The sequence below is a fragment of the Xenopus tropicalis genome, chromosome 7 (assembly GCF_000004195.4).
Source record: "Xenopus tropicalis strain Nigerian chromosome 7, UCB_Xtro_10.0, whole genome shotgun sequence".
In the NCBI taxonomy this organism is placed as follows: domain Eukaryota; kingdom Metazoa; phylum Chordata; class Amphibia; order Anura; family Pipidae; genus Xenopus; species Xenopus tropicalis.
Genome location: NC_030683.2, coordinates 38,563,328 through 38,614,660, shown reverse-complemented (window position 1 = coordinate 38,614,660; position 51,333 = coordinate 38,563,328). Strand labels below are relative to the sequence as shown.

The window sequence follows — 51,333 nt, the reverse complement described above, 5'->3', positions numbered from 1 at the left end:
CAGTCCCTGTGAGTGCAGACACATGAATGGGCAGAGGCCTGCAGTCAGCTGACTCTTGGGATGGACATGGTTTAAGATTTAGTGGTTGAGCACAATATATATTCTATAGTTTATACAGGAGCAGTGGCCAGCTCCATGTTGTAGCTCCCACCTTTCCCATCTACAGTCAGGTGATCCCAGTGGAGCCAATAGGGCCACCATTTGGGGGTTTTAATCTTAAAAGCAAACAAGTTGCAGGTAAAATTTAGTCCCTTTGTTAAATGTATATTGAAGCAGTAGAATTCTTAATGAATCAGATGAAAGTGAGTGTAGGACTGGCCAGACCGGGGATGACTATGACGTAGTTGGCCAGCTTGTATATATTGCAATATATGGTCAAACAATCCATGTCTTAATGGCCTATATATATTGATAATGGGTGAGTGCAGAGGACTTCTTGTCAATAAGAATCAGCCACCTGTGGCATTACCTTATGGGTTAGATAAGGCCTCCAGATGCAAATGGAAAACAGCAGTGTTATGGGGTACCAATAGGTGCAGTCAAACAACATTTGGACAGCCACAATTAATATCCCTAGGTTAAATGTACTAATGTTATGTACTCCAGGTGAATTATTCTGCTGTTTTGAGGCCATGGCAAAAATTTTGTCCCTAAAGTAAATAAAAGTTTACAGAGATTATATGTTGTTCAGTCCTGTACCAGTGAAGCTGACAAAGGTCCCTATCATTTCATAAAGAGTATCTCAGTATGTTAGGAGACTAGAGTACCCCCACTCAGGCACAGGGAAAGCAAACAAACTCCTTGCAGATGGTCAGGATTAAACTAAGGATCTCGGCACTGCAGTTGAACAGCTTTCACTGTGACACGAATTGGACAGCACCGCATCTGGCTGGTTTCTAAGTCTGGTTGGCATAGCTTTCAAGGCTCACTGTCAAAATGTTCACTGTACGTACTGATGCAGGCTTCTTTTTGGAACATCAGAGGTGGCATTAGCTTCAGGTTCCCTTGCATCAACAGGCGCACTGCGCTGAATTTGGAACAGGAGGCAGGACAGACTAAGCAATGCCTGTATATGGCCATTAACTGACTGTAATGCATTAGGCACCTCTGATCCACTCATTTAGTCTGCATACAAACAACTGGGTTGATTATTTTTGAGAAAGTGACACACATATCCTCACCAGCTAATGTCACTGCCTTTGGTAGGGCTGCCATTTGACCTATTTACTGGCCTGACTGGTAAACATTATACTTTATGCCAATGTAATAAGTAAGAAATGTAACTAAGATGAGAAAGCTTTTTTCCATAAAAGTGAACCCTAGACAGAGGAGAGCTTCAGCAGTAATCGGTGACCCACTTTTAACCCCAAAACAGGATAACTGTCATGAAATCTAAAGACCTTTTCAATTCTACCAATGAAGACTTCGCTTAAGAATTCATAGAGTGTTACTTTATTTTGCTTTGTTCCTTAAGTTATGTCAATAGACGCTTCAAAGACTGCCCTTTGGCTTCTGTATTATTAGAGCTTTATGACTCAAAGTCACAGAGACATCTTCCCATAGCACTGGTTATGGCTGTATAAGCCCTGTGCCCCTGGGCTGTGTTTAAAGTAGCAATAATAACATGTCCTTTTCCTATCCTTTTGCTAGAATTTCATCAATCATAACAAATGGTGACTATTTATCCAGTGATAATTACATTACCGTAATTGTGTTCTTTCCATAAAGCACACACATGGTAATTGTAGGAGGTGATTATTTGCTTTATGAATCCTACATGATTCCCTAAACAATAGGTGCCTTTTATACTCCAGCCTCCCATCTGTTTGGTGGCACTGAGCTGGCCGCCATCAAACGCTTTGTGGGAGAAAACTAATACTCCTCGTCATTATATCTATGACTTAAATTGCAAAGAACTTTAATGAGTGGCAAAACTACAGGGGATTTAGAATTGGACAATTCCATACTTTCTGGATTTTGGCAATAGTTTCGAAAGGCTCTTTTTCTGTTTTAGCAGGATAATAACCGCCATGTGAAATGTACAGTTCATACACAATGGGTTTGCTGAGGTGGGAGTGGAAGAACATGACTGGGAATTTCTAGAAATATATATATTTAATGTATATATAATTAACTGTGCATGTCAAAGAGAAGCCTGGGGGCTAATGATGGTAATACATTTACCCATAAATATAAATCTTACATAAACGCATTCAAGTTGGAGTATCACTTGGTATCACTGTGTATGGTCTGAATTTAGGAAACATTTGCGTAAGAAATGTGTCATTTTGTATTGTATTGACATTGGAGCACATTCAATCATTTCCCAAACAAAGCATTTTGGTAGCTCATTAATGATTTGTACTATAGTGACCCCTAAGCTGTGTGGATGTTTCTGTTCATCTCTGGAACACCCCCGTGCACACATGGTTTGTGCCATTACTACTCACAAACAACATTCCGCTGCTCTTTCTATTCAATGTTCCCAGGCTTGTAGTTACTGCTAACATAAAGCTATTTCATAAAGAGTAAGGTAATGTTCTAATGTTAATAAGGCCTTTCTTTATTTGGTATTGATATTATGAAGTAAGACCATTACAAAAAGGAACTCAGATACTGGCTATAGATCCAGTTTACCAAGTACCTGGTGTTTACCCCCTGAGTCAAAACAAATTACCAAAAATGTTTTGGTGCTTTTAGCATAAAATATAACTTTAATTCATATATTTAAAATAACATCATAGTTACCACATAGACCCAAAACCAAAGAATAAATAGTGCATTAGAAACAAGATTCTATTCAGCTCGGATAACCTTTTCTCCGTGTTAGTAAATAAATAAATAAAGTTCATAACTCCTTTTGAAATCAATGGTTCAGATTTAAATTCATTTATCTATACACAGATTTCGCTACTTCGGAGTGCAGGTGCCTGTTCAGTAATTTATTAGCACTGTATTATTTGGTGGCAAATCAAGAGGGCATAATCAATTAATCAATTTACAGCTTATTTTTCACCTTGATTTATACCTGGGAGTGGCGACATTTAGAGGGCCACAGAGTGCCTATCATTGTGCTAAATAATAGTTTTTTTCACTTGATTTATGGAATAGATAGTGAGCATAGAAACAGAGTATATTCAAATAACATAAAAACACAGTAGATTGGGCATCACCTGCTGATTACATGACTGATAGTAAATAAATTGCACAATTTCCAATGCTGGAGGCTCAAACGTCTGATCTTTCAAAGAGATGAAACCGATTTGCTGGACAAAAGCCAAGAAGATAATGAAGTGCTGTCGCCCTAAAGCCCAGAAGGTAAAAGATACTGTAAGAGTACATTTCTATGGATGTTTCTGACCAAGTATATTATAGCGGCTTACTGGCCTTCAGTGACCAAGGCAGACCCCCTTTGCTGATTGCCCACCACCATTCCCGTGAGGTGACAAGTGAGGGGGGGGGGCCTGAAGCACCATTGTGCCCAAGGCACGTTCCTCTTCGCCCTACCCCTAGTTCCAGCCGTACTTATTTTTAACTGCTTGTCAACCACATCTAGAGAGCTACTACTACATTTACACCTGTAGGCATGTGCTTTTTAAGGGGGCATAAATTGGTAATGGGGCCCTGCTCCCATTTGTTATTTCCCTGCCCCATCTTCACCAACAATGGGCCCTTTATCCCCATGGGTGACTACCAGATAGGCCACCACTGTGCTCTAGTAATATTAGAATTAGTATATTTTACTGACACTGAAGCAGAACCAGTGTCACACACCAGTGTGTGTCCAAGCTGTGTCTCAGGGAGATGTAAAAAAAACAAAATAAATTACTTGCTGCCTGGCAGGGAAAGCCTATGATAATATCTTTCAGATGTTTAAACGTGGGCCCTTGTGCTGTTTGAGGAGAATAATTGGAAGTATTGTGGCTGCAGCCAGAGGTGTAGCTTGAATTCCCAGGCCCCCTGCAAAATATTTCTGGGCCCCTCTCCCTGGTTGCAACCTGTGATTAAATTAAATTCATTTCCTCAGTGCTCAGTGCTTTGGTCACACACAGTGTTTTAGTGGTCGCAAAGCTCCAACCCCATTTGCAGAAAGGAAAAAAGATATATGGACAAAAATAAAATCAGGACTCCAATCAGCTCAGTGTTGGACTGGGGTGCCCGGGCCCAGCGGGGCTGCCACCTCTGGGGCCCCCCCACCCTAGTCACAGACTCCTCAATGCAGGGCCCCTCCTCCACCCCCCAAATGCACTAATGCTGAATCATGTTCTTAGGGGCTGAGGGTGAAGGGCCTTAGTTGGATCAGTTATGAGTTGGTGGGACCCACCGGGTTTTTTCCCAGTGCCCTGCCGGGCCAGTCTGATCCTGAATAAGTACCAATGAAACATGTTAAAGGACAAAAGGTGCCCATACAGACAGATTTAAGCTCCTTTAGACCCTTTTGGCTGCTTATCTGCCTGTGTATGGGTCCCTCCTCTGGGTCATGCATTTAGTCTTCATGCAAACAACTTGGTTGGTGCTATTTTTTCCAAAGTGACACCTGCTTCCTCTCCCAGCTCCATTTGACCAGAAGTTTACTGGCTTGGTTGATGGTAGGTACCATTGTAATTAACAGGGAATAAAAGGTAACAGAGTTGAGAAGGATTTTTCCCATAAAGGGGGAGCCCTAGGCAGAGCAGAGCTTCGGCAGTGAGCGGTGACCCACTTTTAAAACCGAAACTGAATCACTGCAATGAGATCTAAAGGCCTTTTTGATTCCACCAATAAAGACTTTGCTTGAAAATTGAAATATTGTTGCTTTATTTTGCTTTGTTAATTAAGTATTGCCAGTAAATGTAAATGATTCAGAGAGTCTCAGGGACATCTTTCCATAGCTCTGGTTATGGCTGTATGAGTCCTGTGCCCGTGGGCTGTGTTTAAAGTAAAAATGAACAAAGTGTCTTTTTCCTTTCACTAGAAATGGTGACTATTTGTCCAGTGATAATTACATTACTGTAATTGTGTTCTTTTTTTAAACCATAAAAGCCACATAGTAATTGTAGGAGGTGATTATTTGCTTTATGAATCCTCCATGATCCCCTAAACAATAGGTGCTTTTATACCCCAGCCTCCCATCTGTTTAGCAGCACTGAGCTGGCTGCTGTCAGGCGCTTTGTAGGAAATAATACTCCTCATATTTATATTTTTGAACTGTAGAGAAAAGCACCATTACTAGTGTACTATTACAGCATAATACATGGTACACAATAATATGCTGGATTAAAGGGCAACTAGAAAAAAACCCCATACAAGTCAGGATGAATGCATAAGGCTGCTGTACCATCAGGCACTGCCAACAGACGTATGCAGACAGTAATACCCCACCAATCCCCCAGCTAACCTTCCTCATTCTCCTCTTTCCTAGCTCTGTTCTCTTCCCCTGGAATGAGCAATTTATCTAAAAGACCAGGAACAATATAATTAGAAACTATTTGTTTACATTTAGTATTTAGCATCTGTTCCTCCAGCACCTACAGATATATTATTTCTTGTTCTATTTTAAATAAAAGAGGTTTTTATTCTGTAGTTCAGTGGAATCCATAAAAGGCATTGACCGTGTTAATCTCCCTGGGTATTGACTAAAGGTGGCCATACACGGGCCAATTCTAGCTGCAGATATCGGTCCCTTAGACCGATTTGGCAGCTTATCTGCCCGTATATGGGCATTAACAATGGGCCTGCCCGACCAACATCTGGCCTGAAATTGGGCAGATCTTGATCGGGCAGGTTTGATTTTTCGTTGGCTCGTTGATGTGGTCCCCGAACCGACAGGTGCCTACACCCACCGTTCTAATTCGATCATTTGGCCCCAGGGCAAAAAGATCAAATTAGCCCGATATCGCCCACCCGTAGCATGTATGGCCACTTTTAGATCGATGTGTTCTACAGAACTTGTCTTTTATCCTTAGATATGCACCTTATTGCCCTATATTTTATATATTGCCCTATTTATATAAACTATATTTGAGTATCTGAACCACACACAGTTTGTACCAATAAAAGGGTAAAGTTGGCATGGCTCTTTACCTTAACCCTTTTATTGGTACAAACATCTGGCCCTAATTAGTTCCCCCACGCACAGAGCCAAATCAGATCATGCACCAGGGCCTATGGATGCCCATCTTGCAATCAAATCAATGTGCCAATGTGATCCTTGTCCAACTGGATTTTAAGACCTGCCTGATTCATACTGGTCGTCAGGGCCCGCATACACGAGCCAATAAGCTATCAACTCTATCTGGGGGCCACCTTAAGGCAGTATTGGCCACCTTAAGGCTGATGTCAGATGAAAGGTCTTTCCGTGGATTTAAAAATGATGCACTGTAGGTTAGTTACGGATTTGTATGTTTTTCCGCCTGTCATTTGCACTAACACCAATGTTATGGTATTGCCATGTGTTTCAATGGGTGACAAATCTCCTTGCCTGCCATTACCCTTTAAAGGAGACATATTATAATATAACAAAAACTCTTTAATCTTGTGGGCAATAATGAGTAATATATGGTGCTGGTGTCACCCTGAGCTAAAAATGATCATTATCTTTAAAAATTCACTAGTATTATTCACTAGTACATTTTTAATGTTTATATGGTATGTCTCCTTTAAAAGAATATAATGACCAAAGGTTCTGTATGCGCTATGGCATTCCCCTGTGCACATCCCCAAAAAGGTGATTACCCAACTGAATTCATTGATTAGTAAATTTATCTGGGGCACCTCCAGACCCCGACCAAGCTTAACCACTCTTATGAAACCTAGAGATGGGGGTGGATTGGCACTCCCAGATATGTATATCTACTATGTGGCTATCTCCCCTATGGTCCATTCAGACATCTCCCCCCCACTGCACCAACTGTGGGCTTTGGTATCTGGCAAACAGGGATCCCCCTGGCCCTCCCTACTGACCAAAAAATTGCCAAGGAATGCCTCACCCTTACTGATACTCCTGGCTGGGCATAAATTAATTAAACTGGAGCAATACCTACCTCAGACTCCTCTCTGGCACAATTTAGACTTCCCTCAACTGGTATCACATAACCCTCCTAGAATTTGGTGCACGCTCAATCTCACCTCGATTGGAGATGTCTGGGCTAATAACCAAGTCATACCCCTGCAACAACTATGTGACAGCAGGCAGCTCCCTCCCACGCAATGGTTAACACACTATAAACTATCAAGGGCCCTCACCTCTCAATCTGCTCGTTCCAACATCACAGTAGCCAATTCTCCAATAATAGACACTCTACTAATACCAGCCCATAAGGGCAAGATCTCGAGCTTGTACAAACAATTGTAGAAACCTCAGCATATACACGCACCTAAAGGATTATTAGGAACACCATACTAATACCCTTCTCTGACCTCTAGCATTAACAAGGCACTTTCGCCCACAGGACTGCCGCATACTGGATGTTTTTCCCTTTTCACACCATTTTTTGTAAACCCTAGAAATGGTTGTGTGTGAAAATCCCAGTAACTGAGCAGATTGTGAAATACTCAGACCGGCCCATCTGGCACCAACAACCATGCCACGCTCAAACTTGCTTAAATCACCTTTCTTTCCCATTCTGACATTCAGTTTGGAGTTCAGGAGATTGTCTTGACCAAGACCACACCCCTAAATGCATTAAAGGAACTGCCATGTGATTGGTTGATTAGATAATTGCATTAATGAGAAATTGAACAGGTGTTCCTAATAAACCTTTAGGTGAGTGTAGATCCAGAACTAAGAGCACATGATGCCTGGGAGGGCGAGGTGGGTGCTCTCCTTGATGTCCAGTGGGAATGGATACTTACCACCCCAAAGCTGGTTTCATTTGCATATAGGCATAGCTTGTTGCAATTGTATCCGATTCAAAGAGCATATGATACTGTACAAAGACTGTATGCTATGAAAGTATTGACCTCACCTCTATGCCCGAGATGTGGCTCTGAGGCTGCTACACTAGTGCACACTCTATGGAGCTGCTCGAGCCTAAAACAATATTGGGACGATATTACAGGGTGGCTTACAGCTGCAATTCCGGGCTGGGGCACGGGTACTGCTACAAACTGCCTAATAACAGTGGACTTAAATGAAAACCTTGACAGCCATACCAAAATGTTTATTTTGAAAGCCATGTTCCACACCAGGATAATACTCACCTTACATTGGAAGGACCGGATACCCCCAAAATCACATGAATGGAAAAAGGCCATGGACGTAACTGCAGCTTTAGAACGGACTATAGTGGACAAAAGAGGGAAAATACTCACCTTTATGCAAATCTGGCGTCATTGGACCGACTGCCTTGGTACTCCTTCCCCTCAGGAGATCCCCCTTCGATAACAACCCCTCCCCCCGTAAAGTCTCCACAGCTCCCATCCCCCACAGGACTCTCAGGTTTTGGACCTTTATTAGTACCAACACATAATTTATACAAATGTTGTTTTTGACTATCTAGTTGTTCAATAAAGATATTGATTGATAAAAAAAAATTAAAAATTTAATGCACTGGCACATTTTTGTTTTTCACACAATGTGTCTCCTTTAAAATAACTTTTGGTATAGCCTATTCAGCGCAACTTTTTTGGTCTTTTTTAATAGTTTTTTTAATTATATGCATCCTTCTTCTTATATCGGCTACATGTGCCTGCACCCGAGCGTATCCCATTCATCTGGGTGCAGGCACAAGTAGCAGGTGTAGGGCTGAATTTTCACCAAGCGTTTTTCCACTTGCCGAAAATATCAGCCCTACGCCTCGTGTGGCATCAGCCTTATCTGGAAAACCCCTGGTCCCAAGCATTCTATATAACGGATCCCGTACATGCATAGTTATAAATAAAATAAAGCAAATGAAGTCCTGGAATAACAAGGATTTGCTGCACTAAGTACTGTAAAATATCTTATTTAGCACCAGTTTCGGGGAGTACAAGAATATCCATGGTTACCAGCTGTGCGCCTCTGTGATCCGATAGCAGGGCTTCATTTCCAAAAGGTCATTTGTATTTACACACACAGGACCAACAGGAAAAATATGGCTGCTTTAATAAACTAAAGCTGATTTTCTTAGTCAGATATGAATCTGTATTTGATTTTATCACCTGCAGCCTGACTGGAAGTCTGCTTTATTACTTCTTTTCTGTATCAAGCAAAATACTATTCAGAGGCTTGTGTTCATTTTTTTTTTATTTTGGGCTTAAACAGGACACTGTTGCCCTTGTATTGGCTGGATGTTAGTGTAAGTTGGCCATATCCGTAGATGGGCCAAATGCCAGATAGAAAGGCAGCTCATGGGAAAATGTGGTTTTTGCATTGCAATATATAGTGCTCTTTTTGTTCTGGCTGATAATGCGCTTGCTACAGAACATCATAGTGCCGCCCAGCAGGAAACTTGCAGCTTGTCACTAATCTGTGCATGCACCCCATTTAGGAGCAAGTGTTTGAGACTCTAGAAAAGCTCTTTAAAAAGTTAATACAGTGCAGTAAATTGGATCCAATGCATTGAATACTATGCAGGGCTGTGGAGTTGGATTTCTGGAGTTGGAAGCAATTTTGGCTACCTGGAGTCGCTAGAGCCATAAACTAAGGAGTCAAAGGATTTATGTACCAACTCCACAGCCCTGATAACTACAGGCTTATATTTTAAGTTAATGTACATGCAGACTCTCTTTGCCAGTGATTCTGATGGACAGATGTTTCTAGAACGTTCCAGCATAAACAATTGCCCTGGTTCCTCTAGTGTCTCCCAGAGAAGCTAATATTGCATGTAGTTTAGGTACCTCAAAACATATTTACCTATCAATTATACAATTATAAGTCCCAGCACCCTCCAACACAAGCTGAAGTGCCATAGGTCAGCTCACTTTATATCAATGAGAGGGCACCTGAGAAATGCTTTTATTTTAAACCCTTCAGCTTTCCATGTGACCACAGAGGAATCAGTATAGTTTTAGTTTAAATGACAGATTATTACAGAACAAGGGTAGCCAAATTCACTTCTGACAGTTACCTTTGCTTCTATAAATACCTTACACTGCTCTTTTTGTGCAGTGAGATAGTCATACTTAGTACATTGGCTTGGGAAGGGAGCTGGTTCTGTGGCACTGGGGACATTTGGCAAGAACTGAATGAGAACTGTCACACGGCCTTCCAAAATCTGCTGTACCTGTATTTAAAGTTCAGGTGAACTCTTGCTTCCTTTTGTGTAGTGCCCCAGAAGCATGTTGGATATATGGCAAGCAATGGAAGTGGGTGGCTCTGGCTTCTCCTAGTGATAAGCAGGTACCTCTAGGTCAGGGGCTGTGGGACTTTTCAGTTCAAACTCCTGTTAGAGACCCAACCTTTGGTCAGGGCCCCACTTAGATCATAACAAGGTTACAGGAATACGAAACTATTAGTTTAATTAATTCTGCTATAGTTCCAAAAATATCTAGGACAGCAAACATGCTTTTACCCTATATCCTAACCCTAACCTTACTGTTCCAGCCCCAGAGAAATATCATGTGTTGCTTTCCCAATTAGATAGGCTGTATATATATTGTATCCATGTTAGTACTTGTATAAATGAAGTGCTGTATTTATGCCATCTGTCTGCAGCCATAGGACAGCCCTGGGCACATTAGGTAAGGTCTCAAGTCTGATCCTGGCATGAATTCACTTGAGTAACATATACTTTCTGGTTGCTGGGATCAATAATGTAGACAACCAGACAAAATTTTAGACTGGACAGTGGCAAAACAGAAGGACAAATTTCTAATTGTACTAACTATTAAGATGACAATGTCTCTTTAAATGCATTGATATAGATAGGGAACTCCACAGATCCTAGTATCTTGCTCGTATTTACCAACACATTGTGCAACAGTCTGACATGACCTTGTCCCATGCACCACCTATGGGGCACATCTCAAACTGACTGATATTAATCATTAAGCTACTTATGGACACTACACAGAGGGTATTCATTTGCCCAAATATTTACCCAAAATTCTCTGCATAAAAACAAAGCACAGAGCAACAACTGGGAAGCACAAATAATAATAATAATAAGCAGTAACTATGAGTGGAGACAGAGGGCTGCAAGTATGTGCCAGTGGCAGTGGATGCATATCCCATAGTGATGCATCAGTCACTCTCATAATTATAGACAAATTGCAACATATATAGATTTGCAACAAAAATTCAGAATGTGTCACTTTACCTAAGTTTCAACCAAAGTGGGCAGATCCCCAACAGGACCCCATTAGGGGTTTCAAAACTATATGACATCTATGTTTGAAAGAAGCTGCTTATTTCTACCTCCTGAATGCAGAAGCCTCTCCCTACAATGAGATAACTACTAACAGGGGCATCTTGGCATGCAGTGCCACGCTGAGGCAGCCTAGTCGATGCTGCTTAATTTTTGTGCCAGGGTGAGTCAAGGGGGGGACCTTCTATAAGTTATTGGGGGCATTAAAATTAAGAGCCCTAGTGTTTATAGAAGACATATTGTGTGAAAATCAAAAGTGTGCCAGTGCATTATATTTTCTTATATACTGAATGTATGTGCTTTACAAATTAGTGTTTTTAAATGATCTATTAAAATTTTCCTCAGATACCCTACTAGTTTGTGCAGGGGAGCTGGCAGCACTCAGCACTGTAGGATAGGAACCAATCAGCAGCTAGATGGACCTGATAGGGAACTGAAGCTTGTCTTTGTGTGAAAGCAGGGCTGCAATTTGCTATCCCCCTCCTGCTGTGCTTTTGGCAGGGACTGTTAGGACGCACCCACACCTTTTCTGAACAGACAGGGACCAGAGAGGATCTTATAGGGAGCTCCAATTAAGTTTTTTTTTAAAAAAAAACATTAATTTTAAGCCAGCTAGTGCCTTCTATTTATAGACCCAGTCCTGACCCGCCCACCGCTGATGTCACAAAGGGGGCGCGTGCCTAAAAATTGAAGACTGGGTACTGGGAAGCTGGCAGTGTTAGGTCATGAGCGGGGAGGGCAAGCCGTGGAGCTGGACCCAAACATGCTCACGACCTGAAAATTTATTTCAGAGGTCGCACCGTCCCGCACATCACTACAACTCACCTCATGGCAGCAGTGCCCCTGACTACTAAAGGGTAACAAAGAAGTAGGAATTATACACATTATGTTTTGAGTTTCAGTTCTAGCACAAGCCTTCATAGAAACCCACAGCAATTTCCCATCTACTTTTTTGCCAATTCACAGAACATCAGGTAAGTGAGCTTAGGGGCCAACTCACAATATACAGTTCATAAACAATACAAAAGTCACAATACAAGGCTGAATAGTAATGAATTAATATTCATATTACATGGCAGCTCAGAAACCAGCAATTACATTTGATATCCAGCCCTGTAGCATCAGCTCCTTTGACAGACAAACCTGATTCTCTCCTTGATTATTTCCAGCGACCCCATAACCTAGCTTATTCCCCAGAGCATACTGAGCATGTGCAGTGGCACTGACACTCAAAAGATGGCCTAACAAGATCCAAAATGGAGAGCTCCAGTAGACAGTTTTGAAGGTCTGCATTGTTACTGTTTAAGGACCGCTGAATCGCTCTCCAGGTATAGTATGTAGCAAAAGTATTAAGCCCTATATAATAACGTAAAACACATCTTTATTTCAATCTGCCAGGTGGAGATTACATTTTGTGTCAACTGTAAAATAAAACATGTTAACCAGTGATCACAAATACATGAACTGAAAATAAAACTGTATTTTAATTTATGTAAAGATGGCGAGACACCACGACAACACAAGTCCCATGCCACATATGGCTTTAAAGCCTGTGCAGTGCTTATTGGTCGCAAAGCTGCTTATCCACGTGACTGTACGTAAAAATTGAATCCTTATGGTTTCCTTGTTCAGAAACTCTAATTCACATTGCTGAAATTATACACACAGCAGTTCTTCAGACGAGGCTAAAGCCTTCATAGTGATCTATAGCTTGAATCAGTTTGGATCGCAGAGTTTCTTTCTTGCTGTATTTGGGGAGATCCAAGAGGTTGAAGCAGGTGTGAGCGACTGGTAGGAACTGTTCTCCTCCTCCTGTTGGCTGAATGACAAGCTTTAAACTTTTCATACCGAGAATAGGAATCCGATCGCTGCCAGTAAGGAATACTGTGAAGGAAACAAAGAATGTCATCAAAAGTCACTGATAATATGAAGAGAGAGAACCACTTGTTCCACACACTGCACTCATACCTTAAGGCAGTGCTGTCAAACTTCTGTGGTACCAAGGGCCGGAATTTTTCCGACCTACGTGGTGGAGGGCCGATAATGGAAGACAGTTTTGACCACTCCCCTTTTTGAAACTGCACCCACTTGAAACCACACCCATATTAATGGTTGTAGTACAGAAAAAAAACTGCCATACTCTGCCTGCCCTACCCTGCCTGTGTGTGCCATACTCTGCCATCCCTACGATGCCTGCATGTGCCATACTTTGACTGTGTGTGCCATACTTGGCCTGTGTGTGCCATACTCTACCTGCCCTACCCTGCCAGTGTGTACCATACTCTGCCTGCCCTACCCTGCCTGTGTATGCCATACTCTGCCTGCCCTACCCTGCCTGTGTGTGCCATACTCTGCCTGCCCTACCATGCCTGTGTGTGCCATACTCTGCTTGCCCTATGCTGTATGGCACACACAGGCAGCATACAGTGACACAATGCTGGCACTGCTCCTACAGTCTACACAATAACTATATATTAAAAAAAATTTTAATTGCAGTACCACCTCAGTATATGTTCTTTTTGTAAAGTGCAGGGATTATTTGTGGGTTTCTACTGCTCCTACATTCTGTCTGAGGTGTGAACAGGGGAACAATGAGGGTGATTACAGCCTGAGCCTTGGGTGTGAACACTGCAGGGGGTGAACAATGCAGGGATTAAAGGTGTGAACAACACAGGGGATTACATGTTTAAACAATACAGCCTGAATCTGAGGTGAGAACCATGCAGGGGGGCAGTTAATCTCAGTACTGATACCATTTAAAGCTTACACAAGGGTAAGTCATCAAAGCAGCCAGACAGTTAGGGGCCACACAGAGGGGGGTCAGTCAGTTGAACAGCACTGCCTTAAGGATATTAGGGAAACCAAGATAGACAGAGTTCAGTAACTAAAAGCATTGTGTATTCAGACCTGCCATGTCCGTTTAGGCAGAAATCTGAGGGCAGATATTCAGTACGAGAAGTGTAATGGCACGTGGCTTCCTTTAGCAGAACTGGCAGCTACATGGACCACTTCCTAGTACCATCACCAGGGCTTTACCCTGAAACATCTGTATAGGCGAAACTGGCCATGTGTAACAGTACCTAGAAGTTCTCCATAAATTAATAAAAATCACCAGTCTAGAGCAACAAACAACAGGTTTCCATGATTGATGGGTACCTCTACACAGTGTGGGGCGTGAATGCCAACTAAGTGAAAGGAATTGGAGCTCCAGTTCAATAATAAAATAACTTACGCAAGAATTGTTTTTTCTTTTCCAAGGGTAATGCATGAAAAATTTCCCAGAACATCTTAATTGTAGGGTGGTCGGCCCAATACTCTCCTTTGTATTCTGTGCTCTAAAAGATAGAATCGAATAGCAAATAGGTTAAAAGTGATATTGCACTGCTAAATTCTGGATCTGGAATATATAATATGTTTCCAGATATTTTCCTGGGACTCCTATGTGAAAGGTTTTTTATAACAAGGTAACTTCCGATTGTTCTGCTTGTCCCGCTGTATGAGATTAAAACCAAACTGAAAAACACTGTCAAAAATTTATATTACAGTGATATACTGATCAGACAAGTATTCATGGATATATGTATCTGAGGAGAGATTTTAAAATCATGAGTGGCTCTCCTTTCTTGAAGTCAAAGATTTAAGAAGTTGAGTTTAACAGTTATTATCTAGTAATGGGAATGGTCTGAACCAAGTAATGGAATTACGTTTTACTACTACAATTCAAATAAACAGTGGGGGTTTACTTTTTCCTTTCATATACCTTAGATAAACCATGACAAAGTGTATCTGTTACAGGAATACTGTCATGAGAAAACAGGTTTTTATCAAAACACATCAGTTAATAGAGCTTCTCCAGCAGAATCCTGCACTGAAATCTGTTTTTAAAATAAGCAAACAGATTTTTTTTTATATTCAATTTTGAAATTTCACATGGGGCTAGCCATATTCTTCATTTCCCAGGGTGCCAAAGCCATGTGACTTGTGCTTGGATAAACTTCAGTCACACTTTACTGCTGTGCTGCAAATGGAGTGATATTTACCCCCCTTCCAGCAACCAATCAGCAGAACAATGGGAAGGTAGCAAGATAGCAGCTCCCAGTAGATATCACAATACCACTCAACAGTAAGAAATAATGGTATTATAATGATCTTTCTGCCTAAGCCTGGTCCTACCCTCCCCTTTTCTATCTCTATTGATGGCACCCTCATCAACCCGGTCGATTCGGCGCGTTGTTTGGGGGTGATCTTTGACTCCTGTCTCTCCTTCTCTGACCATATTAACACCACTGTCAAAACCTGTCACTTTTTCATGTGCAATATTGCCAAAATCTGTCCCTTTCTCTCTACTGCAACAGCTAGGCTGCTCATGCATGCTCTCATCCTATCCCGACTTGACTATTGTAACCTGCTACTAATCAGCCTCCCTAACTCCCATCTTTCCCCCCTACAGTCTATATTAAATACTGCTGCCAGAATTCTCCTCCTTTCGTCCAGGAGAGTTCAGGCCCTTCCCCTGCTAAAGTCCTTATCGTGGCTTCCTATTAAACAAAGAATTTCTTACAAACTCCTTCTCTTAACCTTCAAAGCCCTCCATTCCTCTGCTCCTCACTACATCTCTTCTCTTGTGTCTCCGTACATTCCTGGCCGACTCCTTCGTTCCTCGCAGAGCAACCGTTTGGTTGCGCCCCCCACTACTACTGCTGTTTCCTGCCTTAATCCTTTCTGCCTTGCTGCCCCTTACATTTGGAATGCCCTCCCTGACTTCCTCCGGAGAGAATCCTCCCTCAGTCTTTTTAAAACCAAACTAAAAGACTACCATTTGGAGCACTCGCCCAGCACCTGATCTGGGAACTAGCACTTATATTGTAATGTCACCCACTGTGACCTACAGCACTTATATTTGCCTATTTGTGTCTGTAAGTTACCCTCCCATATAGATTGTAAGCTCTACGGGGCAGGGACCTCCTTCCTCTTGTGTCTTTGACTCTTAACTTATTGTAACTGTATCTTGTATTTATTTGTGCTTATTGTAATACTTTGTATTTATCTATTTTAATACCCCTGTTTATATTAATGTAGTCTACTGTACAGCGCTGCGTACATAAGTAGCGCTTTATAAATAAAGTTATACATACATACATACAAATCCAAATCCCCTTGGGACTCCTCCAGTTACATGGAAGTAGGAGAAACAATAGGTTACCTGAAAGCAGTTCTAATGTGTAGTGCAGGTTCTTTCTGAAAGCTCAGAATCAGGCAAAATGGACTGAGATGGCACCTACACCCCAATATTACAACTAAAAAAAATACATTTGTTGGTTCAAGAATAACATTTTAAATGCCAGAGTGAATTATTTGCTATGTAAACAGTGTAATTTAGAAATAAAAAGTACACCATAAAAATCATGACAGTATCCCTTTAAAGGTACGTAAATACCAAAAATCCATAGGTCTGAAAGTCAATGCAGAAATATCTATCTATATATATATATATATATATTATATATCTTGTGAGCAATGGTTTAAGCTGGCCATACACTCGCCAATATAATTCAGCTTCTTGAACATCTTTGTCCCGATAATTTTCGTACCATGGCGATCAGTTGTTTAGTCAACTGGACAGGATAGAAAATTTCCATTGGATAACGATAAATTCTATGCATGTATTGATATCCTTGGGGGACCTACAATGCATTTCTGGGACATCACTTTTGTATGATTTTGTGCCAATTGTTTTATGTTCAGAACATCCTCTGATCTGTTATTTTTAGTAACAAAACAGTGATGTGATCCGTATCTACTTACTTTTTCGAGTTCCTTCCAGTCATAGGCGGTATTGCCAATCACCATGGCCTGCAGTTCATTGGGCTGGAAGAGCTCGAGTACCTTGCTACCACACACTTTGTGAAATCCTGCACTAAACGCACTGAATAAGGAAGCCACAGACTGATTGAAGATGTAGTCTACATAGGCATCTACGAAGTCCTGCCTGTGCACAGAAATACATATCTGGTTATTGGTTACAATGAATATAGACTCTGCACAAAGTGGAAACTGCAAAAGAGATGGCAGCTGTTACAGGGCCCAGAACAACATAAGGGAAATGATGTTATTTAGAGTTAAAGGTTGACTCTGTTTGTCAGGAAGCTACAAATAAAATACTTCTTAAAGTACATGCACATGGATAACAATAGTTTTTCAATGTAAAAAAAATGCTATGATTTTTAAGCAAACGCGTTTGGCCCAGTGCCAGCTGTACAATATATTTAAATCCATAAGAAATCCTTAAAGGAACAGTTCAGCGTAAAAATGAAACTGGGTAAGATGGATAGACTGCGCAACATAAAAAATATCTGCAATAAAGTTAGTGGGCAAAAATGTAATCTACAAAGGCTGGAGTGAGCAGACGTCTAACATAATAGCCAGAACACTACTTCCTGCTTTCAGTTCTCTAGCCTCTTAGTTTGTCGGTGAAGGGACATAACTGTTCAGTTAGTTTGTGAGCACGCAGGTCAGATTCAAATGCAAACGAACTGAACAGTTATGTCTCATATGCCCCCCCCCTCCCCTTAAGTCACTGATTGGGTACTGACTGCTAACAGCTTAGAGAGGTGGAAACAGGAAGTAGTGTTTTGGGCATTATGTTAGACATCTGCCTGCTCCAGCTGCTCTAACTATATTGAAAACATTTTTTTATTTTGCGCAGTCTGTCTATTTTACCCAACTTCATTTTTTACACAGAACTGTTCCTTTAAATCTTGAGACTACTGGCCTTTTAATCAGGGCTTCTTAACCAAAGGTTTCCTGCATCTATAATGAATCTGCCTGTTCAGGGGTAAAGCACTGATGGAATATTTGGTGGCTGTGACCCCAGTAGTGCCGACAAGAACCATCACAGCGACTCATGAAGGGAACAGGCCATCCAATGGCGTCTTCTTAGAAATAAGATTATGGAATGTTAATCTGTTCCACACACAAATGGAAAGTCATAAAACAGTTGCCAGAACACTAAAGGTTGTGCCTCAACCCTTTCTCTTAGATTGTAAGCTCTTTTGGGCAGGGCCCTCTTTACCTCTTGTATCGGTTATTGATTGATTTATATGTTACTCTGTATGTCCAATGTATGAAACCCACTTATTGTACAGCGCGGCGGAATATGTTGGCGCTTTATAAATAAATGTTAATAATAATAAAGGTTCATCAAAGCACCAGACTATCGCTAAAAAGACGCATTAAAGTATATGTTTTGTACCCACGTAAACAATACGTCTATAAGACCCTAAGAAAAAGAATTAACACTTTAGGTGCTGCCACAGAACACCCAGGACAATCCTTGCCTCTGATAAGGTTGATAAGGCACTGCTAATGCCTTAAGCTGGCCATACACGCACCGATACAATCGTACGAAACCTCGTTTCGTACGATATTCGGTGCGTGAATGGCATGTCGGCGAGTCGACCGATATCGCAGGAAGCTGCTGATATCGGACGACTCACCGATCGGCCAGGTTAGAAAATTTTGATCGGGTGCCATAGAAGGCGCCTGACCAAAATCTGCTGTCAGGGCTGAATCGGCAGAAGGAGGTAGAAATCCTATTGTTTCTACCTCCTTATCTGCTGTTTCAGCCCTGACTGTGTGTGACCGATGGTCGCACGAAACATCGTCAGATCGCCACGTGTATGGCCAGATTTAGATTCTGAGTGCGCCACCAAAAGCTTAAAGCCAGGAATGCCACACATACAGTATGTTTCTGTAGCTGTTGTCATCCATCATTTCCATTATCCTCGGCTAGTTAGCGGTGTAACTGCCATACCTAACATCCGCGCTCCAAGCAATGAACCTCATAGCATGTCACTTAAAAAGGTCAGGAATCAAAAAAACTTACCTGTTTTTCCTATTCACTGGTATCTCAGCTCCATTTGGGATTAGCTCTCTGACTTCTGTTGTTCCGAAGTTTTCTACTGTGATCTATTTAGGAAATATAAGGGTATAAATGGCTGCAGAGTACAGAAAATTATTTGTAGCTAAGAGCCACTGAAACAGATACACATTTGAAAGGCAACATACCTGAATAGCCCTTATACAAACAGGGCTTCTATAAATGCTCAGTAAAACACAAGGATGGGTTACTTTGCATCCCTCTATATAAAAACACCACTAGGATAGGGTGCAGAGAAAGAGATTAAAGTACTACAATGCTCTGTAACAACTGTTTAGTCCTGTGTCTGTTTCACACACCTCTTAGGAGGTATCTGAAACATAAATCCAAAAATCATTATAGAAAAATAAAGATGGCCTTATGTCATCATATTGTGAGCAGTGTAAAACCTGCTATAAGAATAAAATGTAGTGTTTATTTTGAAGTTCACCTTACTGTGCTTTAGAGCCCTGAATGCCGCAGCACATAATTACATTAGTTTCTATGCACATCAAATGCCTCTTTGTTTTATTACTCAGTAACCTCAGTTGAAAGACATTTCTCTCCGGTGATATATTGGCTTGGAGGAGCAACCCACCAACCAGCTTGGGTAAACATCATATTTGCATGACATTATTTCACATGTGGAGTACATTTTCTTGGGCTAAATCACAACTTGAAAGCTCTGGATACCAGATATATATACAAACCCTGGCGTGCAAGAACACTCATACTGCAGGGCTAAACTATAAGTAGATTAATGCAGAACAGGAAATGAAAGCATCAAAGCAATGCTAGGTTTGCTACTGAGGAAAATCTTGTTAAAATTGGCAAATTCAGAGAAAAAGCCACATTAGTATGGGATAAATTAGATGAAATAGTGACCGCTGGGGAGGGGGCGAGCTATTACAAACAACTGCCGCTGGAGAAACCTGAAACTCATTACAGTGCAAAGAATGTCAGGATCTTTCAGTGCTGGAGAGGTCGTTGGCTCCAACAATTCTTGGAAGCGCCTAAATGTGTTTGTCTATGGCATTTCCAGGAGGGGAGATGTACCGTAAAATTGAGGCAGAATGTCTCTTCAATGTCATCTTCAGTATAGTCCAACAACTGCTGCATGCTCCTGCAACACAAACAGAGTAAAGTTACCTCTCTTTTTATGTAAACTCCCAGGCCCAGAATTCATGCATTACATGCGTTGCTATGACCAGCAGGAAGAACATCCCAGAATGCCCAGACAGCCAAAAGTTGCCATCTGTGTTCCAGCTACTGCTGGTAGGCTGCCTACTGAAAGTACTATTGCTATAACATATCACAAACATATTTTATTATATGCCCAAAAACACAACTGATTTGGAAAATCTTTATGTCTTCAAGTGAGACCATAGTAACCATGTAGCAGTTTATTGGCATTTCTGACCTGTAAACAAATGCAGCAGTACCAAACTATATCTCCAAAGGCCCACAGCAGTAATAAGCATACTTAAAGAAACAGTAACACCAAAAAAATAAAAATGCATCAAAGTAACTAAACTAACTAACTAGTTGTATGCTTGCTTCAGAAAGACAACTATACTTTATATATAAACCGTGCTGTGTAGCCATCAGGGCAGCCATTCAAAAGGAGAAAAGGCACAAGTTACATAGCAGATAAAACACCATTGTATGCTGCAGGGTTTAACTGTTATCTGCTATGTAACCTGTGCCTTTCTCCTTTATTCCAGGTTAAATGGCTGTCACCATGGCTACTCAGCAGCTTATTTATATCAACTATAGTAGTGTTCCTGAAGCAAACACACCAGTTTACCTGTGCAACAGTACATTAAATAAGGTTGGGTAAAAGTAAACATCTTTTTTCTACTCCAAACTGGCAAACTGCAAATTTTTGCTAAAATCAGTGTGTGTCATTAGGCTCTCCCCTTACTCCCTCAGTATATCAGGCTCTTCCCTTACTCCCTCAGTATATCAGGCTCTCCCCTTACTCCCTCAGTATATCAGGCTCTCCCCTTACTCCCTCAGTATATCAGGCTCTCCCCTTACTCCCTCAGTATATCAGGCTCTCCACTCTCTCTCCCTCAGTATTTCAGCCTCTCCACTTTCTCCCTCAGTACACCAGGCTCTCCCCTCTCTCCCTTAGTATTTCAGCCTCTCCCTCAGTATATCAGGCTCTCCCCTTACTCCCTCAGTCTATCAGGCTCTCCCCTCTCTCCCTCAGTATTTCAGCCTCTCCACTTTCTCCCTCAGTACATCAGCCTCTCCCCTCTCTCCCTTAGTATTTCAGCCTCCCCTTTCTCCCTCAGTTTATCAGGCTCTCCCCTTACTCCCTCAGTATATCAGGCACTCCCCTTTCTCCCTCAGTATATCAGGCACTCCCATTTCTCCCTTAGTATTTCAGCCTCTCCCTCAGTATATCAGGCTCTCTCCTCTCTCCCTCAGTATATCGGCCTCTCCCCTTTCTTCCTCAGTATTTCAGCCTCTCCCCTTTCTCCCTTAATATTTCAGCCTCTCTCCTCTCTCCCTCAGTATATCAGCCTCTCCCCTTTCTACATCAGTATTTCAGGCTCTCCCTTTTCTCCCTCAGTATATCAGGCTCTCTCCTCTCTCCCTCAGTATATCAGCCTCTCCCCTTTCTCCCTCAGTATTTCAGCCTCTCCCCTTTCTCCCTTAATATTTCAGCCTCTCTCCTCTCTCCCTCAGTATATCAGCCTCTCCCCTTTCTTCCTCAGTATATCAGCTGCTCCCCTTTCTCCCTCAGTATATCAGCCTCCTCCCTTTCTACATCAGTATTTCAGCCTCTCCCCTTTCTCCCTCAGTATATCAGTCTCTCCCCTCTCTCCTTTAGTATATTAGCCTCTGCCCTTTCTCCCTTAGTACACCAGCCTCCCCCCTTTCTCCCTCAATATATCAGTCTCTTTTTTATTTAAAGTTCCTGTACTCTCTCTCTTATAACACATCAGCCTTTGCCTCTCATAATATTTCAGTCCTCAGATCTACCTATACTCATACACAGTTTCGTACATTAGCCTAAGTTCTCTTTGTTTTGTAGTGTCACAAGGTGTCACAAGGGGACTGCATTTAGAACACACATATTTAGTAAATTGTGCAGGAACTTCCATAATACTTTTGATGAAAAGGTAAAAAAAAAATTATCACAACTACCAAACCTTAACATAATGACTGACAGCAAAGTTATTGCTTTCCAAATCTGTGTAATTAATCTGTGTCAGGTAAGTATAACAGAGGCAGGGAAATTACTAACCGTCCGATAATAGGCATCAGCTCCTTTAAGTCTTCCAAGGATGGTTTCTTTTTTAAAAGCTTCTTATATAAAGCCAAAGGGAAGTGAAGCTCAATAATCGTGAAATTGTATATTGCTAAACCACAGACTACACCAATAAGGTGGAATAAATCACTGTCTTCAAAGGTCTGAAAAAAAATTAAACCGATATGAAAGCTCTGGAAGCATGAATGGGTTCTTATACAGAAGCATCTTCCAAACTGTCCCTTTGCTTTGTCACATGATGTTCTGCCTCTTTAGTATTTTTGAGAGACCCAGTGTATGTAGGCCAAAACATTCAACTTATGAGTCTAATAGATGTATAATTTAATTTATTTTCCCTTCCCCCAAAATAAAATGCCATACAGCACTTCTGTGGTCTTCTATTTTTCAGAAATTCTCTTGTAGAAAGTGGCAGGCTCATTAACATTATTGGCATCTGCTTAAAGGAGAATGCAAGTCAAAATTTAAAAAGCATACTGCCCAATAGTCCTCCTATTGTTTAGTAAAAACGCCACACCTAATCAAATATTTACTCAGTCACACTTACTTCACATTTTCTAGAACAGGCAGCCATCTCTAAAAAGGTATTCTCCCTTCCTTTCCCTCCTTGCTTCCTACTGCACATGTGTTTCATTCCCTTCCCCTCCCCTCTGCCAGATCCGCTTCTGATTGGCTGGTGGGCATGTGTAGCTCAGAACAGGAGACAGGATCAAGTTACACACATGCTCAGAGAATAGGAAGGCTGCCGCTGGCAGCCTACAGGAAGGGAAGAGAGATTTCAGTGATGTCACTGTAGTCTTCACACTGCTGTAGGCTGCCAGCACCATATCTCAGAGAAGCAAGCAGGGATCTGGGAATTTAGATATGCAGTAAGTACTTAAAAAGAATGCCTTTAGACTTACTTTTAATTTATATTAACCTTTCATTGTCCTTTAAACACCTTTTACTGAATTATATTATTTAAAAAGATAGGATTAACCTACAACACACTGTAAAAAACACATCTGTACATGCCGAGAGCTAGAGAATGAACCAGGCAAGGTTTTTACTGTGTTGTAGTCTACCATGTTGCCAGCTACTTGTAGCTACATTAGTAAGAGGTGATAACTATATACAGTAGAAAACATGCCTTTTAATTTAATCCATTCATTGAAACTTGATTGACATAATTACTATGGTAAGACATTATTTACCTTATCAGAAAACCAGATTAATCTGGATTCTTCGTAATATCTGAACATTCCATACTTGGGGTCCAGTAATTCTCTCATGATGAGTAGGAAAAACTCCTTACGAACGCCACCTGCATCAATTGCTTCTTCTCCAAAAAAGATTACCTTGAAGAAAGATTATAAAGGGAATATAAAGCTTCATGTACAAGATGTGTGCCCACCCATATACCTTTGCTTTTAATGTGTATAAAAACAAATGTAGCATCTTATTTTTTGCTACTTGCAAGAGGCCACTTCATATAACGCAACAGGAAAGTTCTGCTGAAGAAGGTACTGATATGAACTGCCAACAGGTATTCTAGCTGGCAACCTTAGTATACAGTATGTTTTACCACTATGTTTGTTTAATTAGCAAGCAGTCTCTGCCAGTGCTGATATATGCAACTACAAAGGGGAAGTTCACCTTTATCTCTAACATAATACAAGTTAATATAGATTTATTATAAGCAAGTTTTCAACTGCTATTTGGATGCAGAGGTCACTGACCCCAGCAACCAAAATACAGATCGGCTATGAGGCTAACCAGACCAGTTAATTGGTTGCTAGGGTAAGCAGGCCCCAGAAATTATATATTTGTTAAAATTCCAAGTCTGAAAATTGTAGAACAGAAACAGAACCCCAGCACTACTGTTTGGAGAGTAGTTTGTGTACACATGCTAGACACAGATGGAAAAACTGTTATTACTACAATACCCGCATTGGCTTTTTGTAGTCTATATTTTTGGTTTTCCTTAGGACTTCCATAGCATCACCAACAATATTATCTCTGCGAACAACTAATATCAGACAAGGATCCACTGATTCAGTTGCAGGAAATAACCAGGATAAGTTGTTTTGCCTATGAGCATTGTCAACTGCCATCTGAAAAATGGAGAATTAATTAGTTACATTTCCCAAGATATTCCAGTTCCTTTTTATGAAATAGAAGGCAAAATTCCAGCAAAGAGCTGTGCTGCAACTCTTCCAGATAAATGGGAATTCAGACATTGTATTTATTTCTGTCACTACACGTTTTTATGGCAGTGAAGGAATTACAATGTTCACCATAGGCCTTATATACTGTATAACTGGCTAACAAAACTGCATACATTAAAGATACTTCCTATTTTTGAAACAGATTTTCCCTGTGATAAAACAAACAGAATTGTGGTTGGCATAAAGAACACAAGTCAATTATATTTTTCAGGTGAGGGGGGGAAAAAGTGGTTTCCTCACAGAAAATAAAACAAGAGCCCATAAATTAGCTAGAAATAAATGCAAGTTTACAAGTTTTTTTTTTGCAAATGTAGCTAGGGCCATCTGGATGTCTGTTTTTCATAAACTTCCTATTGCTAAGCATATGTAGCCAAAATGACTCTGAGCCAGAGGATGAGAAGAGCTGCAGAGTTTCTTTGGGAAAGCTGAAAACTCCAAAGCTTAGAAAAAAACTAGTTTAAAACAAAACTACTTTTATAATAGGTACCTGCATCTGAATGACTGCATCTGTCTGCAGAAGTGTTGTCTTTGCCTGAGCATCAAAAACAAAGGGGTATGTGCAGATTGTAACTGGTGGATCAGCTACCTATAAAGAAAAAGAGCAATTAAGTACAATGTAGCAAAGGAAGAAATCAAAAGTTAGAAAGAAATTCAGCATGCAGCCAACACATACATGAATGAAAAAGTTGAAGGTTTCAGTTAAAACACAACTTAAATTGAGGTGGGCAATATCTGTCTGATGCGATCAGATAACAACAAAGGTAAGCATGCCATCGAGGCGAGGGCCACACTGACGAGCCAAGGGACCCATGCACAGGTGGAGAACCTGCCAATTCAGTATAAATGGGCCAATTTATCAGCTTAAATCTACTTTAAAAAAGCTATACTGGATTGCTGGCACATGGTTGGGTCAGGTCCAGGCCGAGTATTTTGTGATTATGCCCATGATGTAATTCTTTTAAACCAATCCAGCAGCTTCTAGTTTCTACTAATGTGGTCTGGACCTGTGCCAGCCTACTACCTATTGCTTTTTTGCGCTGCACCCCTTACTGAAGGTCTGGGGCATGTGCACCCAGACCCACCATTTACAGTGGTAGGGTACACCCCTACATCTAACTGGTATTTCCTGGTTTTAGCTTAAATCTACTGTGTACGGCCACCTTCATCAAAAAATGGCCAACAAGATACTGTCTGTTGCCTAGCACTTATAGATTAAATCCATTCTGTATATTTAAGTGGTCCAGAATACTCACTGTATAAAATTTGGATGCAAGTTTTTTCTTTTTTGTTTCAGTGCATCATTTGGAATGACATGGATTATGACAGGGATAACTAACATGATCTCATTTTGAGACAAAAATAAAAGTTGATATGTAGGGTGAAAAGTCTCAGGGCCAGAACTAGGGGTAAGTTGAAGCATGTGCCTTTTTGGTGACGTAACAAGTAAGTTGACCGGAGCAGGGTCAGAGCGCCGATCCAAGTAGTATTAGCCTTGGGCACCAATATTACTTAAAGTCTAGCGCCCTTACCTCATATAATCCATGATTCACATCCTGAGATAAAGCAATAGAAGGAAAGGAACAATATTATTATTATTCTACTCACATTTTAGAAATGTGTATGCATATAGATACATCCAGGAAGAGTAAAACCAATTCATAAAAAAGTTGCCTCAATTTATATACAATATATAAATTTAAAAGTAGAACTGAACCCAAAAGTAATGCATTAAAGGGCCAGTGACATTAAAAAGTGCCATATTTTATGTATATTTTAAGTTTGTATCTGATTACCTAGCACCCACAAATAAATTATTTCTTGGCAACTAATGCCCTGTTTCAGTCCTGTCCTATTTCTGGGCAGAGACAGATTTTATCCTACATTTTTTTACTTTTCTTCTCCTCATTCTTCAGCCACAGAGACCTTCACAGATCCAAGACTAACAAAGTTTGTGATTGCTGTAATTGGTAACATGTTTGTGGGGAAGGAAATTGTGTATTGACAAAGCAGACTCTGGGATCTGTGCAATTATATTTCAATTCCAGTGTTTGGTGGCCAAATTGTAATATTTTTCATAGAAAAGGAGCTCTGTAACTCCCAGAGGAGGCAGCTAGCTATAAGAGCTCGCTGAAGATTTTCAGGTGAGGAGCCCTAGCCTATTCTATTGCTGATCTGACCAAACACAGCACATACAACAAAACGTGCCTGCCACAAAAAAGGAATTATTCTACACAAAAATTAGATGCTCAGACCAAAAACTAACAGGGGACCACTAGAAAACTGGGGTTACAAAGATCAAAATCATTTCTTTCCTCTGTAAAACAAAAACATTAATATGTTCTTTTAGAATGAGATATTCTATATTCCAAAACCAGATGTTTCTTTAGACTTCTTGAGCTCAAGCACCCCTTTGTGGCCAGCATTTGTTCATACTCCCACAGCACATAACAAGGTCAGAGATAGAGGAGTAACCAAGAATACAAACTAGCATCCCACCCAAAATTTCACTCTAGTCCTAACAGACCATCACACAATCCAACATGATCTAAGCTGCTTTATCTAGAGAGAAAACATTTTCTGCTGATGTCTCACCAGTACATGAGGTAGGCATTTAGCTCTCATGAAGGTGGCATAGAACATACCTGCCTCTAACTGGTGTTACTGGCATTAGAGCTGTAAAGGACAAAACATGTTCTCTCTATACAGACCAGCATTATTTACCCTATAAACTACTGCTAATAATTAAAATGTATAACAGTTATTAAATCAATCACCTCTAAGTAAAGGAAATTTCCACATACCATTCCAGATGCTTGTTGCTTAATCCAGTTAATGTAGTCGTTTTGGATATCTACAAAATCTTGCACTTCATGAATGTAGAATTTATCATAGGGTATGATCTGTGCAGCTTTTTCATTTACCTGAGTAGAATACAGCAATAATTACTTATTAAATTATCTTTAAAGTGAAAAAATGAATGTACGAACTTTTTCGGGGTTTGAATTTTTCCAGAGTCAAAAACCCCAACCCGAAAAAGTTAGTAAACACCCCCCTATAAGATCTGTCATTTAGCATTTTAGGGCACATAGGAATACAGGCTGTTGGGGCGAGAACCACATAAACAAGCTGATGCAGTACTCGATCCGATGGAAAAATCAAACCTGCCCAATCGACATTTGGCCAATTTTTTATCAGATCCGACTCTGATCCGAATTGGTCTGAAGGAGCTAAATCGGCAGATTAAATGTATGGCCACATTAAAGGTACAGTTCAGCATAAAAATAAAACTGGGTAAATAGAAACACTTTTTATTTTGCACGGTTTAATATAGTTAGCCAAAAATGGCATCTATAAAGGCTGGAGTGTGGAGATAGATTGAGCCATAGACATAATAGCCAGAACACAACTTCCTCCTTTCAGGTCTCTAACCTCTTAGTTAGTCAATGACTTAAGGGGGGGCCCACAAGGGGCATAACTGTTTAGCTAGTTTTCTTTTGATACTGGGCACACAAGTCAGATTCAAAAGCAAACAGTTATGCTCCATATGGCACCCCTCAAGTCAATGATTGGTTACTGACTGGTAACAGGTTAGAGAGCTGCAAATGAGGAAGTTGAGTTCTGGCTATTATGTTAGACATCCGGTCATTCCAGAGCCTTTTCAGATTACATTTTCGGCTTACTAACTATATTTAAAACATGATTTATTTTGCACAGCCCATCTGTTTTACCCAGTTTCATTGTCACACTGAACAATCCCTTTAAGGCTGTCTCTGAAAGGAACTACTATCTAAAAAGTTAAATAGATTTATCAAATTTTTCTTATCCTGTTCCTGGCCATTAAAAGCTACTTTAATTGCAGTTTCCTGCTTCAGTGACATCAGACAAAGAATTTGGTTTGCTATGGAATTAGAAGGGTGAAGACACACAGAGCTACTAGTAGCAGCTACTAAAATACCCTGCCATAGACAATACTGAGATTTGCCTCTGCTAAAACACATGTACAGACAATTATCAGTAAATGATCAGCATTGTCTATTTTAGTAGCTGTGACAAGTAGCTGCTACTAGTAGTTCCGTGTGTCTTCTACCTTAAGGGTTACATGTCCCACAGAAAATAATGAAACACATTTCAAGCTAGCAAGAAACCAAAAACAAGTCATTATAAAACTTGTAGAAAGGCACAATCTGCTCAAAGGAGGAAATGAAATATGCAAAATAAGTAACATAAATAACACCTAATTATCTTAAAAGACAGTTAATTTTTGAATTAACTTGAGGAAATGTGTAGACATTGGTTTTATAGGACAACTGGAATTGATCTGATTTTTAATTTTTTTGTGTTTTTTTAATAATTTCTCTTCCTATTCTTCTTTTCCCTGACCAGATGTTGTGCTCTAACAACCAGATAACTGCTTAAATTTCAGACTGCAAAGAGGCAGAACAAAAAAGTTAATAACTATAAAGACCAATTGCGAATTGTTTAGTATCTCACTATAGCATGATATGATAGAACTTCAATTTATGGTGAACAACCCTATAATATTTTCATTAGACTAACTGAGCAGAATTAATTTCTGGATTTTTAAACATTGTTTTATAAATAAATGTAAATGTTACCCATGCAACTGATAAGGCATTCAGGCAAAGCTTTATCAATGCTACCCTGGCCAACAAGGCTCTAATAGGCACAGCCACCCAGGGTAAAATTGTCCAAAACACAAACATATTCTGTGTGAAGAAAAAAAGCACTTACCCTGTGCAGGATCTCTAAAACCCTGAGGGCAGTATTAAGAAATCTGTAGAATAATCTTCGCTCCGTAAGAGGAATTCCATTTTTGGAGAGTTTCAATAGGTGCACCACAACATCCTTATAAAGTTGTACTACTTTCAAGAAAAGCGGAGGCTCAAGTAGGGACCACCAGTTTTCTGTTGGCATAAATGAGCACTCATGAACTCCATATATATTTGAACAATTGAATATTTATTAATCTTCTCCATAAATCATCATTACATTATTACATCTCCCAAATGTATATATATATGTATAGTGTGAGTTATTATACAGGAGGCAAACTGAATTTGAACAAAGGAAAAAAGTTGCACTACTGGATAGAGGATATAAAGAACAGCCTTCTAGTAGATTTAGTAGAGGCTGATACATAAGATATAAGATTAGTTTAAATCTAATGTCACCCTAGGCTTTTATTTAAGCCAACTGTTTTTTTCCTGTTTGGGCAATATGGTGGCACTTGAGCTTTGCAGTACTGGGGTCTTGAGTTTGAGCCCAGTACTGCCTGGGCACTAGTGATGTGCGGGCCGGCCCAACACCCTCCCGGTATTTCTGCTCCCACACTCCAAAAACATAGAGGCAGATTAATTAGCTTCTGATAAAACCACCCATACTGTGAGTGAATGTGATAGGGACCTTAGACTGTATCCTCCATTGATGTTAATAATAACACTCTCTGTAAAGCGTGTGACTACAGGGCATACCATTTGGCAGAATGCTGTAAGTTTAAGAGAATAATGGCACAAATCCTTGTTTGCAATTACAGTAATTTTTAACTAGTGGTGGTGCACTCAGAAACATTTCTATATAGAACAGTTAAAGCCAATGTAAAAGAAAAAAGACTAATTACCTAAAACTTTTAATGGTGCTTTTTCCAAGTTTACAATAGCTGTGCCAAACGGAATTGCTAAAGAAGTTAAGTTGTTGGCATCAGCCATGGGGGGACACTCTGGGAGGATGAGATACAAACGCAAGCACTCAATGTCGGGGGGAGAACTTGTGAGTCTGGGAATAAGATTCTTCTCCAAGCTGGCAGCCACCTATTTAAAGCAAAATAAGAATTAACTGCTCTTGGTTAGACTACCAATCATACATTACAGCAATTACACATGACCCATGGGTATCTGGTGTACTCATGGTGTAAACAACATTTCTTTGAAGAACAACTAACCTGTTGGGCTATTTGTGGCTGTGATGGATCCATAAGCTTGTGAAGAAGAAGTCTAGCAACATTCATGTCTACTCCTGAGAACTTGGAACTTGTCATATAGTGATCGTTGTTGCTGGAAAAAAGTATTATTGATTATTAGACTGATAAAGATTGATATTAAAATATGAAAAGAGTGCCCTTCAGGGCTTGAATGCTAGTTTACCTATAATTTACATTCGATGGATTGATATAAACAAACTAGAAAAATATAGTTTATATGGAAATTGTGTCTTTAAAGCTGAAAATATATTTTCTTTTTATAAAAAAAGGTAAACCACTAATAGGACTTTTTGCTTTTACCCGTACTTCTCCCACTAGAATCAGAGAAATTAAGAGCAGAGTTTAAATGAGCCGTCCTGTACTTTGGTTACTTACTATATTACCCTGTATTAAGGCATAAACAATCAAATTGAAGCATTAGGATGAGAACTCATCAATCTGCATCAGTCTCTACGCCAGTGGAGTTTATAATCTAACACCATATAACACACTGTAATTTATTTTTATTCATGATTTCCATATAACACAGAATACAGAAACAAACATTTGTGACAAAACTATTCACTCACACACTCCAAGAACTTCCCATAGACTACCACAAGATTCCATATCTTATTCCCAGAAGGCCATGCACAACGATAAATAATGATTTAGAAAGCATCAATCAGACTGGCTTTAGTTGCATGAATACAACAATTTGATTAATTTAATCAAAGTTGAATCAGATCAAATGGCCAGGAGTCCTGCAGCACAGAATGGAATCACAGTGTGTCTCAAGGAACAGCACGTAAACAGATTATCTATCCACCTTCAGATTTTGCTGGGCACTGTGTTGTTAGGTAGGTCAGTTAAGTTTATGTATAACAGCCTCATGAACAAATATTATTAAAGATTTAAAGAAGGGGTTTGGTTGGTTTCCTAAGCTAGGATTAAGGCAATTCTTGCATAGTACCGCAACAATCGAAATTATACTGTTTCTGTAGTAAAGCTTAAGAAACGGCATTTCTATGCCACCTGTGTGTGTTCGCATCCACTTAAGTGTCAGATAAGCAGTCACTCATTAATGGGGCAGTGATCAATTTCTTAGCTAAACTCAGTTTGTAACTTGGGAAACAGATGAAATGTTCATTGTTGGTTGTAGTCAGAGAAAAGCAATATACTGCACCAGTGGAGCTGCCTATTGAACTGATTATAACTTGAAATGTTTGTGACATTGTAAGGGCTTGACTGTCATTGTACTAACTGCTAACATCAAAACTCGGCCCATGTATAGCAAACTATTGCAAGACTAGACTTATTAAGGGCAGTGGCACATGGGGAGATAAGTCGCCCTGTGACAAATCTTTGTTACCGCGGGTGACTAATCTCCCCGCAATGCCATAACAAAGAATTGTCACGGGGTGACTAATTGCCCCGTGTGTCACTGCCCTAAGAGATACACACTGGATGATTCAACTATGTAGGCTATTTATCCAGTTTATTAGACATTCTGTGGGCCTCCAGATAGACTGCACTAATGTAAATCATATTTAGGAGCTGGCAACAATATAGTGTTAAGGTATCAAAGAAAAAGAAACACTTACCTTGTCACTAAAAAGCTTCCATTTAAACATGCAGCTGATGAAAATACTTTGTCTATTTCACTAGAATTGAAAAAATTATTAAGTCAATTCACTATTATTTAAACTGTTATAGCTTTAAGAAAAGTGCATGTCAACACTTTTATTTGCAACTGGTTGTAGTATTCAACAATTTACCATTAAATTAAGGAATAAGATAATGCACACAGAGTTCTTAAAGGAAAAATGAAAAATAAACTGGGTAAAAAGATATGCTGTCCAAAATAAAAAGTGTTTTCAGTATAGTTAGTTACCTGCAAATGTAATTATAAATATATATATAGGCTGGAGTGAACGGATGTCTAACATAATAGCCAGAACTCTACTTCCTTCTTTGCCTCTCTTACCTGTCAGCACTAAAAGGGGGCCATATTGGGCCATAACTGTTCAGTTAGTTTGCTAAGAATGCAGGTCAGATATTACACTAGACATCTGTTTACTCCATTGTTTATAGATTACATTTCAGCTAACTAACTTACATTAAACACATTTTTTTATTTTGCACAGCCTGTATACCCAGTTTTATATTAATACCGAACTATTACTTTAACTGCTTACCCACTCGACTGTAAAATCTATGGCACAGACTGTCAAAGACTACCAGCGCAATAGATAATGCTTCTGGGCAAAATGTGTTGTCTGTTGGAGCAAGTTTAAAGTGATACTGACACCAAAAAATTTCTTTTAAAAATATGAACCTACTTCCAAACCTACCTATAGGTCATGTTGACTGTTTTTTCCTAAAAGTCCTGTTTCTCTACATAAATCCTATTGAAGATCCTGAGCCCGACTGTAGCTTCTCAATCTGTCAAAAGGACTACGTCATAAACTGGGAGGATTCAACTTGGCGTTTGCTTCAAAGAGTTCCCCCTCTCTTTGAACTAGATAGCAGGCAGGCTTGATCTTTCCATTGCCTGCCTGCTGCAAAGGGCTCTCCCTTCCCCCTCCCCATTACACATAGACAACGGAGCTGAGCTTGTCACACACCGGCTGAAAGCAGAAGGGGTGTTGCAGGTTTGTGATTGGGCATATTTATTCACTTGGGAGGCATTTAAATTAAAACCCGGAAGAGGGGAACAGACATGGCTGCTCTGTGGGTCTGTAATTCGTGCTACCATAATTATGAAGCAAAAAAAAACTTTGCAGATTTAGTTTATAAGGAATTTAAAGCTGATACAAATTAAAACACAACAGCAGGTGTAAAAAATTTTTTTAATTGGCTGTCAGTATCACTTTAAAGGCTCAGGAAGAATAAAGATTAACCTGAGCCCATCCTAATTTCATCTGTAGCTCTAAGGGTGCCAAGGTTTGATCAAGCAAAAATGCTATGATTTCAGTCCTATTCCATAAAGTTGGGTTAAGACATCAACGGCCAAGAGAAGAATTAGCTACTTTGTAATGAGCACATACAAAGTTCAGTTACTTGCAATGGCAGGAGAGTGTCTCCGGCAGGCAAGCCTGAAATCTGTAATAACACTATGATCAGTACTGCGGCAACCCAGGCAGCAACCCAGGTCCTGCAGTTTAGTATACTACTTCTCTATTAGGTGTCTGTCACTGCTTATATGCTAGCATATAACCACATAACCATTTCAGGGATTTTTCAAGGGAAACTGTTAATATTAAAAAGAATCCATCAAACTGTGGTGAATTATCTGTAATTCTCTTTCCATATAATTTCATCATTTTTTCACTTATAGTTTATTGTGCATTCTTAACCAAATATTTTTTTCTTTTCTGCAAACAACTCAGATTGTTTTTAGTGGTGCATTGCAAATTGCAGAATCAGTCATTCAAAGCAGGTAAAATCCGCGAGCTGACAAAAATCCTTCAATGACTGTAAGAAATTATAATAAAAGCAGTTTGTGAAACAACCACTACAGTTTACTATCTTTTTTTTTGTTAGCAGAGACTAAAGGTCCCCATACACCATAAGATCCGCTCGCTTGGCGATGCCGCCAAGCGATCGGATCTTCTCCCAATATCCCCCACCTACGACCGGCATAGGAAAAGTTGGTCCGGGGACCGCATCAACGAGCTGATGCGGTCCTTGATCCGACTAGATTTTTAAACCTGCCCAATCGAGATCTGGACGATTTCAGGCCAGATATCGATTGGGCAGTATACACGTGCTGATTAGCTGCCGAATCGGTCTAAGGGACCGATATTGGCAGCTAGAATCAGCCCGTGTATGGGGACATTTAGGTGCACAGTGGAAGCAATAAAACATAAGTAAAAGTAGGGCAAACAAAAATAAAACCCTGTGTTTGTAAAACTGGCATTTTTACAAACAGGGGTAAAGCTGTGCTAAGGTATTTAAAAAGCCTACATTGCAGCAGCCCTAAAAATAATTAAGGCCATAGTTTTCCAAGAACACTGGAAGAGCGATGTGGTATCTTTTGATTTATTTTTGATTTATTATTTTATCATTATTGCTTTATATTCAAAATAGACATTACAGGATGGGGACAGCCAATGTGTACACAGAACATTTGTACTCTGCACACTTGCACTTATTCAGTCAAGAGCAGCCCCCATATTGTTTACCCTATATGCAAACGAAAAATTTCTGGCAATTTTAGTTTTAGATAAAAACTTTCCGGAGAAATAGGGTATGGTTTTCTTTTTGATGGCCAGAAATAACTTACTTTACTATTTCTAATGGAAGTCTTCCCAAGGAGTAATTCAGCCATCGTTGTATAACTCCCTCGTCTAAAGTCCGTATTTTTCTGGAACAATTACACCTCCTAAAGTCATCTGGAGGATGGCAATTCTAGAAATGAGAAAATTACAGTATTAACATTTACATGTAATATTTACAATGGTACCGAAAGTAGAGCTATCCACTAAAATATATTTTAGTTTAAAGGGGTTAACTTTAAGTTAACTTTTAGTATGTTACAGAATGTCCTATTCTTTGCAACTTTTCAATTGGTCTTTATTTTTTTTATAGTTTTAAATTCTTCTATCTCTTTCCAGTTGTCAGATGGGGGTCACTGACCCCAGCAGCCAAAAAACCATTGCTCTGTGAAGCTACAGTTTTGGTTTTATTGTCAGTTTTTTTTACTTATCTTTCTATTCAGACCCTTTCCTATTCACAGCACTGCTACAGTGAAATTGTGCCTATTACTACTCACAGGCAATGTGCAAGCCTGGAAGCACATTGATATTATGTTTCAATACTTGTTATGATGATCAGACAGTAACAATGATAGATATTTACTATAGAAGCTGCAAAAATAGCCCATTGCATTTTATAACAATCTCCTTGCCATACCTGTATTGTAATATAATGTGCAAAACTCTGGTCTCCACCGCTGTAAATTCTCTTCAAACAGTAACATCCATTAGCCTCTATATTAAAAATAAAGTTATGTAATAATTTACACTAATATTTTTACAAAATTATTACATTTACTAATAGATTGAATAAATTAGCACAACAAAAACATTCCATTACAATTACATGCCACTATATCCTCTAACATTCCAGCAGAATTCTGCTTACTACAATGGAATACCTATGATGGCATGGGTTCATGGTATCTCTGTACAGGCTAAAAAAAAACAAACAAAAGATTATCCCTTCTATGTAGGGTTTTTGGCAACCTTCAGCTGGCCATACCCCGGCCTCTGTTATTTCCCAGCCCCTTGTGGCTTATTATGTCAGAATTATAACACAACTTTGACTGGACATAAGCAAGCAAATGGCCAGTTACCACAGACCATTACCTTTATAGATCTTTGCAAAAATAAAGCAAGATACATAAAAATTTTAGCTTGATAAAGTACAATTACAAAAAGCTACAGTATATTACTACTAGCTTTTTTCAGGCTTTACTGATGCCAGAAGCAATGGCAACTGCATCCTTTCCAGTTCCAAAGAAGGATATGTGAACAATAATTTTTGCCTATTAAAGAAAACATAATTCTAAGAAACTTGCAATATACATTCATTACATATTTGAAATAGCTTTTAAGCTATTTATATATATTATTGCTATTTTTGAAACAATGTGACACAAGCCAGCAGATTGACAGACCTTTTTTGTTACAGTAGAATGGCTTTTCCAACATTGTCTAAAGAATCATAACCAGGAGCAAATTTTGCGTTCAATAGCAATAATATTTACATATAACTTTATAAGCACTAACATTTTATAATACATTCATTGAAAAGTTGTTTAGAATTATGTTTTCTTTTATTAGGCAAAAAATTATTTTTTGGTGCCCCTGAAATCACTACTTGCACTTGGTTTGAGTGACAAAAAAGTGCATTGAAAAGACCCCTTTAACAGTTGTTATGCAGTGTATATGCTTCTTACCAGGAAGGTGCCGAACATAGTCTTCATAAGTCAGCCAGTTCCCTTTAACTGTGAAAGGACTTTTTCTGTTAATGGTAGACCCTGTTCCTAACTGCCCATTGCCACCAAGCCCAAACGAATAAATGCGTCCTGATGAAGGAACAAAAGCTAATGTGTGCTGCCTAAGAAAAGGAGACATTGTTTTAAATTTGAATTAATTCACCAAATTTGTATTTTTGCATAATTTGATCCTTACACACAGAGAGCTTAAGACAGGGATCCCCAACCTTTCTTACTCGAGAGCCACAGTCAAATGTAAAAAGCCTTGGAGAGCAATAAAAGCACCATAAAAGTTCATGGAGGTGCCAAATAAGGGCTAAGATTGGCTATTAGGCAGTCTCTATGCACACTATCAGCTTACAGGAGGTTTTATTTGGTAGTAAATCTTGTTTTTATGCAACCAAAACTTGCCAACAAGTCAGGAATTCAACAAATAACTACCTGGTGTGAGGGCACTGAGAGCAACATCCAAGGGGTTGGTGAGCAACATGTTGCTCACGAGCCACTGGTTGGGCATTGTCACTTAAGACAGAGTTCATACACGTATATCTAGCAGAAATCTTTAGCTTGTCATTTCTGATAAAGTCCAATATTTATTTATTTATTTTTTTAAAGGTTTTTATTTTCTTTTCTTTACAAGCAAAAACATAAAAACAGCACAATAGCATATACTATAATTAGTGCTATGACCGTGGAGAAAGTACACAGTAGCAGGGTCAGCTAGATACAGCCGGTGTGGCCTGAGTAGTTTGGATAGGGCCTGTGATTTGGGGGAGGCCTTTGGTGTAGAAGTCTCAGGGGTATACCGTGGGACTCGCTTCGGGCTGAACTTCTAACCAGGGTTCCCATATACTCTCGAATTTACTAGGGCAACCCCTGGCAAGGTATGTTAGTTTAATAAGTGGGGGTCTAGTGTTAACAAGTTGTATCCATTGCTGGAGGTGATCATTGCGATCACTTTTTTGGCATAGAAGTATAATGATCTAAGTAGCATTCTAGTTTTGTTCAAGGGGACTAGGTCATAAATGAGGCCCAAATGGCACACTTCTGTGGATAGAATTCCTGGTATGGGGATTTGCTCATTTAAGTATTTGGTTACATCTGTCCAATATTTGATAATTGTAGGGCAGGCCCATATTAGGTGGAAGAAACCAGCCTCTGTCATTTGGCATTTAGAGCAGGAGGCGTGTTGGTTTTTCCCCATGGCCTTTAGCCGCAGTGGAGTAATATACAGTGGTGTGAAAAACTATTTGCCCCCTTCCTGATTTCTTATTCTTTTGCATGTTTGTCACACTTAAATGTTTCTGATCATCAAAAACCGTTAACTATTAGTCAAAGATAACATAATTGAATACAAAATGCAGTTTTTAAATGAAGGTTCACGTTGTTAAGGGAGAAAAAAAACTCCAAATCTACATGGCCCTGTGTGAAAAAGTGATTGCCCCCCTTGTTAAAAAATAACTTAACTGTGGTTTATCAATTTCAATTTTCAATTTCAATATCAATTTCTGTAGTCACCCCCAGGCCTGATTACTGCCACACCTGTTTCAATCAAGAAATCACTTAAATAGGAGCTACCTGACACAGAGAAGTAGACCAAAAGCACCTCAAAAGCTAGACATCATGCCAAGATCCAAAGAAATTCAGGAACAAATGAGAACAAAAGTAATTGAGATCAGTCTGGTAAAGGTTATAAAGCCATTTCTAAAGCTTTGGGACTCCAGCGAACCACAGTGAGAGCCATCATCCACAAATGGCAAAAACATGGAACAGTGGTGAACCGTCCCAGGAGTGGCCGGCCGACCAAAATTACCTCCAAGAGCGCAGAGAGAACAAAAGACCCCAGGACAACATCTAAAGAACTGCAAGCCTTACTTGCCTCAATTAAGGTCAGTGTTCACGACTCCACCATAAGAAAGAGACTGGGCAAAAACGGCCTGCATGGCAGATTTCCAAGGCGCAAACCACTTTTAAGCAAAAAGAACATTATGGCTCGTCTCAATTTTGCTAAAAAACATCTCAATGATTGCCAAGACTTTTGGGAAAATACCTTGTGGACCGACAAGACAAAAGTTGAACTTTTTGGAAGGTGCGTGTCCCGTTACATCTGGCGTAAAAGTAACACAGCATTTCAGAAAAAGAACATCATACCAACAGTAAAATATGGTGGTGGTAGTGTGATGGTCTGGGGTTGTTTTGCTGCTTCAGGACCTGGAAGGCTTGCTGTGATAGATGGAACCATGAATTCTACTGTCTACCAAAAAATCCTGAAGGAGAATGTCCGGCCATCTGTTCGTCAACTCAAGCTGAAGCGATCTTGGGTGCTGCAGCAGGACAATGACCCAAAACACACCAGCAAATCCACCTCTGAATGGCTGAAGAAAAACAAAATGAAGACTTTGGAGTGGCCTAGTCAAAGTCCTGACCTGAATCCTATTGAGATGTTGTGGCATGACCTTAAAAAGGCGGTTCATGCTAGAAAACCCTCAAATAAAGCTTAATTACAACAATTCTGCAAAGATGAGTGGGCCAAAATTCCTCCAGAGCGCTGTAAAAGATTTGTTGCAAGTTATCGCAAACGCTTGATTGCAGTTATTGCTGCTAAGGGTGGCCCAACCAGTTATTAGGTTCAGGGGGCAATTACTTTTTCACACAGGGCCATGTAGGTTTGGATTTTTTTTCTCCCTAAATAATAAAAACCCTCATTTAAAAACTGCATTTTGTGTTTACTTGTGTTATCTTTGACTAATAGTTAAATGTGTTTGATGATCAGAAACATTTTGTGTGACAAACATGCAAAAGAATAAGAAATCAGGAAGGGGGCAAATAGTTTTTCACACCACTGTATGTTCTGTGTATTATTTTAAATTGAATCATCTTGTCTAGTTGGTCAAGGGTTGGGAAGTTGCCCTCAATCAGGAGATCTTGTAGGTGGCGAACTCCCAGTTTAGGGCAGTATTGGAAATTGGGAAGGAGTAGTAGGTGTTTGAAATTTGAGTTTCTCCATAGTGGGGGATAAAGTGCAATATTTAAGGAAGGAGTAATACACATAGCATCAGATAGAAGAATCGGTGAGTAAAACTTGCTAAGATTTTTGCTATCAGTATGGTGTTTTTTTCGCATATAAAATACAGTTCATACCTCCCACAAGCGATTTGTGTCACAATGCTTCCCATAAGCTCAAACACTTTCCTTGGGTTGACTTCATGGTTGGTAGAGTTATGACCAAGCTGTCCATAGCCCCCAGCTCCAAATGTAAATACACCACCCTCCTAAACAGATGCACGGAAAACAATAAACATAAGGGATTTTTATTTATTTTTAGCATATTTTCTTATTTGACATGCACAAAATATGCTGCTATATTTGGCTAAAATCTGCAGTTAACAGTTTGTCAATTACCTAATTTTATCTAATTCTGTAGGGTGGAATATTTATAGAACAGTAACACCAGCATTTTCAAGCAATAATTCAGCTATAAACCATTATTATTTGGTCTACTATGCAGCAACTTTAGCTTTTTAATTGATTTCACAAGAAATACATTTAGATGAGGTGGATTCTATTGATGTAGGAGCCAGATCTTAGGGGTGGGATTAGAGCATATAACAGGCCCCGTATGCTCCAGTCCAGACTTCCAGTTTAAAGCTAAAATCATATTATACTTTTAGGCTTATGGCAGTGAAGCAAAGCTGATCCACTGCCTTCCACTCCTTAAATGGATGCGCACCGATAGGAACAGAATAAGGCAGTCAGTGCACACAGAGCGGAGATCAGTATGGAAAACCTTAAGGTAGGGGCACATGTGGCAAATCATCAGCTTTTCTCAGCCTGCATTTTGGAGGAATAGAGGGCTTCAAGTGATTTGTTCCCCACCCATTGAGCTACTAAACACAATAATAAGCTCAAAATTGTCCTGTGTGCTATTAGTTCATTATCTCAAACCTGCTTATAATGTTTGAGATTTAGGCAGCCCCCCAACCCAGTGACCAAATTACTTCATGATGCATCAATATACTGCCCCAGCAATATATGTTGCAGTGACCCCACCAATTCATAATAGCGTTGTTCCAGGAATATGAAACCGTCCCTCCAGAATTCCAGAGTTGTTCCAGCAACAGATAACACAGTGGTCCCAGCACTGCATAATTGTGAGGCAATAATGGTTACTCTCTGTTGTTTGTGCCCCTTGCTCCTGGCTTCAATGTTTCCCCAGGAGGGATGTGCCCCACAAGTCTATGCTAAGGCCAAAAAATATTTAAGGTGTGTGGCAGACAATTTCATGCTAACTTGCTTAATGTTCATCCTTTATGTCTGTGCAAGAGAAATCAGTTCTGTACATCTGCCCAATGGTCCAAGAGAAAATACATTAAAAAATAGCCAGAATAATGTTAATAAAAATGCTTTTGCAAAATTTCAACTAATAGCTCCAGAAATTTCATTACAAACCTCTAGAAACCCATTAATTTGTTACATAATTTCCTGTGTTGCAGATGAATCTATATAGCTATCATTGTTAATTTACTTTGGTTAAAGCAGCTGTATGATCTTCTCCACAACAAATATGAATGATTTTCTGTGAGCGAAGTGACTTGAGAAGAGCTGGGACATTTCGATCTGTTGGGATATAAAAAACACAACAAAACACAAATTTGAAATAATCCCCCTTCGATATCTAGATCAGTCACCCTACACAGATACGAAATAAAGCACAATCAAACTTCAATACTTATTTCAAATATATGTTCAGTTTTCATCTGCTACCAAACAATACTTTATTCAGGAGGTGTTAAATTTGCCTTAAAATCTATCACTTTACAGTCACAGTGCACCTGTATTGGCAAAGCAGCCCCAGCTAATATAATATCTGGCATCAAATAGGCCAAGACACTATATCCAAATGTATAATATCCTTTTACATTTTCTATAACAGCCACGTTTCAAATATGGGTCCATTTCCATACACACTAGCCATGAGCTGGGCAGCTATTGGACTTCCGATCAGTTACTATGAATGAGTTTAAAATCTATGCTGTACTCTGCATTTCCAACCTTTCCATAAATCTCAGTTATGTTCAGATCTGGTGATTATGAAGGCTAAGGAAGGGTTTGATTGCATTTTGGTGTACCTCAATATTGTCCTAATTAGCAATCAGGACTGTGTTTAACATTAATCAACTTGTTCTGTACATCAGGATCTATGGCTCCTCTCCTTCAGGATCTGGAGATGCCTTAACAGATTTATTGTAAAGAAGCATCTATAGTTAATATTTACTGTCCAGGCAGACTGAGTGTGACCTGATAGGACTAGAAGACTAAAGGTGGCCATAAACGTAGCAATTCTGACCTTTCCTGCAATAATCAGTAGAGCAATTAGAACTGTGATGACAAAAAAATAGTACAACTACTTTGGTTAGACATACAATAGCAGCAGGGCCAATAGAGGAATACTTATACAGTTTCTAGGGTTATATCTATACCTCCAAAATTACTCATATTAAAGGAGACATTTCATATAGAAGTTAAGAATGTACCAGTGAATTATACTCCTCTAAATATAGAAAGATTGTGCTTAAAAAAGTTGTGTTTCAGACTAATTTATTTATTGTGAAATTCCACCAAAACCCCACTAGTCCCATCCATCTGTTCCACTTCCTTCTGGCTGAATTCTCTGGATGTGCAAGGGAGCCGGTGGCATTCAGTACAGGGCAATGCAGGATAGGAACCTATCAGCAGCTAGGCTGACCTGATAGGGAACTGAAGCCTGTCTTTGCTTGTGTGACTGCAAGGCTGTGATTGGCTATCACCCTCCTGCTGTGCTTCTGGCAGGGACTGTTATGACACGCCCACCCTTCATGTATATCCCTCAGCAACTTTTTTAGTACTAGGATTGAAAGACAATCTACCAACAGTACATATGCACTACTAAACAGTCAGTATCGTTTGAAACAGGCCAAAATGACCAGCTATACATATTACCCACCATTAATCTTATGCACCTGGAAGACACAAAGAAGACAGAAATAACTTCTTACCAGTTTCATCAGTAAGACCAAGCTGGCCAAATTTGTTTCTTCCCCAACCGAAAATGGCCCCTGAGATTGTCAACGCAAAACTGTGTCCACCTCCAGCAGCAATATGAGCGAAGGGAATCCCTGATAGAGACTTAATATGTCTGGGTGCACATTCTTTCTTTATTTCTAAACCCAAGCCAAGCTGGCCATATTGGTTTTGTCCCCATGAAAAAATATCACTGTCTGATGAAGAAAAAGAAAATAAGATCAGATAAAAGTTACACTGTTTTTATGGGGCCAAGAAGGTCAAAATGCTGGTATCTATTCAATAAAAATATAGAGCAATTCAACTATACATCCTATATAGGGCTTATAATATTAAAACTTGACTTAAAAAATCATTCTAACTTCTTACCTCTTTGGAACCATTTTAACAGCAAGCAAGCTACTATGTTTTACTTGCACTAATACAGATTACTATTGCACTAATACTATTACTATTGCAGATACAGTGGCCCACTGAATCTGACCAATGTCTATGTCTTATCTTGAAAAAGTAATATCAATCTAAAAAGCTCCAAAATAATTTTAATTTACTCAGTAATAATAAAACAGTAGCTTGTACTTGATGGTTACTAAGCCGCATGAATTCATATTGGTGGTAAAACAATCCTATTGGGTTTATTTGATGTTTTTAGTACAATATTCTTTATTTGATGTTTATAGTACAATATTCTTTATTATTATTTATTATCACAATATTAGAATTAGGGCCTCATTTACTATGCTATGTACAACCTGCATGGCCTGTATGTGTTAAATGCCAAACACTCTCTGTTAAACCCCAGAGTACAACAACCACTATGTTAAATACTTATGTGGGTTGATGCACATGCAGTTACAACAACTCCATGTGTCTTTTGCAAAAATTGAAAAAGCATCAAGTTAAATATTTTGCCTCATAGCAAGGGAACCCTTTACTTTCACCAAGGCATAAATTGGCTCCATTTAAAGGACAAGTATATCTTTAATATAAGCTAAAGGTGAGATATTGTGTGAACATCAAAAATGTGCCAGTGCATTACTGTATATTCCTCTAAATATAGAAGAAATGTGCTGAGAAATGTAGTGTTTGCTGTTGATTTATTATGATTATAATTATTAACACTTTTCCACAAAAGCCTTTTGGCCCTCCCATCTTTTCCACTTTCTGCTGCCTCAGTCAGCTAGGTTGACCTGATAGGAAACTGAAGCATATATCTGCTTGTATGAATGTAGGTCTGTGATTTGATATCCCCTCCTATTGTGCTTCTGGCAGAGACTGCTAAGGCACACCCACCCCTTATTTAAAACAGAAAAGAGGATCTATAGGGAGCTCCAATAAAGCACAAAGCAAAACCAGCACCATATATTATTCATTATTGCCTACACGTTTGCAGGGGTTTTAGTTATACTAAAAAGAGAAAAGTTCTGAAGTGAGGTTTCTCATGTCTTTTCTAAACAGAGGAACTATATTTATAAATATTTACATTATATATATACACAGGTATTATATTTATAATATATATTTATAAATGTTTATAATTATAGTAATATTTAAACATCATTATTATGTAAACATTACATATTTTCTCTAATATCTCTAAATCTTTTTAACAAATAGTGATTGTAAATTAAGAATAGAACTCTTTTGACACTCCTTGAGGAGAGTGTAAATGTATGCTCATGTCCTGCCCGTATGCTTGCAGGTACAACTGCATAGCGATTGTGTCTTCAGCAGACATGGTTACACTGGAATGTTACACTGCATTACATTGACAAAGAACACTTTGCGTTTGTTAGTTATTGAGACACTAAGTCAGCACTTAACTGAATCTTACCTAAAACACAGTATCAAGGGAATCAGTGTTACTTACCTTTGGACAGTGCAAGTGAATGATGATGACCACAGGCAACTTGCACAATCTGTACATCAGACAGACTCTTTATATTTCTGTGGAATACAAATTATGATTAGTTCACAAAAGAAACCATCACACAAAATACCAGTTCCATTAGATTTAATGGAATTTTAATAAATGTTTTTATTTGCACTAAACTGTTAAGAAAAAGCAATAGTCAGTGTAGATTCCTTGGCCTGCACTGAGAGAAGAATCTTGGGCAGTCTGAAGGTGGTGGTAATATCCTCCATACAGATACACAAAAGCCCATAATTCAATGTGCAAATTAATGGGCAATAATGCTCTCAGCGTGTTAGAAAATCAATTTTCCATAAAAAAAAAGTAAAAAGACCACCTTAAATGCTACTTTTTATACCTGTTAAAGGAAAACTATACCCCCGAACAATGTAGGTCTCTATAAAAATACATTACATAAACAAGCTCATATGTAAAACCCTACTTAATTTAAATAAACCATTTTGATATAAATATATTTTCTAGTAGTATGTGCTACTGGGTAAACCTAAATAGAAAATTGCCATTTTAAGAATTAAAGGGGAAGGAAAGGCTAAGTCACTTGGGGTTGCTAAAATGTTAAGCACCACCAAGTGACTTGAATCGCTTACCTCGTACCCCGGGCTGGTGCCCCTATTAGGAGAAAACCGCACCAGCCCGGGGCGATGCGCTTCCTCCTTCCGCCTTCCTTTCCCCTAGACTCCGAGTCCGGCACATGCGCAGTAGAGTGAAAAAGCCGACTTCTCTGTTAAAGTTCGGCTTTTCACTCTACTGCGCATGCGTGCGCAGTGAGAGAGGAAGGAGTAAGCGATCGCTGCTACCACGGGCTGGTGCTGTTTTCTCCATACAGGGGCACCAGCCCGGGGTAGAAGGTAAGCGATCTAAGTCACTTGGGGGTGCCTAACATTTTGGCACCCCCAAGTGACTTAGCCTTTCCTTCTTCTTTAAGGGCCACCCCGGGGATCACAGGATTTATGGGGCACACAAACAAGTCAAGGCAAACAAATGTGCTAGGTCACATCAGCCAATTAATCAACAGAGCTTCCACACTTCTTACAGTTGCATTATTTCTGGTCATGTGATCTCTGAGGGAGCACACAGCCCATCACTAAATAGCGGATTAAGGGGAAGGATGTAAAAGGGCAATATTTTTATATACTCCAGTTTGGAGAGATTCTTTAATGGATTACTTGCTAGATGAATTAAATAGCACAGAAGATTTTAAGGCGCTATCAGGTCACCACAAAACATTACCTGGGTACTCTAATATATTCTTCTGCAGTTGAGAGACCTATCTGTCCATATACAGCATGACCCCAAGAAAACACTTGACCTTTGTCATTTAATGCCAAGGTGTGAGCTTCTCCACATGAAACTGCCACAATGATCTGAGCATCCAGGGCTCCAACCTGCTCTGTAAAGCATAAAAAGATAAAGAATTAAACTGCACTGTTGACAGCAATGAAACTATACAATTTAGAAGTTTAGAGCCTAGAGTAACTGATCATTTTAAAATATTATAGTAAACTTTCTGTATAGTGCTGAATATTGCATTTTAATTTTGTTTTATATAAGAATTCTGTTATGCTAAAATTGTAGAGCATTGGTTACCAAACTGTGGAGCTAGCCTCTTCATCAAATGAGTGGATCTTTGCCCAGTTTGGACACCTAAATTCTGGCCTAAATCAGACAGACTATGCAGGCCCGTCATGAGAGGACCTCACTAACAAGCCAATGCAACAGATTTTTAACCCTGCCCCATAGATATCTGGTTGATTCATCTAGGACAAATACCTGTTTGGTCTTCCTGATACACGTGAAAGCCCAGCTTTGAGATCAGTTAGGATGAGACCTAGGGTGAAAATGTATTTGTTTTGATACTGTTGGTATTACTACCTAGCTGAATGACTGATAAAACTTTTTTAGACACCTCTAACCTTGTTATGTGCTAAGGGGTGCCCTTTCCAAAGGTTGGACCTCCAAGGGGTGCTTGAAAACCTCTGTTGTCAAGTCCAACATGGCAGTTGCCAACCCCAATATGAGGCTCGGCATTGGCCCTTCAGATACAGGGAAATGGGGGCCAAATTTGGTAGTACAGGTAATGGGGTTGGAGAGGGGTGTGCAGTTACCTTATTGTGTATGAAAAGGGGGACTATCTTCTCCTCAAAGGCCAACATATGTGGCTTAACTCAGGTGTAAGAAAGTTAACTGCATTTACGATATCATGATCATGCAGCAATCAAACAGGCAAAAATTAAAAAAATAAGTAGTTGATTACTTCACTTGCAAAGACCAATTCTGTAAAAATATAATTATTATTATTATTATTAACATTTATTTATAAAGCGCCAACATATTCCGCAGCGCTGTACAATAAGTGGATTTCATACACTGGACATACAGATACAACATATAAAGCAATCAATACAATTATATATAAAGCAATATATAAATCAATAATACAATCAGTAATTTGCACCCAAAACCTTACCAGCTCTATTGACATGCACAGAATCATGGTTGGGGAGTGCTGCTGGGTTCTGTATTTGTCCACTTTTAATTTAATAATTACACAAATAAGGCACTTAAGGTAGTGTATCTATATTTCCATGCATGGAACAAATAAGTTCATCGTGGATACCATCCTTGTAGTAGGATCTAAGGGTACTTCTAGATAATACACTTAGCTGTAGCAAGCAATGCTAGTCAGCAGCAACAAAAGCCAACAAGACATTGGTTGGAGAGGGCACATAACACTTGAAATAATTTTTAAAAAGATAAATATCTTTTGTTACCTTTATTGTGTCACTATGAGATGAAACCTGTTAAAATACTTGAGTGCTTTTATATCACTATCATACTGTTAAATCACTGTTATAGAAAACAACATTTTTTACCTGGCTTTCTTCTGCTTTTGTCATGTCCCAGTTGCCCAAGATCATTACATCCGCAGGTGTAAACTGTCCCATCATCCAAGACAAAAACTGTGTGTCTGCTTCCACATCCGACATCACGGACATTTTTATTGATGAAAAAGTCACATCTTCTCGGTTCTAAAACAACCTCCTCATCAATCCCCCCTAATCCCAGCTGTCCAAAAGATGTATTTCCCCAGCATAACATGATTGGAGGGCTTCAGGTTTTAGTCCTACTCCAGATTGGCTGGTTGATGAGGTTCTTCCAATAAGATCTTCTCAGACAACAGATATCGTCTAGCTTTGACTTTCATTCCATGGATATTTGTCCCTGTAAATGTTACAGATATTAAAATGACATGTTTAGGTTTTTACAGTAACATTACTTTATAAAGGATCCTGGTGCTAATCTTTTGAGTTCAAACTTAAATCTCCCTACCCCTCCCCTACCCCCTTTGCTTATTTGTGTCACACTCGGATACCTCATCAGTCCTGAATGCTGTAACTGGGACACTGGACACTGGCGCAAGGCAATGACTCAAAAGACTGAAGGAACTGTTTACATCAGTGCTCCAATCTATTTGATCTTTGCCCAGTCCATGCTTGGAAATAGGAAATAAAAACATTAAAAAATTAAAATACAAATATTTAAATAAGCTTGCTATTAATAATGCAGTTACCGCAAACAAAAAATGCAATTCGTGTAAGCCATGTGATGGGCCATTTAGGATAATGGCACACAAGGCAGCACTGGGTATTTTGCCCATAGCATTTTTTTCCTCTTGAACAATGGGGCCTGAAATTTCCCTCCCTAAGGACAAGAAAAAGACAAAAATCACTGGGGATGCCATGTTGTTACATAGCCTGTACTAAACCTGTGCCAAATTATTTTTCCCTGACCCCTGTGCATTATGAACACTCCTACACTAGGAATCCTCGGACTGCTACTGACAGTAGTGCGCATACAATAGCCCTCAGCCATCATGACAAAAGAAAGCTGATCTAAATAAATACAGGTATTTGATTATTCTATAGCATTTGGCTGTTTTCCTGGCAAAAATAGTGCAAAGAAGTGCTAGTGGAATATGTTAGTATAGATGCAATATAGGCTTCAATATTTTACCACTGTTGTTATGAGACTATGCTTCTGCTTCAAAAGTGTCAATACATGTACTTGTCATGCACATCTTATCTGAAATGTGGCAGCTGCCTTACTCCAGATATTTTATATTTTATTTCTATATGTCTCTATATTGGGCATCCAAAACTGAACACAATGCCCAATGTAGAAAAATAGCAGTATAACCATGTACTTGCTACTAATGCGTACCAGAAGCACTAAAATAGAACAGATAATGTAACTTAACTTGAGTGGATGAGATTTAAAGGGAAACTAATGTAAATAACAAAATGTAAAAATATGATAAACTAGGTTGATTGCAATGTTATTAACAATTACAGGGGCTTACTTTAAAGGTTGGTTGTATTATGTGCCCTAAAGGGTCCATACAATAAATCAATAGTATGGATATACACTGCCAATCAGTGAGTGCTATGCAATGGGTCCAATAGCAAAAAGCAAAACATCAAACAGTTTGCAGAGTATCTCCTTTAGTGGTGCAAAATTATCACAGCAGATAAATTCAAATGATAAGATTTCATATAAAGACATTATATCAAAACACATACCACAAAGCAGTGTGCACCATTGGGACCTTTATCAGAGGTGGTATGTTTTTCAATATAATGTCTTTATGCTAAATCTTATCATTGGAATTTATCTGCTGTAATAAATTTGCACTAATAAATGCACTAGGTGAGTTGCCCTAAAGGCAGTGGCAGACAGGGAGATTAGTCGCCCCGTGACAAATCTTCATTGCCGTGGGCGACTAATCTCCCCACAATGCCATCCCAACAGCAAGAATGTAAATCGCCAGTGGGATGGCATACACGTCACTGCAATTTGCCGAAGTCGCCAGAAGTTTCCTCTCAAGGCAACTTCGAAAAATCATAGCGATGCGAATGCCATCCCACCAGGGATTTACATTCTTGACGGTGGGATGGCATTGCGGGGAGTCTGCCCTAAAGGGTCCACCAAAGGTTGCAGCTAGATGGGCGAGTGTTAGCTGAGATGAACTCTGTTGGACCTGGAAGATAACATTTCCTATGCAACACTTGCTACCTGCTCATATAACACTAGCCTTAAACCAGCAAGACTGGAGAACTTGGTGGTACAGCCAAACACATACAGCAATTCTATACTCTAGCCTCACTTTCTCTGCCCACAACCATTGGCTGGTGTTCTGAGGAACACTTTGGTTGACAGCTAGCCACATGAGATCATCAGATATGGATCAGGAACCACATTATTTGCCTTCAAACTTGGGCTAATACAAAGCTTGGCAAGCTTTAGGGCAAAGACACATTGGGCGATTAGTTGGCGTGACTTTTTGAAAAGTTGCAGCGAAATTGCGTGCGCAATTTGACGTGGCGACGCAATTGTGCTTTATGGCCGGAAAGACTCTGCTATTAACCGCCGCGACTGAGTTAATTTAAAGTCACAGCGACTAATCGCCCGTGTGTCTTCGCCCTAAGAGTGAAGACACATGGGGCTACTTAGTAGGAGCTACTTGTCACAGCTACTTAAGGGCTCTGGCACACGGGGAGATTAGTCGCCAGCGACCAAACTCCCTGTCCCGCGAACAGGGAGTTTTGTCGCGGGGACTAATCTCTTCGTGTGCCAGAGCCCTAAAACCAAAAAATTGCCTCTGCTAAAACACATGTAGAGACAGTCATTAGTAAATGATCAGCATTGTCTATTTTAGTAGCCGTGACAAGTAGCTGCTACTAGTAGCTCCATGTGTCTTCACCCTAAGAGGTTTTCACTGGTGGGGATCCAAACCACTAGCAAATAATCCACAAAAGTGATTCCTTGACAGGTGACTTCGGGCAACGTTGTAAAAACAAAGCAACACGTATCCCATCCCAGCAGGGACTTACATTCTTGCCGGTGGGATGGCATGCCAAGGAGATTAGTCGCTGTGGTAACGAAGATTTGTTGCGGGCGACTAATCTCCCCGTGTGCCACTGCCCTAAGTCTGTACAGTACAGTTGAATATATACCAGGAGGTTTAATGTTCCAGTGCACTGTGGCAAAAGCTTTATTCACCATCTTCAAAGTGGTGTAGTAAGGGAACAAGAGACAGAGAATGCATGCGTAGAACTACTAAATGGAACTGGTTAACCTAAGAAATAACTCTACAAATTATGTAGAAGCAATAAGGCAATAGTGTGTGTAACATGGGGCTGCCAACAACAATCCGTAACCAGTTTATATTTCACTTAAAGGGCACCAAACATCACAAAAATCATTTCCTAAGTAAGGACACTGTGTTAAAGTTCAAGAAATCCGATTTTCAAAACAGTTAGAATTATTTGTATAATGTAAAACATCAGCTCACTATACGTTCTGCAAAAACTCCCTTATCTTCACTGCAGTCCTATCTGTGGCAGCCATCTTGGAATGCACTGCTTCCTCTTACGTAGGTCTTTACAGGGAACTTCAGCTCTGAAATCTCGCACATGCTCAGTTTAAGTTACAGCGCTGCCTAGCAACCCTTCTAAGCAATTCTCAATCAGCGCTTCTCTGTTAGCTGCTGGCCCTGCTCAGTATGTATGTATATCAGTAGCGCTGCCTCCTGTCTGTACGGGCAGGTTAATCTACACTTCTGCTCTCTTACCTTGGCAAATCCTCAGGGTGCTTTTTCTGTGGGTTGTTTTTCTGTCTGTTGCTTTG

At 39.6% G+C, this 51,333-nt stretch overlaps 1 protein-coding gene across 2 annotated transcripts; it reads right to left on the bottom strand.

Moving 5' to 3' along the window:
* Positions 1-12,628: 12,628 nt before the first annotated feature.
* herc4 (HECT and RLD domain containing E3 ubiquitin protein ligase 4) lies at positions 12,629-51,131 on the bottom strand. Of its 2 annotated transcripts, XM_031904674.1 has the most exons (25): positions 50,999-51,131; positions 47,520-47,868; positions 45,877-46,036; positions 44,584-44,660; positions 42,689-42,910; positions 41,179-41,270; positions 39,795-39,925; positions 36,615-36,775; positions 35,567-35,643; positions 34,938-35,062; positions 32,254-32,313; positions 30,632-30,743; positions 30,311-30,500; positions 29,425-29,597; positions 27,474-27,593; positions 26,202-26,225; positions 25,160-25,258; positions 24,391-24,558; positions 23,659-23,802; positions 22,445-22,611; positions 20,242-20,308; positions 19,153-19,235; positions 17,073-17,256; positions 14,500-14,602; positions 12,629-13,151 (listed from the first exon to the last, which is right to left on the bottom strand). In XM_031904674.1, exons 2-25 carry the CDS (start codon positions 47,743-47,745, stop codon positions 12,943-12,945), a joined length of 3,174 nt encoding a protein of 1,057 aa, XP_031760534.1. In that variant the 5' UTR covers positions 47,746-47,868; positions 50,999-51,131; the 3' UTR covers positions 12,629-12,942.
* Between the last annotated feature and the right edge of the window lie 202 nt (positions 51,132-51,333).

Coding starts and splice junctions, on each gene's coding strand:
- herc4 (XM_031904674.1), bottom strand. CDS start 47,745: ATGTTATGCTGGGGAAATACATCTTTTGGACAGCTGGGATTAGGGGGG. Junction 46,037..47,519: donor CAAAAGCAGAAGAAAGCCAG/GTAAAAAATGTT, acceptor TATGCTTTACAG/AGCAGGTTGGAGCCCTGGAT. Junction 30,744..32,253: donor GGAAGCTTTTTAGTGACAAG/GTAAGTGTTTCT, acceptor ACTTTTTTCCAG/CAACAACGATCACTATATGA.